The following is a 54,056-nucleotide window of genomic DNA, read 5'->3' on the forward strand; positions in this document are numbered from 1 at the left end:
GACTGCCTGCAAGGAGAGACAGAGGGAGCCACAGACTGAGAAAAGCACCCTCCTTCCATAGCCCACAGCCCTAGAAAGTGTCTGGAAAGAGCTGTTGACAGACTGAGGTGAACTGCTTTGCCAGGGTGGACCTTCAAGTTCAAGGCTTTCCCTACTAAAACAGCCAATGATTATGCCAAATGCAACAGTGATAGAAAGTGCCAGAAGACAAAAATCTATTCACCTTCACCAATTCAGTTTTGTCATAATCTTCCCGATGCTGGTAAATGCACTGACTGATAACTGCATGGAGTTTTTCTAGCTGAAGAATGCTGAAGTTCTCACTTACCATGGTGATAAAATGCAACAGTTGCTGAAGAAAAAAGAATGAGGGAAATACAAGTGACACTTCAGAGACTGGATTCAATATCTAAGAAGCTTTAACTGGAGAAAATGAGTTAATTTTTCATATTTCACAGAAAAGGAAGGTTTACTTTTCAGACACCAGCTTATTACTAATCAAGCTATCACATCAATTATCATAATTCAAAATCAGCTGCTTCCAGAACAGCAGTGACACAACCCACTTTGTTATAGAGCAGCAGGCACAGCAAAGCCACTGTTGTTTTCCATCAGAGAAGCTGTGGCTGCCATGCAGGATGCTGTAAAATGGATCTTCAGAAGCCAGGCTGCAATCTTCTAAATACAGCCAAGCCAGCTGCAACCAGAAGCATTCTGAGGCTCTCATCTTGACCCATTAACTGATTGTGTATTGTGTGAGGTTCTGAAGATGTAGCTTAGGAGGGCAGCCATACCAAATGAAAACATCACTGCCTCACAAGTGCCTCTCTTCAAAGTCTGCCTCCCTCAGAGCATCCACCTCAAACCTGAGGGATTCCCCTCAACTTCATTCTATCCAACATGCAGAGATGCTTTTGGCTGCTGCAAACAGAAAGGTAGGATGTGTCAGAGGTGTATGGTCAGCATCCCTGTGGCAGCTACACCCACTCTGACAAAAGCCCTGACCAAAGCTTGCGAAAGCTTCCCCCCCAGCAGACAAGAGCCCAGGAACACTGAGCCCATGGGGGCTAAGTCACCACAGCTCAGATCCGAGCAGGTAAAAATGGAGCGCCTTGGGCAGCCGTTTGGAGTCGCTCCTCCTCAGAGCAGCAGGGCTAGAGTTGGGGACTCTCCCCTTGGGTCAGGACATCATCCAAGGGAACTCCTTGAGGTTGAGAGCCCTCCTTTTTAGGTGAGTGATTGCACATTTTGGATCACTGGCCATAAATGTGAAGAATCAGCAGTGCAGTAAAAAAAATCCATGTAGCATCACAAACATGGAGTTAACATTGGTGGCGCTTTAACCAAGTTCCAATAACACAGTGCTTTTAGCCTCAGTTTATTGGTTCTGTGACATCCACTATCAGGAAGATTGCCATTATTACAAACAAGGCTAAACTTTACTGTAGAAAGTTAGTAGATCTTGCTTTTGTTTCAAGTTAAGTGGTTTTGATAGGCAAAAATATGCTACAAAAAAAGCTCTCAGGTTTGTGAGAAGAGTGTTTCTCCCACATGCTTTCTTTAGGTTGTTAATTCTATGAAAGCAACTTGGGGTATGATGAGGTAACTAAAAACCCCCACAATGTTACCTCTGATCTGCACTAAGATGTTTATAAAGAACTGACTTTTCATACACCAAGAAAGAGATTTGGTTTAAAGCCTTTTTGTCATATACAACAGACTATACAGCACCTGACTACTTCAGAAAAACACGTTTCCACAAGCTGGAAAGTGATGAAAAAAGCTTATCAAAGAAATATCTTTGATTGTTTTCTTTTAAAGAGAGGTACTTAAGTTATGTAGAAGTTCAGATCTGCAGTGTTTACAAAGGCAATCCCAGCAGTATGTCACATACAAATACACTGCCAGGACAAAAAGATAAAAGCAATTAGAAGACTTTATTTGAGCTTTCTTAATCTTAAACAAATATATCTTAATATATATATAAATATATATGTAGAAGTAATCTTGAATGAATTAGAGCAAGAAGTCATTTAGTCCAAAATCAGGAGTCACACGGAGTACGTGAAGGCTGTAATCTCTTTCTTCATTTCCTAATGAGAAAAGAAGACAAACTAGCAGTTAGTGTGAATAAAATCTTGGAGAACCCTGTTTATTTCTTTATAAGAAAGAATAAATAATGTGCACATACAGGAGGAGTTTCTTATATTTAACAAATCCATGTGCTATCACCATCCCAACTCCTTGCTGTTCCCACTAGCTTCAAATGCATCCTTTCATGTCCAAAAATTGTGTAGGCAAGAGGGGCTGTACGAGTCTGTATCTGAATATCCAACCTATTCAAATCGAGTCAATACTGGGAATCCCTGGCTGGGACCATGGGAGCTTCTGGAAGATTTCTCCTCAGTTCTGACAACTTGTAAATCGTCTCTTAAGGAAGAGGTCAGGGAATCTGACTCACTACCATTAAAAGGTCACAGGCAGGAATCTCCCCGTATGTCAAATGAGGGATGCTCAAGCCCTGCTAGTTAAAAAGAGATGATGGTGAGACTAGAGAAAAGTCTCACACTCCTGTTATGTCTCACACTTCCTGTCTTTTGAAGAACAGCATGACTACAATACAAAGTATTGCCATGTCTGACTGCCTGCAAGGAGAGACAGAGGGAGCCACAGACTGAGAAAAGCACCCTCCTTCCATAGCCCACAGCCCTAGAAAGTGTCTGGAAAGAGCTGTTGACAGACTGAGGTGAACTGCTTTGCCAGGGTGGACCTTCAAGTTCAAGGCTTTCCCTACTAAAACAGCCAATGATTATGCCAAATGCAACAGTGATAGAAAGTGCCAGAAGACAAAAATCTATTCACCTTCACCAATTCAGTTTTGTCATAATCTTCCCGATGCTGGTAAATGCACTGACTGATAATGGCATAGAGCTTTTCCAGCTGAAAAATGTTGAAGTCCTTACTTATCACGGTGACAAAATGCAACAGTTGCTGAAGAAAAAAAGAATGAGGGAAATACAAGTTTAGACTTCTAGTGTGAGATCCTTTGAACAGGGTTTTCCATGTTTTCGGAAGCAAAATAGTAACAACAGAAGTGATATCCTGCTTTCTTCTACTGCAAAATAAAATACAAGTGACACTTCAGAGACTGGATTCAGTATCTCGGAAGCTTTAACTGGAGAAAATGAGTTAATTTTTCATATGTCACAGAAAAGGAAAGTTTAATTTTCAGACAGTATCTTATTACTAATCGATGATCATCATTCCAAATCAACTGCTTCCAGAACAGCAGGGAATGACACAACCCACTTTGTTACAGAGCAGTAGCCACCGTTGCTTTCCATCAGAGAAGCTGTGGCTGCCATGCAAGGGTGCTGTAATTGGATCTTTGGAAGCCAGGCTGCAGATCTTTTAGATACAGCTGTGCCATCCTGAATGTGGAGTTACTGCTGGTAGAGCTTTGAGTTGGAACAATAAATATCATTTAGCCTCAATTTATTGGTTCCATGACAATCCCCTGTGAAACTATTTCCAATTGCTGCCACATACATGACTGCAGCCTTGAACACTGCCAGGGATGGGGCAGCCACAGCTTCTCTGGGCAAGCTATGCCAGTGTCTCACCACCCTCACAGGGAAGATTTTCTTCCTCATATCTAATCTAAATCTACCCTCTTTCAGTATAAAGCCATTCTGCCTTGTCCTGTCATGATGAGCTTCAGGGTTAAGTTGATCACTGCTGGAAATAAAGGTCCTTTTGAGGACATGCAAATACCAAAGCAAAAATCCCAAATCCATCAATCCAATCCATCCATCAAAATCCCAATCCATCATTATTAATGTTAACACATTAATAACCAACAGTACTAGTAAGCTGTCAGGTAGCTATTTTACAATTCAACAAGCCCCTTTAAATTAAAAGTCAGGAAGAGAACCCAGTGTCCTAAAACTTAGTTCACCAAAAGCAAGAAGAGCAGTCTACACCTGGTGTGGAAACACGACAGTCATAGTACATCACAGGCTAAATTATTTCAGAACTTATGTATCCTTCCCATAAATCGTTTTAATTTGCATCAGTTAACAACTGACTTCAGTTACAACTGCACATGTAGCTACTTCAGTATTAATAAGTAAAATTAGACTTACTTTGAGTTCAAAGTAATCCACAACAACTGGCTGCATGGGAATTTCCATCACTTTCTCGACACCCATCACCAGTCGCTCTTCTCCCCCAGAGCGCCTTGCACGAGCCACACGGGGCACCCACACATCTGCAACAACACAGATTCCTTTAGTTGGGATTTCTGTTTATCTGGAATACAGTATTAGTGAAGTATCCTCTACCTGGAATACAGCCTCTCTCTGCAAGGACAGACACAGGACTGTTACCATTTTTTCCACTGAGAAACGCTTGACTTTTACGTTCTTCCTGGCAAAAGTCACTGCTCCATCAAAGTTGGAAACAGACGCTCAAAAAAAGCACTTGAGAAAAAGGCAGGGTAAAAACAGGGCAGAAAAGATATCATCCTGTTGCCATCACAGCACTGCATGGTGTTAGGAAACACATCTCCCATTGTGATACTCATATAATAAAAGAAAGTCAACAGCTGTTTGTCAAGTTTTTGAATAACAGACTTCAGAATCAAAACCCCAGCAGCTGCAGCAGAAGGGGAGCTTGGCTGACAGAGCTAGAAGGGCAGCACGATTCTGCATGTTAACTTTAGAGATACAACAGAACTAACAAAACGGAACTGAAGGCTGAAACCCAAACAATTGTGCAGTCCTCCTCCGGGAGAAATAAGAGCTAAATTACCTGTTGGACCAGCTTTATTTTCATTCGCATTTTTGTGTCGTTCCTGCAGGACATTTTCATTCTCTTCCATTGAAGAATCCTGTGTGGACTCCCCTTCATTGTGATCTGTGCTAGAAACAGGTCTTCCTGTTTCTAACTCCTCATCACTCTCTTCTTCATTTTGCTCTTCTGGAACTTTATTCTCTTTATTGAACTGAAAATTCATCCTCTTGTTTGCGATAGTCAAATGCATTTTCTTTTTGCGTTTTCTTTTTGCCATATCTACAAAAAGGTAACAGGAAAAGTAACCCAAAACATGCCCAAAAGTTTTTCCTTCTAAATCCAGCATCCTGATCATACTTGACTTTCAAGGAAAATGACCAAAGAAGCTCAAGCACCATTCTCTCTCTCCCACATCTGTCTAAAGACTAAAAAGCTGCACATTACCGAGGTCAATTTGCTGTTAGATTTTAAAAACGCAGCTACAGCATTTCATTCGCAAAACCATCAGCTTCAACATCTTAAAAGCAGCAAATTCTTACTTTGGATAAGAAGTATTGCTGCAAAACAAGGTTATTAGATCAAGTTGGCATCTTACGATGTGAACAGATATGGATGAACAGAAAAGCATCTGGAGACAAGCCCTTCAAATCTGTTCTAATGCAGTAAACTCCAAAAGTTAAACACACAATGGGCAGAGTTAGAGACAATTTGAAGGGAGTATTTGCTGAAGAATAAATTGTGCATAAAGACAAACACCTCATCAGCTGAGTCCAGTAAGCTCATGTAAAACAAACTTCCCATTTCTGCCTTCCAGAAAACCCACCATTCTTTGCATACACAGAGCTGACGGGTGAAGCTGCTGGCAAAATCCCCAGTCATGCCAGTGAGACCAGCAGACCTCACACCATGTCATGCACTTTAACTGAAAGAGGCTCAAGCCACTTTGTTTCTTGAACAGAGCTTTGGGCAACATGGTCTAGTGTTGGGCATCCCTGCCCATGGCAGGGGGTTGGAACTAGATGTTCTTAAGGTCCTTTCCAACACAAAACAGTCTATGATTCTATATTCCTTTCACAGGAAAAGTAAGGAGATAATGATTCTTCCTTTGCAGAGCTACTAGTATTGCTCCCCTGTTTTTTCCCTTTTCCCAGATCCATTGGGAATCACAGTAAGAGGTGGCATACAGTTTAGCATTCCTGTGTGATGTACTCTAGGTTACCCTGCTCTTGCAGGGGGGTTGGACTAGATGATCTTTTGAGGTCCCATCCAACCCTTGGGATTCTGTGATTCTGTGAGGGCACGGAAGGGAAAAATACTGTTTCATGTAACTGAAAACTCATTGGGGATTCAGAAACTGCCACATATAACATTTTTGACTTCAAGAGACTTCAACATTTAAGAGCCATTAAACATCAGTGGGCAACAAAGGCCACTGGCTTACAATGTAAACCAAGCACTACACTTGAACTTCATAACCGTATTGAATGAATGTATTTATCTCATATAAGGGAGCAAACTGAAAAATGCAATGCCTTTGGCATGAAGAACCAGGCATCACAGAAACCTGCTGAGTCCCAAGAACACACAAGGTAGCAGAAGCATTAGCACCTTCTCTAAGAAAGTGTGAATAAAATACAACTTGCCTTTAGAGTGGGGTGTACTGAAGCCTACAGGCTCTGCTGGCACCTTCAGTTTATCACTACACTTCGGGTCCGTTCCCTTACTCCCAGCAACAGAGTTCTGCTTTGGCATTACATGGTAGTAAGATGGAGCATACTTGGAAGAGCTACAACCTTGCAATAGAGAAGAGATGACAAAGAATTGTGTTGTGCACTGTTGGTTACAGAGATAAGTCTTAAACCCCTCGGTGTCAAAATCCATACCTCTTTCCTTACGAGATTCTTGTATTTCTTCACAGCATCGTTCAAAATCTTCATCCATTTCTTCCCTCACTATGGAATACGCAGTGTCCCTCAGCATACAAGCTCTGTGCCTAATGAGACGATCTGAAATTTCAACAGTCAGAACTGAGCATTTTTTACCAGCCAAAGACATTCTCCATTTCGATTACTAAGACAGAAAGATTTTGCTCTTCTCACAGGTAGGTTCTGAAGGGTTCTCTCAGAGAATATTTTCAGCATAGCAACATAAAAGTTCATTATTAAAGCAAACGAGTTACTGATTAACTCCTCGGTGACAATTCCACCTCCAAGTACTTTAATGCTACAACATCTACAACGTGGTAAGCAATGGTGCTCTGTGTAGAGGTTTCAAATGATCTAATCCCATCTCTGCTGGCCACAGGTGACATTTATCAATTTATACGTTTTAATTTTTTCCAAATTAGGGATAAAAACACATCCTCACCTCCAGGATCTTTATCTGGGTTGTACTCTAACGCATTGCTACAGATTAGATCAATATCTTTTAGAAAGTCTCCTGCAGTTAGGTACTGGTGTAAGTCAATCTTGGACAGAACTGTTGAAAGGTCCATGGGCTGTTTGATAACTGTGTCATAATCAGGTACCTACAAATGAAACATACGTGCTCAGATTTAACACAGTGTCTCCCCAAAATTAATGATTTTAATGAAGCCAAATAAAGGACTTCTTATAACCCTCAAATATTTATGACACATACAAAGATGCATTTAACCAGATAGTTTCAGTTTAAATTGAACAGTTAGTTCCTTGAAAATGGAAGGGCTATTTTGACTGGCTTCAAAGAGACAGACCAGTAGAGGGAAAAAATGAAGCAGGGAGGGAAGAAGCATGTGTGGGCAGAGAAAGGAACAGACACCCAGAGTAGGATTCACTTCACTTCAGAAAACCACAGGAAAGAAAACTCTCACAGAAGTCACCTGACAGTCTCTTTGCTGTTGGCAGCAAGAAAAGGGCTGCAAGAATTGTACCTTTCAAGTGTCTGTCTTAGGTACCTTTTTTAGAATGAGCTAACTGGACCCAGGGGAGCAGATTTCTTTACTCAGACCATAAAAGGAGCCTAACAACTAGTTCAGATGAGGACATCTGTTTCCAAGATTTGAATAATATAAACCAAGTAGAAGTAAAGTGAAAGAGAAGTCGATAGATGCTGATGGGAAACAGGACTTTGCTGAAACACAAAGCTCTATTAAGATTACAGCTGACTTGAAAGTATATCTAATTTACCTCCTCTGGGTCAACTGGCTTTGAAAATGCTCTGAAACGTCTGTCAATGACAAGTCTATGAGTCACATCCCTTAGGAAAATCCTGAGTTCACGCAATGTATCCTCCTCCTGCTCCTCCAGCTGCCTTCTTTCCTCCTCTGTCAATTGTCGAGGCTTAGGTGGTGGTGCTACAGGCAGTTCTTCCAATGGATGCCAAGCTTAAATGAATAGTAAAGTATCAGTCAATTTATGGTACTCAGATACAAGCAGATGAAAAATGACTCAGAGAAAGTTACCACCAAGGTAACTACTGTACAGCTATGAACTTAGGTAGCAAAGTTTGTATGTAGAATACTCTCACCTGCATTGGGTTTGGGTGCAGGAGGTTTAGCAACTTGATTTACAATTAAGTCCTCAAAAAACGTTCCTCTTTCTTCCCTGTCAGGCAACTGGATTTTGAAAACTTCTTCATTGTTGTCATTAAATAAGTCTTTAATCTGAAGCATGAGAAGAAAAGATATTTCAGATATAAGGCCACACAAATGCACATTCTATTCTAAAAAGATGAGTACCTGTTTAAATGAAGCCAAATAATCACCTAGACCTAGCTAGATAAGGAAGAAATTCTTTACTGTAAGGGTGGTGAGGCACTGGAATGGGTTGCCAAGGAAGCTGTGAATGCTCCATCCCTGGCGGTGTTCAAGGGCAGGTTGGACAGAGCCTTGGATGACATGGTTTAGTGTGAGGTGTCCCTGCCCATGGCAGGGGGGTTGGAACTAGATGATCTTAAGGTCCTTTCCAACCCTAACTATTCTATGATTCTAGAAGACAAACTGTGAAAAGTCATCCATTTGGCCTTAAAAGGCCAGATTTTCACAGGTTAGCACAGCAAATGAAAACATCTCTGAGGAACACCTCTGGAGTTACAGCTCAATGAAGGGACCATCTGGTACACTGATGAAGTGGTGACATTCAGCACTACCTCCAGGACTCTCCATTTCGTATTTACCCTCCTTGCTGTCCTTTAGTTTAAATCTTTAAGGCAGCTCTAGAAGGAATGGGCAGGCTTTTAGTAAAGAGGTGGAGGTTTGGTTGGGGTTTCTTTTACTATTTTAATTAGTGAAAATGAGGTGTCTGAAGTTGCATACTTCCAAGTTCTACTCCATTTTTTGTAACCTCTGCTCCCAAAAGGCACAGAGGGAATTTCAATCCTTCTTTTAGAAAGAACTTATAAACAGTATAAAAACCTGTGTAGAAAGTGAAGCCCTTTCAAAGCATTTGATGATAAAACACATCTAGGTAAGCCCTCCTCTTCTCCCCAAGGAAATGAGGCAAAATAATTGGAGCAGCACATTCGCATGTTGAACACCTTCCTTTCATGCACACTCTCAGATGTCCAGAAAGTGCAGCATGTCCTCTTACTGACTTTTGTTAAGGAACACAACAACTGATTTCCAAGTGACTTAAAGAGAAGATGAAAATTCTCTTTCTACTCTGTGAAACTTCCTTTCCACATTTCCATTTCAAGCACTGTATATTCTTGACTAAGTACATACCCAACCATCTTGTAGTCACTGGAATTATTGTCTGAAGTTATACATATGTCTAGTAAGCATGAGTGTGAGAGAAGGGAGAAAAAGTTGGGTCAGTCTCTTATTCCAAAAACACTTTAAACAAATGCTTTCAGCAGTGTTTTGTCTAAGCAGATTTTAAGAGACCTGGTTTGGATGCCCAAGGAATAACAGTGTGAATTTCCTTCAGAGTGCACAGAACTCCAATGCTTAAAGGATTTATTTATAAACAAGAAATGGAACAAAAAACATTCAGAAAAGTATGGCCAGAAATACCTCTTTTGGGAGATCCGCGTGATGCACATCAGATGTTGCAAGCAGCAAAACTGGAGCAAATGTTGGAATGTTCTGCAGTAGTGTTGTAAATGTAGCTTTCAGTGTAGCTCCAACAGCCTCCCACCATGAATGGATATGTGGGATATAAATTATACTCGGTGCCGTTCTCTGAGCTTCTCGCATCAACTGGCAAAATGAAAGCTTGGATAAGAAAACTAACCCCTGGGCCAATAAACAACAATGCATGAGACCAGATTACATGTGTTGGAAGACCACAAGCCATTGCCTATGGATTGTACCTCAATCACAGAAGATAACATGCATCTACCATGTGAGGGAAGTGGGAACAGTCCTTTCACATGACAAATTCCTCCATGCACCCTTTCAGATTATCAATATTCAGATATCCAGATGACCAATATTCAGAATATCAATATTATCAGTATCTGCTTATATTTAATTTTCCTAGTGAAGAGATATACACCTGTGTACAAATGTTAGTGAATTTTACTACTTTGACTGCATACACTGCAGCACTAGAAGCTGCCTATGTAAAAAAAAGAGTAATGCTTCTTTCGCCCCCAAAACCTCCACTGCCTTTTAAATCTAACAAAAAAGGCAGCTACAAGTGTCTGACACGAAGTCAGGCTGATGCAGAGCCATCTACTGGGAGCACAGGTTCTTGTGAAGCAATGAAAACAACTTTCTGAATCTCACAGCATTTCTTGCCTTAGACAGGGGTTTATTAGCAGCACCTCCCACTTTCCAAAGCTGCTACAACATCCTCATTATTTAATTTGGAATGGAAAATAGGGCCACGTATAATATACTTACTTGATATCATATGATCTGGAAGAAAAGTGCATTTTTCAGACAGAAGTAAATGTAAGAGCACATTCAAACCAGGCTGCCCCCACCAACAGTGAATCTGGCTTACTTTACGAGTTTAGAAACAGTTCATGAATGCTATGAGATTAAAGAGGGAAAAAAGAGATACCTGTGCACATGTTTCTTCTGGCGAGGTGATGGTTGCCAACAACATACATAGGTCTAGTGTATAAACTGGAAACTTCTCCAGGGCATGTATAACTGCAGGTGCCAAATGAGAAGTTTGCCCATATCCTGGCTCTCCCACTAGTAAGAACCGTGGCCTGCAAGATGTTGGCTGGTAATAAACATTCCTAGAACAGTAAGGAAAAAAATCAAGTTAAAGAAATGAAGTGATTAATGTTAAGAAAGTGAGAAAAATAACTGACCCAAGGGGGATGAAAACAATCTATTTTTCAACTGTTGGCTTACATGACTTTCACATTAAGCTAACAAAAGGTTCACAAAAGCTTAGCAGGGTAAAGGTACAAACTGCAGCCATTGTGTAAGTTTTCCTCATAGTGTTTTAACAAACCATTTCTCAGTTTTGTTTCTGCTACATAATTTGCTACTGGTTTTAACAATCTTGGAAGGCAGAAAGGCAAAAGATGGCTACACAAATCCATAGGTGGCTTTTATCTAGAGGGACAGACATCCAAACTCTTCCATCTTGAGTCTTTCAAGCAATACGATGGATTAAATTAACACATTCCCATAGTCTGTGGACCATTTTTGACTTGGGAAAAGAGGGCTGGAACATTCACTGTGATGGATTATGGCAGCAAAATGCTTCACCTACCACCCCTCACACCAGAACTGTTTCCAGATCCAGCCATATTGACAATATAAACATGAAGGAGACAAACAGTTACCTGCCAAAGTTGAGGAATTTTTCCGGTTGTCTACCAGGTGTTTTATGAGTTGGATTCTCTTCAAAGATCGGTGGTGATTCTGCATCACTGTCAATCACATCATTTCTTAAAGTGTGATTTAAACTGTCTGAAAGACAACAGAGGTTTGTTAACTTTCCTGAATAGTCTGTACCTTGCTATCACATTAATAGAGCTTCCAAATCAGCGCTGGAAACCACTTATCTTGTATTTCTTCATTTAAGGACACTCACTGCTATTTTCTGAAGAGCTCATTCTACTACAACTCTAAGGAGATTACACAGGTCTGTACAAAGCTGTCCTACATCCCATGATTTGTGTAAGATATTCTCTCTGTATTGGTGAAAACTTGGAAGCTTTTCCCTTAGATCAGAGAGGATTAGGAACAACCTCTGTAGTTCCTTAAACGCCTGAAAACCTCAACAAGGCCACTTCTTTCTGGAGCTCAACATGGGGAAATGAAGTGAATGCCATGGCCACAGACTTCCATTTGTCTAGGACTAGCAAGTCGGAACATACAGACCAACATCTTCTAGATAAGGCTCCTCAAAGATTCCTAAAGAAGATAATGGAAGGTGGACAACAGAAACACGATGCGACTACCCATCCCCTAGCCTCTCTGCTTTTGTTTTGATGGTGGGTTTCGGTCTCTGTTTTAACATTGCAAGCGATCTACCAGCTCCACTGGGAGTAATACTGGTAGGATGGATATTTTCCATGGATTAGCATAATAAATTATTCATTGATCTCCATTAATCAGGATTGGAATGAGTTTATTGATTTATTTGCTCTCACCAACAGACTAATCCTGATCAGGGACTGTAATGATAGGACAAGGGGTAATGGGTTTAAACTTAAGACAGGGGAAGGTCAGCTTAGATATAAGGAAGAAATTCTTTACTGTGAGGGTGGTGAGGCACTAGAATGGGTTGCCCAAAGAAGTGGTGAATGCTCCATTCCTGGCAGTGTTCAAGGCCAGGCTGGACGGAGTCTTGGGCGACATGGTGTAGTGTGTGGTGTCCCTGCCCATGGTAGGGGGTTGGAACTGGATGATCTTAAGGTCCTTTCCAACCCAAACCATTCTATAATTCTACAGTCAGGGCTGATACAGTCAGGAGTGTGAACTCACTTATGCTATGCAAGCGAAACCCCAAGTATACACCACTAAAACATTCTGATCTCACATGCAAGTGAGCAGTGTGATCCACGGACATTTCAATTAAAAGGTGATGGTTAAAAGTTATGACAGCTAAAGCAGTGTTTAGCTTAAACCACTTGTATTGTGATCCTGACATGCTTCACCAGAATTAGAAGCATTTCTGCAAAAATACCCTTCTCATCCCCACTGAAACAATTCTCTTGAAAGAGGTGCCTCAGACATTAAACCTTAGATCCATCTCTACAAATGATAAACACGTTAGCTGCTGTCCGAAGTGGGGTGCTCTACTAGAGAACATATAGTTCTCCACTGTGTACCGAGTCATTCACAGCTCCCACCCAGCACCATGCATGTGTCTGTTCTAAAATTCTACTGCCATTACAGCCGAGAGGTTCGTGCATGTTGATGGCACAAATCAGCAGTTTCTGCTTTGGCAGAATTTTACCAAAGTGGATGTTCTTGATATACCTTGCTGTTGGTCCTTTAGCGCAAGCTCTGCATGGGGAAATACTTTCTGCAAGGCTTGTAAAATTCTTGCTAGTGTGTTTTCAAACAGTGGTTTTACAATAGGTGATAGTGCTCGCCCAGGTGAAGCCACAGCCCTCTGTGAAGCTGGAACAGTCTTCTGCATAGCCATGACAAAATCCTTTGCTGTTATTTTAATAGAAGCGATATCTAACTGCAGTTTCTCACTACTTTTGTATATCTGAGGATAGCGGCGGCGCAAAGCACAGAGCGCAGCTTCAGCACATAAGGATTTAATATCAGCACCACAGTATCCTAATAAACACAAAACAAGAATCAAATGTTATGTCAGTCTCAGGCAAAACAAAAGTCAAGGCAAAGGTTTCTAAAGTGCAACAACTGAAAGACTTTGTATGCAGCCAAAAATTAACATGTTAGGAGAGAATTTAAAGAGTTACTGCATTGCAGAGAAGATGTTACATGACTGATATCCTGTGCTTATGAAACAGCCACAACTTTGCTCCTGAGAAATATGCCCCAAACCCAGTCGATGTTTTGAGAGACACAAAAAACTTACAAAAAAGGCAGCATCTACCTTTGCTTGCTCCCAAGGCATGGAGCTGCCTCACTTTGCAGCAAGGCACAAGAGCTCAGGTACTGCCTGGTACTAGCTCAGATTTCTCAGGACTGTCACATGCAGTAACTCACTTTGTTTTCAAACCTACCAGTACATTTTTCAGCCAGCTCCTCAAGAAACATGTCCAGTGGCCTAGGGCACCAGTCTCGTGTGTGAATCTTGAAAATCTCTTTTCTGGCCTGGAAACAAAAATGGTGGAATTTTAGTTTGTCCTAAGTTTACTTGTACAAAAAACCCCCACAAACAAAACCAAAGCCAAACCAACCACCACAAAACCCCAGAACCCCTTACATTAGTACAGATACTTTTCTTATCTACTGCTCTTTCGGTATTTTAAAGTTCAGTTCATGTGATTTTCGCTTTTTCAAGCGGGACATTTAATAATTCTTAATTCTGACACATTGAACCCTTGTTTCAGTGCAGGCCCCCAGAAAAAGACATTTGTAGCTTCCCTGAAGACCAGGTTTCCACAAGTATAAGATCTAATGATCCTGAGGGAAAAAATGTAGTAAAAAAAACCCAAGCTTATCTGCAAACAGAATGTTTCATCAAAGAGAATTCTCTCAAACTCTGCACAATTTCATGCTGACAGTCTCATTAGTTCATCAGATTTGCTTTTCTGCCAGTTCACTCAAGGAAAACAGTCCTAGCACTATGTTTCAAGTTGTTACAATTACTACAAAGACGAATAATATTTAGGATTCAAACTACTGTCACTGATCCAGAGAATGACAATGATTGCCTATCTTCATCTCTGATCTCAGCAAGACTTTCATTTAAGTATTTCCTGATACAGAGATTAGCAAAAATGCACTTTTTGTGCACGCCATTTCTTTCATTTTCAAGATGCAACAGCAGTGATCTATAACTAATTCATACATTAATATTTTGTTATCTTTTCAGCAAATAGCAGCATCCCATTGTCTTGACTGGCCAGAGTGAAACGAAAACTCATGATAGAGCTAACTACTTGAAATCACCTTAGTCATAGATATCCAGTATCAAATCTGCCCTCCACAATACAAGGCAGTCTCTCCAAGCATCCCCCTCTTTTGTCTGAGTTGAACAACACTGATTTTGACTTTAACTGCATTGTTAGGACGTTGCGTTACAAAGATGGACTTTGCCACATTAGCAGTAAGGCTGAGTTGAAGTTCTGACCTCTTTATTTGGCAAGCTGAAGAGGAACTCCCGATCAAAGCGTCCAGGTCTTCGTAAAGCCGGATCTATAGAATCCAATCTGTTGGTGGCTCCGATCACCACAATCTCTCCTCTGCTGTCTAAGCCATCCATAAGTGCCAGAAGTGTCGACACAATAGAGCTAACAGAAAAATACAATTTTCATTCACTGGTTTAGTAACTTGTTATATTCCACATGACCTTCTCCAACTCAAAAAGGGCAAGCTTTAGCTGAAGAGATGCTGATTAGTGAAAGGCTCATTTTAAGACATAAACAGGTAAGGTAACACAGACCTTGTGCTGATACCAAGCTTCATGAAGTGTTTTCTGTTACTGTTTAAAAATCACCTGACATTAGTGCTCTGAGTATCTAGCTTTCAGGATAAATCTATGTGTCACAAACTTAAATAGGTTGTGGTCTTCTTTGTAAAAAGTTCAAGCAACTTCTATGGAGGCACAAAAAATGCACTACCTATGAATTTGGTCTTGTTTACTGGACCTCACAGGAGCAAGACCATCTATCTCATCAAAGAAAATAATTGAAGGACGCATCTGGTAGGCCTAGAATGCAAACACAGGAATATTGACATAAGTAAACCAGCACTCTTGTAAAGAGAAAAAGCATGAAAAACGTTATGGTTGGAAAAGTCCCTGTAACTGGGTTTTTCAGACTAGCACCAGGGATCTTTACTAATTGAGCTAATGGAGTAAGTGGCATGAGTAACAGAAGACAGCGGCTTATGTCAGCCACTGAGACTGGGTGACAGGAAACAAATCGTATCAGTAGTTTCTACAGCTCTTTGACAACTATCAAGAAAAGTGTGGGGACTTAATTCAATTATAAGTTCTGGAAGCAAGCTTCCATTGTGAATTTAAATGACCACACTTTTAGCCTGCATCTGTTTCCTTCTTATCTAAAGCCACCATCTCTTGCCTTTTGAAACCTTTTTTTGGTGGCTGTTTGCAGTTTGAGAGGGTTGCTGTGTAAGGTGCTCTCATTTGTTTTATCTTCCCCATTAAATCTCAAGATTTCAAACCCATAAAAAACCCACTGAAAAATGGAACTCAATCCCATTTCAGTAGAAGGAACTGACAAAACATGAAAAAGACCAAGTCCTTACAAGTATTGACAGCAGAAAATTACCATTACCACTCAGACAGAACACAGGGCGTGTTTCAGCCTTACCTGATCAAATAATAAGCGAAGCTGTCGTTCAGATTCCCCCACCCATTTACTCAGGCAGTCAGCACCTTTTCTCATAAAGAAGGCTATTCTCCTGTCACCTTGGCTACATTCATTAGCAAGTGCACGAGCAACCAGTGTCTTTCCAGTCCCTGGCGGACCATAGAATAGACAGCCTCTGCAATTAAAACAAACAAAACCCCCATAAAAGATTCACAAAAAGAAGATTTTTGTAAGAAAACATCATTACAATAGAAAAATATTACAACCCCCATCCCTAAAACACACAACTCTTCTCCCCTAAACAAGCCACAAAGATAGCAATAACAGCTGAAGTCTTGTGCTCTTACACAATTCACCAAAGCAGCAAATGAAATGAAGAAAGAGGATAATGCATATGCACAAAACCTCAAGAAAAGATCCTAGTATCCCAGAAGGACACTTCCAAAACTGGTGACAAACAGGGGTGGTTACAGCACAGCTGAGCTAAGCAAGAACAGACTTCACACATTCTGAGACTGGGCTAACTTATGAATCACGGGTTCATTTTCCAATGCTACACTGAATATCCATTCTCATTTTCACAGAAGGCAAGATTTGATAGTAAAGCATTTAACCCTCCCTTAAAAAGCTTTGAAGTTACTGGATTTGGTCTCCCATTGCTGATGATAAACAAAGAGGAGGTCCAAAGCTGGGTGCCTATTCTGAATTTCCAGCCACACCACCTTTTCAAGGCAAGACACTTCTAGATACATTCTCACCACAAAGTAGATCTCTGAACCTACATACATTCTGAATTCTATCCATTGTTAACAGATTACTTTTTACTACTGCTAAGGAATCCCCATCATCACTGTTGAAAATTTTGAAGCATGGAAGATAGCTCAGTTGAATATTCTCCCGAAAATAGGTGAATTAGAATCCATTGTTTTGAACAATGTTTGTTACCTGGGAGGCTGGATCTTGAATCTCTCAAAGAATTCTGGGTACAGCAATGGAAAAACAACCATCTCTTTTAAAGAAGAAATGTGGTCAGAAAGACCACCCACAGCATCAAATCGTACCTAAATTCAACACAACACATTTGATTTGTTAAAGAAAGCTCCATAAGATTCTATCATCGATTTTATGTCAGCAGAAAGGAAATGTTTGGGGCAACTTTCAAATTGCTTGAGAGAACACTGGAAACCAGTCCAATTGTAGAGGGCATGCTGGAAACCTCTCACTGACACCATGACCGAGCAATACTTACTGAACAATCGATTTGCATTGGATCAACATCAGCCAAACTTGCTCCAATTTTCATTCGATCCTTGCGAATTCCCTTTAGCTCATCTGTCCGGAAGTTTAGTGGCAGACACCTTATTGGAATGAAGGAGAAAGAAATAGGTGCTTTCTAACTTCAGATGCAGCCAGAAGACTTTTGCTTTTAGAATGATGGCAAGTGAATGCAGAAGACTTCGTAAATGAGCATAAACTTCCTAAATGGTTAAATATTTGTGTAAATTGTTTTACATTTCATGTACATGAATAACTAAAGGAAAATGGTCACTCCAGAGATGAAACAGTTAATTATTTTGCCAACTCTTAGTACTTAGGAATACCCATGCCAGCCAACACAGTAGGTGTATGAATGCAAGCTTAGAGAATAACTTGTTCTATGTGGAGACTGTGGCCTGACTTTGAATTCTGTGATGGAAGAATCTCCTCTCCCCCCAGAACACACTGACACCTTTCAAAGACTTTCTACATTCAAAAAGTTACAGCCTATAGCGATACTTATTTCCATGTGGATTAACATTCTAAAGGCTTCCCACCATTGCTGGTCCTTCCCAAGGACTTTGGGATGTGTGTGCCACAAGCCACATGTCTGAAATAGGCTGAAAACCTATTCGTTAGATTCTTACTAAAATAGTTTTTCTAGAGTTTTTGTTAAGTAACAAAACCTCCATCACTTCCTCTCTTTGTTACATATTCTTATGGTGGTTTTCTTTCTGAACAAACTACTATAAAGCACAGGAGCAGTACAATCCTTACATTTAAAAATCCTCTCCCCATTCCCACCTAGAAATAAAATCACTTATTAAAACCCAATAGACTTCTCCAACTCCTATTCTGCAATTTCATTAACCTTCTTAAATTCCTGTTATGGCTGTGCCTCCTACGCCTCTCAAAATGCTCTTCTTCTTCTTCTTCTTCATCATCATCATCATCATCATCAGATGAGGAGGAAGAGGATGTGGAATCATTGCTGTGGACTGCGTGCTTCCGTCTGCAAACATTTAAACAAGTAAGAAAATTAAAGTACGAAGTACTATCAAAATTTGAGTGAATTCTATCTAAGTAACATCAAAAGTAATATCAAGTAATGTAAAAATTTTAGCGAATCCTATCTTAGAATTGACTTAGAGTTCTCTTAAATTTCTAAAGCACTGTACTTCTTATAAATATGATTTCAAAGTACACTACACAATTTCCCTTGTGACAGAAAAATGTATTTTTTCTTTGGAAGGGAAAATGTTATTTTGCCAAGAAATTTCATAAACAAATTACTTGCTTCAATCTCTCACACACACACCAACGGAGTTTCACTTCGCATTATGTATCCTCTCTGTGAAACACAGACCTTCTAAACTTACTTAAAAGTTTGGCTTCCTCCCCTAACTGTCTGCTTTCAAGGATGCTAAATACCATGATCAAATCTAGCAAGAGATGGCTTTCTCCATGCTCCAACTACTTACAGGATCCAAAACTCCCTTGTCATGACTATTGCAATTTATAGTTTCATTTAGTATTTTTCTTGCTTAAGGGTAGTTTCATGAAGAAACATCAACTGATTCCGAAGAAAAAACAGAATCAGTATTCTGAGTGATGACAAAAAGATCCGTTAATACTTCCATACAGGCTCTCCCCTCTAACAATGTTATCTTCAGTTTTAAGAAAGAAAGTTGTATCCTTCAAGATTAAATAGTCTGAGATTTTCACAGGAAGATTCTGGCTTCAATTCCAGAATAAAAGAATTTCAGTTACACAACCTCAGCCACAACCTTCATCATCACCTTATCAGTGACCACAAAACCTGCATTTTAAACAAACCTAATGGCTAATAAAAAATATATCCTGTGCCTCAGTATTTTTCTTTATACCCTCAGACCACCACAGCAATAATCATGCTATTCATCTGTAATTACCACCAATTCAAAACCTCTTGAAAGCATTATTCAGTGATGTGACTGGCAGCACTACTGATAAATAAGAACTATCACTAACCATCACCAACCTGTTATTACTTTTGCAGCAAGAGCCTTGTGGCTGAGCACTTGTAAATGAACATGTCTGTCTGACAGGTGAAGACTGGCCCGGAAAATACATCTTACGTTGTCTTGGTTCTGTTGAAAGCAAAGAATTGAGAATAATGCTTCAAAAAAGTTGAATAGGAAGCAGGACAGTGGAAGAGGCAGAAAATGTGACATGTTCTACCCCTGTCTAGCTTCAGGGGAAATCTTGAGTGATTAAAGTGAACCACTCCCCCCACCTCGCCCCCTACAAACAGGAGACCTGAAAGCCACAAGAGTAAGATCATCCAAGTCTGTTCAGTTACTATTCTTTCAAGGATACACAAGTCATTTTTTTGTCATTTAATAGCAAAGAAATACAATGTGCACAGGCTACATGCATTTAGTAAAACTTACTTGTAGAATGAAGGTAAGAAATTGAAATACAAGTTGAGTGTGTACAGATTTGCATTGAAAAATAAAACCAAACTCACTTACATGCAGGAAGTCAGCTCATAAGAGAAACTGCATAGCTTACTTTCCAGCGGCGCTTGGTAGCGCTCCACAGTCTTCCTCTGTCGAAAGAAATAACGCTTTCCAGTGTGTTCACCATCTTCATCTTCTTTCTCTTCACTTTCGTCTGATGAAGTTACTGTACATCAACATTAAAACATTTAAATGCTGTTGCAAGTTACATTCAAAAACGCACTACACAGATGCCTATAAGTTTCACTACTACCTTCATGTTAATGACACAATAGATCTGAGAACCTGCAAAACGTGAAGACCAATTTATGAAGACACATTCCAGCAATTACAAAGCACAGATACAGATATTGTTCTGTCTTTGCTCCAATTGCTGGTGACTGCTCATCAATCTCAGTAACAATTGTGTCATCTTGCTTAGCCAAGATGCAGCTGCTGTGAAAACCACTGTTTCAGGAAGTAATTTCTGAGAAAGCGTTTCAGGAAAGTGTATTTCATACTCCAGAATGGCAAGACTAAGCATGGTAATGTAGCTCCAAGTCCTAGCTCTGCCACAGATCTCATGAGCAATAATGGGCAGGTTACAGGTTTGAACTTCCCCAATCAAAAAAGTAACATTCAATGCATACAGTTTATGTCACCAGCTTCTGTAAAGTAACTTGAAGGGGGTTTTCATGAAAGATGGTAAGAATGCAAAACACACTATCTTCTCCCCTGATGATCTTCATGCTAGGGAGCAGCTTTCCATACACATCTGGTAACCTACCTGAATTCCCGAGAATTCTCACTGTACCAGTAAAAACCTGCATATGGTCATACTCCCACTGTAGTGGGGTCATTCTCATTTTGAGTTAATTTAGATTCCCACTTGTCCACAGCTACCTGTTGCACCCCTACACCTATGGCTTGTAATGTCAAGAATAAGGACTTTCTAATAGATGAGAAATCAGGTCATCCCAATTGCTTAAGACAAGGCTTTTGGCTAGAGCATAGTAAAGAAAATTTAAACCAGAACTAACCTACAATGACCCCTTGCTTATCAGCTATTTCTTTGTCAGCTCTCTGGATTTCTTTCTTTCCTCGGGAGTACATACTAAGATTTTCCTAATTAAAAGAAACAAGAAAGATCAGTCACAAATATGCAGGAAACCTGACATGGGCATATTTAGTTTCTCTTTATGGTATTAGGTACTCCATATATACAAAAGATAAAACTAGGGTATGGGAGAAGAGAATAGGAACATCATTCTGGTACCCAGGATTAATATAAAGAATTCCTCCTCCAAAATAGGGTTTGGTACGTGTGACAGTTATATATTTTTCCACATACAAAATCCAGTGTGTATTAATTAATCATAGTAATTGATCATTAATGATCAAAGAACCTGGCAGAAGCTAGGAAAAAGCAGTTTCTAGCAGACAAAAAAAAAACAAACCATATGAGCATTCGAAAGATGATGTACAAAGTACTATGGACAATTCCAGTTTCATTAAACAAAGGAATTTGGATCTATAAAGGCAAGCTATGAAGAGGTTTTAAAATGAAGTGCCTGTCATTCAGATGGGCTGCAGAAAAACTTGATTTAAAGAGCAAAACCAAGACAGAGAAAACAGGATTGCTGTATAGAATTTTAGCACAAGTTCCTCTAGGGACAGAGACTACTTAAGCTGACAGGCAAGGCTGGACAAGAACAAACACACATCAAGCATCAACGAATTCAGTGTTTTGTAAGATTTAAGACCCAACCCTGAAACAGCTGTTTGTAAACAGCATTCATTCAAAAATCATAAGGCAATTCATAAAGCACAGTATAAGACATGCATTTCAGGATCTCACTGCTGTTTCTTGTCTTCTGAGGAAGATATTTCCTCCACCCTTAGAGTCCATTTGTAGCATGACCACTAACATCAAGATGTTAAATTATAATTAGAGCAAAACCAAGTGTTATTTTGGACCACACTGTTCTGTGGAAGAAGTTATTTCAGTTAGATTAAAATGACAAACTAAAATGGTTTCCCTATGTGAAACACACTACTTAGGCAAACAAATAGTGAAATAAATTAGCATCTACATCTGTGTTGCTGAACACTCCCAGGTCTTCCATCATTCGCCGTCTACACATCTTCTCCATGTCATCCATCTTTTGCAAGACAGCTTCTGCAGTACTAACATAAAAAGTTGACATGTCAGAGCAAAGACAGGCAAGTACAAACCCCCAAATATATCCAAGAATACACATAATTGGTATGACATTCTAATACAGCGTGCACAAAGCAGAGGCACGGACACTTAGCCCAGTTCTTAAACACTACTTGAAAATTAGTTCAAATGTTTACTGGTTTAGAGCAGATTTAAGAACAAGCGTTTGAGGATTTGCAAACAAGCTCTGTTTCCACATTTATTTTCCCCTCTCATTGATCACAGTAAAAACAAATCTTAAAAAAGTCTGTTTTAGCAAAAAAAAAAGCAGAATTCTGAAGATCCTAGTAAGATAACAGAAATTACAGCAGTATTCAATAGCTCTTCAGCTGCTGTTACACTTTGCAAACCTTTCCAAGCAACGTATCACATACACAGGGGCACATAGGGAGGTCTCAGCCTAACCACTGAATCCACTGAGCTCTTGCTGCCAGGACTAGCAATACCTTTTTCTGTTGTCAAAAGGAGAAAGACCCTAGCCAGCGTACGCCATAGCACAAAGGCTGCTAAAAAGGTTCATGTCGGTGGCTTTGTGAGATGATGGGAAAAAAAAAAACTCACTTACTTTGTTATAAGTTTGTCAAACAATACAGACTGATTTGTAGTGGTGTAACGACTTTGTTGAAGTCTGCAGCTTCGGCGGACCTCTAAATCTCCATTTTGTTCATGGACATGTTCTGCAGCCTTTGCCTCAGCTCTGGTCTTCAGTGTCCTGGTGACTAAAATGCAGTAACATAGAAAGTATTTTGAGACATTTAGAAAATGCATCACTACCTTTATTTCACCACTGCTCCAGTAAACATAAAATCTGCAGTGGTGTGATTTTTTTCTTTAAATACTGAATTAAAAGTTAATGTCATGGTCACAACACCCAACAATTGTTTAAACTTTACTGTTTGATCTACCTCTTTGCATAAAACTCATCGGAAATTCACTATCTTCGAGATATCCTCACAGCTTCGGCTGATTTTGGCTAAGAGTTCAGATGCTTTTGGGGCCAAGTTAAATAGGCAGAGTAATGAAGCGCAATCCTCCTCAGAAACCAGGCTAAAAAGGAACCCTATAGAATCCCCACTGCTTACCTTCTTTATATTCTTCTTTTTTCTGTTTTGATTTCCGCTTTGCCAACTGCCTACGTTAAGAAAGAGGACGCTGTATCAGAATTACTACACAGAAATATTCCTTACATCCTACCATATCATACTGCATCAAAAAGTTCCCCCTCAAGACTGGGGAACTTTATCTAGTTTATAATCTCGTGCTTCTGGTCATGCAAAGAAAAGCTGGTGGACCACAAGGATCCAGGTCCCAAGTCTGCTGTGGACACAGTTGCTATGAGCACCCAGTTCTAGAACAATGGACATCTCATAACATTCTAATCCTGATGTTCTAATGGGGCACGTAGTACCTTAACAACCAAAGCAGAGAGAGCAAAAAGAAGTTGGGAAAAGATGTATGGTTTCTGCTACAAGCAGAAGACTTGTACTATGAAGAGCGATTCTAGTTCTAAGATACCGGCACTCATTTTAACATAACCATACTCCCCTGCAGGCTTCTGATTTATCATGATGTGACTCGCTGTACATGCTTTCACTTTTCTTTTTCATTCTATCTATTCAACAAAGATTGAACATCCAAAAATACAGTACCTCGTTAAGTGTCTTCGATTGACATTTTCACTTAATATTTCCATGCTTTTGTCAAAGCTAGAGTCCGAACAGGGTGGCATGCTTTTTCTCATTGATCTCAAACAGTGTCCACCGAAACATTCCATTTTGCTAGAGGAATATTCCTAGCAAAAGAAAGAAATAACATTTACATACACCACGTATGTTGAGCTGAGAAGGGAATTTTACCTCATTTAGGCAAGCTTTTTCTGTAACTCTTCCGAGTTACAGTGCAACTAACAGCACGCAAGTCTTGGACTACTTCAAGGTCTAGGCCAGGGACACATCTGCACTTGAGGTAACTGGGAGGCCACACCATCTGGAGCCAGTTACTGATTAGACTGAGTGTCTGAGAACATTTACAGAGGAATATACACAGTAGGTGTGTGTTTGTGCACACAGGTGAGGTCTAAATACCAGCAACTGGAGCAGGGCTCACACAACCAGCCCCTGGGACACCCAAGCATCAGGGACAGGTACAGACAGACTGAATGCCCAACACCATCTATCACAGGGTCCATATTACATATATAAACTTATATATGTGTGCGTATTATCCCTCTAATGGGTTTTCATCCTGATCAACCAGAGAGGGAAGAAGGATCATTTGTACTCTCCACAGAGCTTCTAGATTCAGCTACTCCGAGTATATAACACTTTCAAGTAAGGACAACTTTTGAAGTCAGAGGCTTTACTTCTACATACATGATCACTTGTGAAATTAGACTCCGAGGTTGGAGTGACTCTGGAAAGTTTAGCTTACTTAAACTCTAAGATATATGAGCTATAATTGCCACTTTGGCTATTTCTACTTCATTGATCTAGAAGTAAATAGAATCACAGAATAGTTAGGCCTGGAATGGACCTTATGATCATCTAGTTCCAACCCCCTGCCATGGGCAGCGACACCTCACACTAAACCATCTCACCCAAGGCTCTGTCCAGCCTGGCCTCGAACACTGCCAGGGATGGAGCATTCACAACTTCCCTGGGCAACACATTCCAGTGCCTCACCACCTTTACTGTAAAGAACTTCTTCCTTATATCCAATCTAAACTTCCCCTGTTGAAGTTTTAACTCATTAGTCCTTGTCCTATCACTACAGTCCCTAGTGCATAGTCCATCCCCAGCATCCCTATAGCCCCACTTCAGATACTGTAAGGATGCTATGAGGTCTCCATGCAGCCTTCTCTTCTCCAGGATTAACAGCCCCAACTTTCTCAGCCTGTCTTCATACGGGAGGTGCTCCAGTCCCCTGATCATCCTCGTGGCCCTCCTCTGGACTTGTTCCAACAGTTCCATGTCCTTTTTATGTTGAGGACACCAGAACTGCACACAATACTCCAAGTGAGGTCTCAGGAGAGCAGAGTAGAGGGGCAGGATCACCTCCTTCGACCTGCTGGTCACGCTCCTTTTGATGCAGCCCAGGACACGGTTGGCTTTCTGGGCTGCGAGCGCACACTGAAGCCAGCTCATGTTCATTTTCTCATCGACCAACACCCCCAAGTCCTTCTCTGCAGGGCTGCTCTGAATCTCTTCTCTGCCCAACCTGTAGCTGTGCCTGGGATCGCTCTGACCCAGGTGTAGGACCTTGCACTTGTCATGGTTAAACTTCATCAGGTTGGCATCAGCCCACCTCACAAGCGTGTCGAGGTCCCTCTGGATGGCATCCCTTCCCTCCGGCGTATCAACCGAACCACACAGCTTGGTGTCATTGGCAAACTTGCTGAGGGTGCACTCAATCCCACTGTCCATGTCACTGACAAAGATGTTGAACAAGACCGGTCCCAACACCGATCCCTGAGGGACACCACTCGTTACCCGTCTCCAGCCTTCTCCAAATCCAGGGTAGCCAGTTCTCCTGATAGCTTCTGGGGGGGGCCTATGTTGTCCCTAATCTGTCTTTTATTCACTACGTACCTATAGAATCCCTTCCTGTTATCCTTCACATCCCTAGCCAAGTTCAATTCTAACTGGGCCTTAGCTTTCCTCAGCTGGTCCCTAGCTTCCCGGACAACATCCCTGTATTCTTCCCAGGCTGCCTATCCCTGCTTCCACCTTTTATAAGCCTCTTTTTTCCTTTGAATTTTCCTCAGCAGCTCCTTATCCATCCAAGGAGGTCTCCTGGCCCTCCTGCTGCACTTCCTTCTAGTTGGGATGCAACACTCCTGAGCTCGTAGTAGGTGATCCTTGAATAACAACCAGCAGTCTTGGGCCCCCCTGCCCTCTAGGGCTGTACCCCATGGAACTTTACTAAGCAGTTTCCTGAAGAGGCCAAAGTCTGCTCTCTTGAAGTCCAGGGCAGTGAGCTTGCAGCACGCTCTTCTCACTGTCCTGAGGATCTCGAATTCGACCATCTCATGATCGCTGCATCCAAGGCTGCCCTGGAGCGTCACATTTCCAACCAGCCCTTCCCTGTTGGTGAGAATATTTCTTGGGAGCAACTTTAAAGGTTTGCCACATCAGTTAAAAGATGATTGCAGTAATACATTTCAGAAATCTCTGAGCCAAAGGCCAGACTGAAGGAAGAACAAACACATCGAGAATGTCAGCACAGATGTTAGGAAAAGCCCAGTACAGTGACCAGGGAAATCTTTCTATGTGCACTTACACACTTGTTCACTATTGTCATGTATTTTTAATGCAATGTTCACCATGTAGTATCTGTGATATTTACTGTCCTTTGTACTGTATTTTTTACCTTAATCTTGGCTCAAATTAGGACACAGGCAAAGCAGTAACAGTGCATATTGCTAACTGTGATCATCCTCCATTTGTAGGAAGGTATCCCAGGTCAGACACCAAGAAGCAGCCAGCGGAGCAAGAGTAACTAACTCTTATCAACCCAACCAGGCTGAAAACACACACTTAAGAAGTAAACTCAGAAGCAGCAAATGGCTAAACAGCAAAGATAAGGCAGCTGGATTAAAGAGTTTTGTAAAGTATTTCAAATTTTGAAAGCATTTCATATTTTATTACTTTCCTCATCCTATAGACAGCAATTGGCAATTGTTTCTAAAAAGCCTCTGTAGAAAAACTGTGTTCAGCTCTCTAATGTCTGACGAAGTAACTCTGTTGAAGTACTATCAAAATAGACAAAGGTCCTTTGGCAACGAGGCTGTTAACTCTGATGCTGAGGTCCCTACACAGACAGGTCATGAAGGCTCAGCCTGGAAAAACAGCAGTTTCCACTTTGCCCAGACAAAAAGGGAACCCTGAAGCACACTGACCCCAAATACAGGTCACAAGACAGCAATCTTATTCACCTTGGGGACTTACATCAGGGTTATACACCCACAGACACACAGCTTTCAATGGGACAATGACCACTTTGTACCTGCCATGGAACTGCTTGGGACTGAAAACTTGGAAGAGAATAAACCCGCAGATGTTTGCTTACCTCAGACTTACTGCTGTATGCTCCTTAGTATGCATGAAAGAAGCTGACTAAAGATAAACCCCTTGCTGGTATCAGGAAAACTTCAAGAGCTGCCACTGCCAAGTCCTTGCACATTAACAAGACAGGAAAGAAGCATTAGGACTTGAACATGCACCATCATCTTCATCTTACCATCTAGGGCACTTCTGCACTGTCTCTGCAATTAAAACAATCTAGCAGAGCCTGACCATCCTACAAATGAGGTAAGAATAACTGTGCCTCAAAGAATGGAAAAGTCTGCAAAAAGGGAAAAAACCACAACCAAAACAAACCAAAAGATAAAAGAAAATAAAGAAACCAAAGAACAACCTCGCAAACAGTTTCACAATGAGGATTCTGCTTTGGTTTCAGTGAAAAGTTTACAGTTAGCTTCCTCATTCTTCTTCTCCACACTGAGAGCACAAGCCAGCCACTTTACCTGACTGGCTCTGCACAGCCTTTGCATGCCTATATGCAACAGGCAGCTGAATTCCCTGTAGCCTCTGACAACTCTTTCTAGTGTGGACTGCAAAAGCAAAGCAGTGACCTTTAAGCAGATTCCATGGCAAAAAAAAAAAACAAAACCCCTGACAAACCAAACCAGGACCTAAGGATTTCTTCCTTATTAGTCCAGTATCATTGAAAATAATGAGAATACACACAACTGAAAACCTCAAGAGTTCTGCTGGAAGGAAACAAAGTCCACTACAAGCACCACTCCAAGGCAGGGCTTCCATGAAGAGCAGACCTGTTCCAAGTTAGATCTGGACTGCCTTTATTTGTTACGGAAAGGCAGGACACCCTGAGGAGAAGAGCCCCATTTGGAAAGAGCAGAGAAGAGATTTAGCCTTCAAATGCTAAATGCTTTTTTCAAACACACTTGCAGCCCAGAAAGCCAGCCCCAACCCTGGGCTGTATCAAAAGGAGATCCTGCCCCTCTATTCTGCTCTCATGAGACCCCACTTGGAGCACTGTGTGCAGTTCTGGTGTCCTCAACATAAACAGGACACAGAGCTGTTGGAGCAAGTCCAGAGAAGGCTGCAAGGATTATCAGGGGCTGGAGCACCTCCCATATGAAGACAGGCTGAGAAAGTTGGGGCTGTTCAGCCTGGAGAAGAAAAGCTGTTTGTAGACCTCATAGCAGCCTTCCAGTATCCGAAGGGGGCCTACTGGAGAGGGACTCATCATCAGGGACTACAGCAAAAGGACAAGGGACAATGGGTTTAAACTTAAACAGAGGAAGTTCAGGTTAGATATAAGGATGAAGTTCTTTACTGTGAGACACTAGAAGAGGTTGCCTAAGGAAGTTGTGAATGCTCCATCCCTGGCAGTGTTCAAGGCCAGGTTGGACAAAGTCTTGTGCAACATGGTCTAGTGTGAGGCATCTCTGCCCGTGGCAGGGGGCTGGAACTGAATGATCTTAAGGTCCTTTCCAACCCAAACTATTCTGTGATTAAAACCACTGAACTTCTAAAAGCGAAATGGTTCAGTTACCGAAGTAGCAACACCAAGATGCAGACAGCATAGGCTACTTCACAACCCTCATAACCACATAATGTGTCTCTCCTACTAGGATACATTAAATTATCAAAAGCTCAAGTAACATTTTCACCACTTTAGGTTACTCACATAAGTGCTTTAATTAAGTCTAAAGTAGTCATGATCTCTAACCAAAGCTTTGTTTATAAAGCATCCGAAGTAGCACTGATATAATCCTGACTAAAGTGCATTTCACGGGCACTTCAAGCCAGCTGGAACGCGGTTGTAGGTCCCGGGTATTCTGTGTTGAGAGCTGGTTTTGATGCATTTTTGTCACCAGAACAGCGAGTGCGCCCTGTGAGCATTGCCACAACTACAGCACAGCAGCCCTGCGGGTTTTTCGAAGACAACTCTTTAGGTAACAAATTAAATCCAAACACACAGGCAGAGGCAACAGAGACACACACCAAACCGCGATACTATGGTCAGTTCACCCGGGCAGGGCCGCCCGGGGCGCCTTCCCTGCCCTGTCACCCCTCCCTGGAACAGCGGTCGTGCCCAGACCCCCGACAGCTGCGGGGTACCGGGTGCGGGGCTGGGGAATGGTGGGGTCGGACCCGTCCGGCTGCGGAAGGAGGGCACGGAGACGACACCAGCTGCTTCCGCACACACGGCAACACAATCAGCCGCAGCTGCAGGTAACAGAACCGGTGTGACACAATGAGCCATAGCTGTAGGGAACATAACCAACTGCAGCTGCAGGTAACACAATCAGCCGTAGCTGTAGGTGATACAAGCGGCCGTAGCTGCGGGCTCTCACGCTAAATCCCCCTCCTCCCGTTTTTCCCTCCACATAACGCCGACCTCCGGTGCTTTCACGAGGGTAAGCGCCTTCCTCAGCTCCTCCCAACAGCTCCCGGAGGCTCATGGTCGGTACCGGCAAACCCCTACCAGGGGCCACAGCCCAGCAGGCAGAGCCTTACCCGGTTACTCACGTTCTCGCCGGCTCTCCTGGTCCCCCTGGATCCCGCGGCCCTGGTGGCGACCGAGGAGGCCCCGGAGCGCGTCCAGATGCGGCGGCTGCTGAGCGAGGGGGACTCCAGGGAAATGAACTCGGAGCTGGAATCCAGGAGGTCGAAAGAGGCCCGGCGGCGCCGGCTATCCCGGGCCGCTGGCCCGGGCGGGCGAGCAGCGTTACTCCTCAGGACCACCATGGCCGAGCAGGCACCGCTCCGCCTCTAACACTGCAGCCCGCGCGCGGCCCGGCCCGGCCACGCCTCCCGCCGCATCCCTACGCCTCCCGCCGGATCCCGCCACCTCACCCCCTCCTGCCGCCCTCTGTCCGCTGCCGCTTCTCCGCCCCGGCAGCTAGTCCCGGTGCCGCTGGCGGAAGGATACATCGCCGTGATAGGCTGGTTCAATTTTTTTGGCGCGTAAAAGTTGATGCGGGTTGTTTTGCCCGCCCGGGATTGGCCCGGCCGCCGGTAGGGGGCGGGGCCTCCTCTTAAAGGGCCAGCTCTCCCCGCAAGCGGCAGCCGGCGGTCTCTCGTTTTTCCGCGCCCCCCTTGAGGGACCGCCGGGGTACAGGGGCTGCGGTGCCCGAGGAACACCTGAGGTGGAGTCGCGATGGCGGAGCGGCCGTGCGGCCGCGTCCTCTCAGTGAAGCCTTAGCTGGTGGTGCCCGCTGCTCCCCGTGCTTCCTGCGCCACTCTCACTCGCGCCGAGGCCGGCCATGGCACGGCCCGCGGCTGCCTACGAACCGGCGGTGCCGGCCCGCCCCGCCTGCGCCTACACCAGCTGCTACTGGTAAGGGCCGCCCGCGCCGGTGCGAGGGGCGGGCGGGAGCCGGGTGGTGGGGTCCGCGCCTCCTGAGGCGGGACCCTCTTCCCACATTGATTGTTTAAACAGAAATAATCAATTCTTGTGTTTTGTAGTGAAGAAAACGTTTGGAAGCTTTGCGAGTACATCAGGAGTCAGGACCAGTACCCGTTAGAAGAGTTTTATGCTGTTTTTATATCCAATGATAGGAGGATGGTGAGTCAATGGGGTATGATGTGGATGCAGCTTGGAGAGGGTCAGGTCTTCAGACTACTGCCCCGTGTAGGTGAGACGCGGTCCAGGGCTTTATACAAAAGCCTGGCATAGGTAAATGTGGTCCCAGGCATTTTAACCCCAGCCTGGCATACGTGAGAGATGCTCAAAGGCCTCTAGTCTGCAGCCCAACCTGTAAGACATGGTCCAAACCCCTTGTGTAGCTCACTTCGGCTCAGAGACCCTGAAATCATACCTTGTCAGATCTGTTATCTGCTGTGCTCAGGACAATAGGAGAAGCCACAATGTCCCTATGAGCATTCTTCCCTGTGATCTGTCAATCTGGGAGGATGATGATGTTATCCAGAATGGTATCTCCAACTTCATGCTCCTGGAAGATAGAAATGAGAGAAATTTTTCTGACTTCAGTACAGGTGTAAACTGTGGAAGTGGATAGGTTAGCAAAGAACAAACCGATTAACCCAAAGGGAATCTGTATTTAATTGAAAGGTTTTATTCACTTCAGATTTATCTTTTAGATTCCACTGTGGAAGCAGAAATCGGGACATGGAGATGAGCCCGTTGTCTGGGTAAGGCATTCTGTGCTCTCAGTGATTTTGAGTGTGTGCTTCAGTAGTGGATAGCTGCAAGATCAGACATGGGCAATGTCTTTACTGCAGGAGATGGTTTCATCTGAATGTAAAGAAACACGTTGTTTTATAGTGAGGGTGATGGAGCACTGGAGCAGGTTGCTCAGGGAGGTTGTGGTATCTCCATCCTTGGAGATATTTAGAAGCCATCTGGACATGGTCCTGGTCAGCTGGCTTTAGGTGTCCCTGCTTGAGTAGCAAGTTGGATCAGGTAACCTCCAGAGGTCCCTTCTAACCTCAGCCATTCTATAGCTGTGTATTAATATGTATTCTTTTACAACAGATTTATAAAAAGCCTGAATCTGGTGCTCCTTTTTGCCATTCATAACAAATCAACAGCAAGACAGTAAAATCTATAGGTGATAAACCTTAACATTGGTAAGATTATTATCTGGGTGGTGTTGAGGTTACCAGCTTTTTAGGATTTGAAGTAGATGTTCGTATTTGTACAAAGTAGATGAATAAAAAATATCCATATAGGCCTGATAGAGGACAGAAAAATAAGCAATATATGTATTCAGGTGTCAGCAACTAATTAATGGTGGTTCTGGAGTGTCATTTAATCAATTCATGTCATTGAGTAATTGCCACTACAGAATTCCTTTTAAATACATATCATTAGAGTCCTTTCAGTTACCTGGGGAAAAACTGTTTCTTGTGGCAATTTTTCCCCCTGAAATTCTGCAAAATAATCTGCAAACTGAAGTTCTGTGATTTCTGACTCGCTTATTCTCTCCCAAGATATCAGTATGTTCATAGCACAAAAAAGGTTTCATTTAAGGAAATCAAAGTGTTACAAAGACGATCTCAAAAGGAATAAGGGAGTCAGGAAAGGCCACTGCAGAATGTGGGTGTGTCATGGATCAAAAGGTGTTTTAACTTGGATGTTTCAGTGGATCATAGGACATGTAAAGTTAATTTTTCTTATATTCTGTAACAAATTCTTCTAAATATCATTGCATACGTTACATATATATATGTGTGTGTGTATATATATACACATACATATCGTGGTCTGGCAAAATAGCTTGCCCAGGATCTTTTTCCTCCCAGTCCCTTTGTGGTTCTGTTTAATCTTGAAAGTGCCAAAAGATGATGCTTCAAACTCTTGTGAGTGGCTTTAATGTAAGCTTTAGTAAGCTGTTAAGAGCTACCTTCAGTTTAATTGCGGAACACAGCAGTGTACGTACCTAACAGCTAACACAAGTAGCTGCAGCGTCTCCAAACCTCCACCACAACCTTGTATGTTTCTTATGAGTTAAGGAATAAAACTGCACCTCACAACCCAAGTGTCAAGACAAAATAGTTACCTTGAAAAATTATGGTATATTGGTTTCTGTCCAGCTACAAGAGCTGCTTACAGGCATGTCTTTCTTGGCGGTCCTCTTTAAGTGAGCCATCTGCTGCCTTTTCAGTTGCATGCTGGTTTTTCAGGTGCTTCTGGCAGCTAAACACTGCACTCAAATTCAAATTACTGCAACAGTAGAAGTCTCTTATCAGAAGAGATCACTAGACAATTTTAGTCTTAAGCTATCATCATGTCATTGTGAGCATTTATTTAGGGCTGGGTTCAAGACAAAAATGCTTATCCCACTCAACTTTTGTGTTTTGGTGTAGGACATGAAAGAGATTTGCTGTTTTCTTAGGAGTAATGTACATGGTAGATAAGCCTCAAAGGAGACTGCAAAGGAGTGGAATAGCAAGGCTTCTTGAAAGGCACAATGGGCCAGACAGGTGTTGGGAAAACACCTGGTGCCAGAAATGTTACAGGCTTAATAGCTCTAGGGCAGGAAGCAGGATTTAAAGAAGGGATCTGTAGCTTCTGCTTTTAGGAAGCATTTCCACCCCCCCCCCTCGCCAGTTGCTCATTAAAGCTGTTTAACTTATGGCAATTATCCTTTTTCCCAGGACTACCATGTCATTCTTCTTCATGTTTCCAGCGGGGAGCAGAACTTCATTTATGATCTTGACACCGTGTTGCCGTTCCCATGTCCCTTTGACATGTACAGTGTGGAGGCCTTTAGGTTGGATGATGACCTTCGTCCAGAATTTCACAGGTGATGACATAAAACATAAAGACCATGAATGTTATTTCATGAAATTAAAGCTGAAGTTCTCTTTGTGGCTGTGTAGTGACAAAGGGTTTGGTGCTATACCCCAGTAAAACAAATGCACTATGTTATTTTTCTAAAGCTCTTTAGTCATCAAACCCCCTTTTCTTTCTTTTCTGCTTGTTAACTTCTTGCCACAATATTTGTGATTTATGTATTTAATGAAATGAATGTTCCTTGGTGGGATGAAAGAGTTGTTGTGAGTGATGCAGTATTGTATCCATGCATCTTCTGATACAGTTTTGCATTATTATTTAGGAAAATCCGAATGATTCGAGCAGATTTGTACTTGAAGACTTTTGCTTCAGACAGATCTCATATGAAAGATGCAAATGGAAAATGGCACAAACCTCCTCCTTCATACCCTTGTATTGAAACTGCAGGTAAGCCACCAGAACTCATTTTTCCTGCTTACAGTGGTGAATGACGTAGTCCAAGATGCACACAAGAAATGGATTTCCATAATGTGTGTCTGGAAGCACATCCAGATAGCTCAGTATTTCATATGTCTGTGAAGCATTTGGCACTTCCTTTTCTGAACATGTACAGTCTAGCATGCCTCCTGGCAGCTACCATTATCAAACATTAATTACTGATCTTCAAAAGCTGAGCAGAGAACAGGAGGTAAGTAGTGCTGTTAGAATCATAGAATAGTTAGGGTTGGAAAGGACCCTAAGGTCATTTAGTTCCAACCCCCCTGCCACACCTCACACTAAACCATGTTACCCAAGGCTCTGTGCTGTTCTCTTGTTACAGCAGGGAACTGAAGCAAAGAGGCCAAATAACTTGCTTAGAGGGTCACAAAGTGAATTTTTAACAGGCTCATTATACCACACTTCAGCTGGCAAGTCCCATCCTGCCAGAGCAAGTCTCCACCAGGTGAATGGACCTGAGGACACTTTAAGGCAAACTGGGAAATCAGCATATTTTCTCCCAAGCCTCTTTTAAGCGTTATTCTACATAATAGCCTCTGGGCCAAGCAGAGAGAGGAGTAAAGGCTTGCGGTCTCCTCTGTAGAGCTGCATAAACCATTCTTATCACACAGCACTTCAGCTTATTCTAATCATATGCTTGGCAAGCTGGTTAACATCTGCCATGTGTTTGTTTGTTCTCTGGTTTTCCTCCCAGATGAAGAAAGGCATGGTAAAGTTGTGCTTTAAGGAAGTATTCATGTTCCTGCTCTGCATGTTTAGTTTTGTTGCTTTATTAATAATGCAGCACTGCTGTGTGTTTATGTTAGAGAAGGTAGGGTCAAAGAAACATCTTTTGTGTTTAAGTCCAAGTTTATTATGGTTTTAAATTGCTGGGAAGTTAATTCTCAGTCTTTGGCTTCTATAGGAGCTTGGTATTGTGCACTGGAGTAGAATGAATCATGAATGTGGGCAGGAGCACCGCTGTAATCTTCATTGTGAAGCTTTAGGTATTTTCTAGACAATTCAAGTTAAGAAGCACCTTAAATTCTGTGTCTTGGTCCTTATCTCCAGTAAAGTTTTCAACAAAGGTAGTGTAGCAGGTGGAGAATGCCTGAACTGCAATTCACAGTTCACTGTTAGCTGGAGCCTCCAAGGCACTGGAGGCCTTTTGCCTGTGGAAACCTTGTTGTGACAGTTAAGAGCTAATGAAAGTGTGAGGAATATAGATCAGGCTAGACCAGGAAGGTGGAATAGTTCTATTAGAATCAAAAGAGTAGAAGGCACTACTCATGGATAGTAAGTTACAGAATGACCCAACCAATTGCAGGTGTGTGCATGTACCTCCAGCTCTAGTAAATGACTCCATAGCTGCAGACCCTGTAACTCTCTCCTTATCTGTCTTGTTTGGCTGAGCTTATCTCACTGGTGAGCAGCAGCCACGTGGCCTTCATCAACCTCCAGATTGCGTCTGTGATGTGGTTAGATAGTAAAAGATACATAAGTCTTTGTTCCTCTTATGCTTTATTTCTTTGCTCTGTAACTTGCCATGCTGGAAGAAACATCCATAGGTCATCCAGTCCAACACCTGCTCAAAACAGGGGTTCCTTAGGGCCCTGTCCCAAGTCTAGTCTTGAACACCTCCAGGGATGGGGATTCCACCACCTTCCTGGGCAATCTGTTCCAATATTTGACCACTGTCATGGTAAAATAGATAAACAATTTTTCCTATTTTCATGTAATCAGAATTTCCCATATTCCAACTTGCCTTTTTGCTTCTTGTCCTGTCACCAGGCTCCTCAAGGCAGCTCTGGCTCCATCTTCTTTGTGTTCTCTGATCAGGTAGATATAGACAGCAGTAAGGTCTCTTCATGTCTAAGACTGAACAGACCCTGTTTCTCACAGCATCTCCTTGAATATCATGTTCTCCCACCCCAAACAACTTGATGTTCCTCTCCTGGCTCACTCCAGTATGCCACTGTTTTGGTTTTTTTTACTATACTGGAGAGCTGCAGGCTGGATACAGTATTCCAGCTCTGTGCTGATGCACTCTGGTCTCCTGGTCAGTTAGTTGGCTGAAAGAAACTGCTTTATACACACTGAAGGTGGAAGATCATTCACTAGGTAACTTCAAATTCTGGGCAAGAACAGGAATAGATCTAGGACGCCTCCAGTTGTATTTCATTCACTACCAGTTTCTCCAGCTTAATTTTGTCTTCCCAGTATTGATGTGAGATACAATGATGTGTGCTTCAGTGTGCCCAGTCAGTGAGGGATCTGGGTTTAATGGTTGTAGAACAAGCATTTACTTTAACCTTTACCTGAATCTAAGCCCTGGGTGTCTGTAGATGAGTCTGTGTCTTGTAGGCCAACATACGGGTTTTAAAGGCATTGCTGTCAACAAGTAGAACTGGTAATTCTTTCTCTTGAGAGACATGTCTCAGCATGGTTTTATCAGGCATGAAAGTGACTTATTTTAACCTTGATGGAAGACTGGGTGCCAAACCTATTTTTTTATCATAAAAGAGCCTGGGCTATTAGTGTTCATGCCCATGCCAAATTTCATGGCAGATAACTGTTTTCTCCCTGCCGTCGCACTTAGATAGAGTACTCTGCTTTCCCTCATAATTTGTGTTTGCATAAGATTAAACTGCTTTCAATTACAGCAAATATTTGAAGACTGGAAAAATCAAACAAAAATATATTAGTCCTTCTTCTAATGCATGAGCATTGCACTGTTAAAAATAAACGTGCCCGTGAGCTCTTGGTGTTTAAAGACAATCAGCACTCTGGTACTATTCTGTTGATGCAATTTGCTATGTGTTAAAGCATATCAGTTACATTTATATACGCTGCTGCTCTTTTCCCACTGGGTTTTAAAGCTTTTAGTTAACTTAAAAGACAAGAATGTTTGCTAAAATATTGCCTCTTGCAGAGCAGCTGCTAAGCCTGAATATAGCACTTTGGAAAAGGAAATTCTGTGGTATCAAAGTCAAGTGTAAATTATATAGGACCATCTGTAGGATAATGTAATTACCCAGTGTGGAGGTAGGACAGGGTCTGGGACCAGTGATCCTTTTTTATGATGTATACCAGGAAATGTTTGACCATGAAATTCCTTTTGGAATTAAATCAAGGAATCTCTACCAGTCACCAATTCAGCTTTTTTTTTTAAACTCAAAAGGAATAATTCTTCAGCTGTCTTTGCGCTGCTCATGGGGTTGCAAAATAAACCTTCTAAAACAAGTCATCCATGCTTAAAAACGTTGAAGCTGGAATTAGGTGGCTTTTTAAAGCATTATTTATCAAAAAGCAAGCAACCCCAAACTACATAACTAAAAACTCCTCAGTATCTCATCAGAACTCACATGCTAAGTATGAGCCTTTTGGAACTGGCTCTGCCCTAGCTGGTTCCTAGTGCCAGGCCTCTGTGTTTCTTACTGGCATTGCTCTGGCCTCTACTCTGCTACTGTGCGTGCCAGGAGAAGCTGGCCAACCTACCTGAGTGCGTGGTGCTTTCTCACACAGCCCTATCCTCTGCTGGAATAAACATACCTGAGCTGCAGCAGAATAGGCTGCCAGTGGCCTCCTATTTGAAGAAGAAACCAAGGTGCGATCTGGTATTTTGTTCAAATAGAAAACCGAAGAAGGTGCGATTTGGTGCACAGATTCATTGTTCCAGGGCTGGCAAGCACAGCCTGGGGTTTTCTTTTAAGTCTTCTTTCCACAGATTAATGAGGTCTGATTCTGCTTAGTTTTGAGTCCTGATGAGATCAGCCCTCTTTATTGCAAGCCTGTGTAGATTACAGCTTGCAAGGTGCATTTCAGAATTACCTGGAACAGATGGTCTTACGGCTTAACTGTTAGCATTAGCTCTAGCACTGAAAAGCACTGGTTTGGATTTCAAATCTCCCCAGGTGTTTGGTAGCACACTGGCAGGATTGATTTGTAAAGGCTTTTTGTTCTTTTTATTCTTATTAAAAACCCTGGTGGCCATAAATGATGGGGTTTCACTTGTTTGGAGTTTGTTTTGTTTTGAAGAGCATGAGTAGGACAGCTGAAAAGTTATGGAAGCACTGTGTATGACTTCTGTGGAAGAGGCAAGCTGCTAGACAGAGGCCAGACAGATGCTTTTCTGTCCTAGTGGAAGCGAAAAGGAGGCATCAATACAGATGTAAGTCGCTCATATGTGTTTCATAGAAGCCTTCTGTTCTCATCTGAGAACAAAACACCAATCTGTCAGGTTAAGTCCCTATTTCATGTGCTTTTGTGGAAGTAAAGAATCAAGTCAGGGTAAAGGCAATAAAGGTACAATTAAGGATAGAAGTATCTAAATTCTGTGAAAGACTTACTGAAATTACACCAGTTTCTGTGAAAGATCATGAGCTTTTGTTTTACACTGAGATGGACCAGGCTGGTTTGCAGTCAGTTATGTCTTGGCTGTGGGACCAGTGCCCTCCAGCTGAGTGTGGTAAAAGCCTACAAAAAGACTCCTCTACCTACTTCTGCAAGGAAGGGAGATCTGAAGAGATCTACAGACATCTCTGCAAATCTAAAGAACGCAATCTTAGTGACACAGTTTAGTGGTGGCCTTGGCAGTGCCTGGGGAGCAGTTGGACTTTATGATCTTAAAGGTCTTTTCCAACCTGTTTGATTCTGTGTTTCAGTTTCAGGTGCCCCCAAGGTTAGGCAGCAGCAGAACTGATCTTGGAGGCTTTGTTTCAGACTTGCGCGCTTCCAGCAGCCCTTCGGCACTGCCGTTATGCAGAGTTAGTCCAAGGTCTGTGAGCCAAGCTGAGGCTTGGCTGAAATGTTGCTCTCTAACTACTGCTGGCAGCAGGCACAAGTGTCCTGGCTAGCAATGCCATCTGCTAGCGTGCAGCCTTTTAGTTTGTCCCTGCTCAGGGCAAAAGTGTCAGACTTGATTAAAAAAAAATGAAGTGATGCAAGAATCCCCAAATGCAGCAGCTAGAGCTCACAGACTGCGTGTGTGTGTGTGTGACAGAGTGGGTTTGGTGCAAGAGGAAGAGCAGCTCTGAGCATGCACAAATGCAAGCTCATAGAATAGCTGCCGCACCTCAGGAGGACTGAAAATGTAAAGTAAATCTTAATGATTTCTTTCTTGTTTTGATTCTGTTGCTCTTGGCCGTGTATGAATGTTCTATAAAGCATGCTCCTCCTTGCTTTTGGGGAGAAATCCTCTTGGTCTGTCAGCTGTAGCATCCAGATGTCTCTTCTGTAAATTCTGCTGTTTGTCACTCATCATCTGCTTCAGGAAGAGCGCTTCGTGCTGTGCATATGCATTTTTGCCGAGCTGTTCCTTAAAGCTGCAAGGTCTAATGTAACAATGCATGACTTTTAGATACAGCACGAGTAAAAAGAGCAGCACAGAGACTGTTACCACTCGAATGAAACAGGAGAGGTCTCACTACGCTTTTTCCTATGGCTGGATCTCGTACTGTTTCAGTGCCATCTACCGACTGTTCTTAGACTATCCGCTCTTCACAGGAATCTGGCTGTGTGGTGCTCTGCCATAATCCTGAATTTAAGAGTGTATTTCATTTCCTACAGGCGATGTGACAGCAACTTCCAAGTTGCTAACAGCAGCAGCTGTGTTTGTAACTCTACTGGAACAATCCCCTTTGGGCTTCTTTACCAGTCACAGAACAGTTTATGAAATTATTCTACTATGCTCAGCACACATAAAGCACTGGGAGGAAAAGACAAGTTGGGAATTGCAAAACAGGCTGGCCAGGTTACCAGCAAGGGCTGTTAACTGCTACTCACTGTTCTTGACCTACAACAGCAAATCTGGGCTTGTGCTATTTCAAATTCCCACTCAGTCAGGCAGGAGCTGGCCTTGCTCTGCCAGACTCACTTCAGCAGCAGGACCATGCTTGGTTGGACATGAGGATTTTCCATGTGCAGGGCTCAAACAGGTTAACAAGAAAGGAGTTAGGGGCCTGGCCTCAGAAGTGATGAGAGCTGGGATGAGGCAAATCACAAAGCTGTACCTTGGTGTAGACGTGGTGCAAATAGAGGCTTCAGGGGCTGGATTAATGGCTGAGACTACTGGGTCTGAGATTCCTGAGCATTGTCTTCCCTTCCTTGCTTATGTTGTCCGTATTGCACAAGCTTTTTGCAGCTGAAGCATATTCCATTGTATAGGTTTTATAATCAATTCATTTAGAGCCTACATATGTTTAGTTCTTTATTCTTAAATGCACATATGAATCACCTATGTTAAATATATAAATACAATGGCAAAGCTATAACAGTAAATCCAGTGGCTCTCCCACTCTGTTCTTTAAGCTCATTCTCTTCCAGCTTTCTTTTAATGGGCATTTAAAAAGCATATGTGCAAAGATTGTCAGTGTGAACATAAAAGAAGGAAGTCCAAGGAGGTTTGTAGTCAGAGCTGAATAGGCTGAGGAATCAGAAATCTCTGCTCGGCATGCGACAGCAAGGCTTTGCACCAGCCCAACTCCAGAAAAAGAATGTATGGGGTACCTAAACCCATAACTGCACACCAGCACTCTCCGCTGAGCTCTCTGGGATCCATAGGAGTGACAGTATGATTTCTACCTCTTCTGAAGGAATCAGAGCAGATCAAACTCCTGGCAAAGAGCAGTCATGGCTACTGACTTCGTTCAGAGGTCCAGGATTCAAACAAACCTGTGTCTGCCCCAGTCTAGGTTGATACCCTTCTTCACCTGAGCATCCCTCCAGGCTACAGGCTGGGTTAGACACGCATTTCCTCTTGTGTGTCTATTCTGGCCTTGCAGTACACCGGTGTGCAGTTTCAGGGCTGCAGGGAAAGCAAATCCCGAGCAAATGCTGTCATCTGGGGAGTCACAAATGTTAGGTTTGCCAAGGGGCAAATCACTTCTGAGAGGTACTAAGCAAGTTTCGGGTCTGACTGCTGCTCTGATTCGCTTCCTCTGTAGTCAGTGCAAAAGCTGACTCAGTTGACTGATTCAGAATGTAATGGGGGAATAATACCTCTCCTGCTTTTGAGTAATGACATTGGTGTGAGCGCAGGAAGACTGCAAGTACCTGTTGTATTGCAATTCCCTGTGTTGGTTGTTCCTTGCACTCCAGTTCTCTGACACTACTTGACCCTTCTAGGCTGCCTTTGCAGGGAAAAGTCTTACTCTTTCTATACACACTAGTTTCTACTAGATCAGTCAGTATCCTTAGCCATTAATGTGATTATTGCCATGGGCAGAGAGAGAGATCAGGGACAAAAGCAGCATTTCAGAGGCTGGAAACAGATGTTTTCAGAGCACTATAAAATTTTCCAAGCCTTGCTGGATTGTTGCTCAGCCAACATGCTATGAACTCTGCGCTATTTTGAACTGAACTATCAGAGAGGAGTCCTGGGGCTTTCTCTTCATAGGTGTATACCTGTGCTACAGAAGATGCAACAGGAACTTAAATATTGCCCATTTCTGGTCTTTTTTTTTAGACTCCAAGATGAACTTGGATGATTTCATCAGTATGAATCCCAAAGTGGGATGGGGCTCAGTGTTGCCCCTTCCGGACTTTGTACATCGATTTGGCGGACAGACTGACTACAGCTATTCCTTGGAAGGACAGTGAAGTGAACAAAGATCTCCTGCCCGCTTTTGTTCTCAGTGTTTTGCTGCTTTTATGTTCTATTTATGGTTTACATTTCTGTTCATGGAGTGAGTATTTGGGAAGGTAGGATACCCGATCAGAAATATCATGAACTGAATAAAACCTTTTATTTTCATTATGTAAGAAGGAGCTTGGTTTTTGCTGTCAAATCAAAAGCAGATATCCCACCATAAGCACATTACTTTTCCATCTACTGTGCCCAAACTGAAAACAGCATTTGAATGCCGTAAGAAAAGCTTCTGGAAAAAAGATATGCATGAAATACTGAACAGTGTAGCTCAACTTGCTACATGTCACCACATTTCAGAAGTGAGATGCAGTATGTTTGCTTTGTGTTGTGATTCCTATCACTTACATAACAGACGGTGCATCTCAGTTTAGTCACCAGCTTTATCAATTGGGCCTTATTTAGCAGAAGCCTAAAGGTCAGACCCACAAAGGGAAGACAGATTTAGTAGCATGAACTCCCAAGCACTACGTAAAACCAGTAAGTATCTAAGTTTTTGTGCTGTACAAGGGGAGAATTAAATGTGCTGCCATTTCAGTTAAACTGTCCCAGTGCTGGAAGATGCAGTTGCTTTTGCTTCTTAATGCTTGTGTGTCCTCGCCTTCCCCCATGTGCTTGCACTTGGCATTTGTCTGGCCCCACAGTAATCCAGGGTAGGAAGCTAAAACGCCAGGAAGAAGGATGGGTTTTTTTTTCTGTGTCTTAGCTCCTTGACCTGGCTTGTCATGAGGTCAGACAGCTACTGGTATAAGGAAATCAGCTGAGACATATGGCTGGGGGGAAGGGAATGAGAAAGCCTCCCCCATACAGGGCTGCTTGCTGCTGAATTTCCTTAGAGGTGATACCAAGCTTACAGGGGAACCCAGGAAAGCCACTGTGTTGATTGGGAGTTCGGAGCAGTCTCCCACATCTTATAAGAGTGCCCTAAAAACATGGGATTACAGAAATAGGCTGCTATGGGGTGTTTAGTTATCTGGGTTTGGATCTGTTCTTTACCTACTAACATGTCATAGAATTACAGACTGGTAGAATAATTCATGTTCAAATTGGGTCAGACCAGGCTGCTCAGGGCTTTATCCAGTCAGGCCTTGGAAACCCACTGGGATTGAGACTACTGACAAACATGTGATGGACTTTGGTCTTGGTGAGGAAAAGCATAGTAATGGTCCTAAGTATTAAGGGATCATTTTATTTGTAAGTACAGAAAAGTGTAAAAACTTCAAAGATATTTATGTATACTACTGTTACACAGGTGTGCTGTTATATATATATTGTGTGACTCTGTCTCATTAGTTCCAGAGAATTTACTCAGCACATTAACAACAGTGAAAGACCATTGAACAACGGTGGGACTGATTTACTTCACCCAGACTTCACTTTTTCTGTGTCATAAGGGTTGGCTGACTGCAGAAACTTGACTTTCTGTGGCCAAACCAGCATGGCTGGTTGCTGTGCAGATAGGCTGCTACCACATGGATCCCTTAGGTGCCAGCATGAGCTATGGATAGGCACCAGTCATCCACAGAGTGGGAGAGTTGCTCTGTAGTTTCTGTCTCTGTGAACCAGCTTTACCAGAAGAGATTGAGGTGATGGGACTTGGTGTTCCTGATAAACTGGTGCTTGGAGCTCTCCAGAGAGGGGGAAGCTCTGGATTTAACCAGATACACCTCTGAAAAGTCTGATTTACTGTGTCTGGTTGAAACAGCAGCTCTTTCTGCATGACACTGGTAGGGCAGCCATGCTTTGAGTGAGTGAAGGTGGTGGTACTGTTGTTGAGTGATGTCAAGATTGACTGTGAACATGCACAGCAGCAGCAGTTTGCTTGCTGAGCTCTGTGTAGATGACAACCCAGCGCCCAGCACTGCCCATGTTAGATAGTAGCAGAACTGGGAGTTTAAAGATGCACACTTCGGAAGAGCAGGTTATGCTAAGCACCTTTTATCCTTCAAGTAAGTGACTGAATCTCACATACACAGTGTTCCTCTGCAATTGATCAACAGACCCTTTAAGCTGTTACAGAACATGAGGTTCTCATCCCTCCATACTTGAGTATGTCATTTGATTTAAATACTGAGCTGCCAGCCTTGGCTGGTTTCTAGTGCCTGAAATCCATGACATGCTCCCTTTGCTGAGGCTCAGAGACATGAATTTGCCTGGTTTAACCTAGTTTTAGGATGGAGGCTGTTAAGGAGGGCAGTCACAACCATTATTCAGAACATAACAAGTTAAAAAACCCTACCAATTCTGTCTAGTCATGCTGAACAGATGCTTAATTTTGCATGTAGCAAGCTGGGTGTCATGAGAGCTTTTCTAGAATTAACCATCTTTTTGTAGCTCTTGCAGGAAGTTATCATTCCACAGGGATAGGAAGAAGTCAGAGCATGATTTTGCTCAGTGCTGAGAGCGCTGATACTGTGGTGCTCTCTCTGTAGCCCTTCAGGCCTGGTGGCATTTCATCACCATTTCAGAAGCTGTCCTATCAGAAAGACAGAATTCAGGAGTACACCAAGTGCTCATTTACGGCCCAAATAGGAGGAGAAGCTGCTTGCTTCACTACAATTACCAGAGACCAGCCTGTTTTCTAGAGCTCATTAGTCCTGGTGTCCCATTAGAGGGACTTAGTGAATTCCCTCCCCTCTTTGCTCCTTTCTCTGTCTATTTAACCATTGTTCTGACTGTTTCGGGGCACTTGCTGTGTTTAACCTTTCTGCTGTACCTCATACTGATGCGTGAGGTGGCCCTACTGGCACAGTTTACTCACTGAGCCCCACAAGTTGCAGGCAGAAAAGCAGAGTTCATTGAGAGCTGCTTTGCCAAGTGCCTGCAGCAGCAGCACATGTCAGAAGTACAAGCAAAGAACGGCCGCTGTAAAGCTGATGGTGATGAGGCAACTTTGCTGCCACTAATTACCACTGATTATCAGCTCTGAGATAATAGATGTATTTAAACACCTAAGAGTCAAGCGATTTTATACCACGGGTGTGCATAGGCATGGGGCACATCATACGGTAGAGCATGGCTTGGTGGTCCTCAGGTGTAGCTCCAAGCTGGCTAGCACGTTCACCCAGCCAAAGTGGTGCTCTCCCTAGAACCTCGCGCCTTGCTGCAGGGAGCTGGGCTAGTGAGATACAAAGTACTATGGAAGCTTTGGCATTACTGCTGGGATGCACTGGCACAGCAGGATCAACACGTGCTCGCCTGTATTCTATGCTGTTGGTAGACTGCAAGACTTCTGATCTCCCTGTGTCCAGATGATGTCCCACTCCGGCCAGCACAAAGATGATTTGCCTATTCGCTTTCACTACAATGGTTTCTTAGTGCAGCTTGGTTTTCCATTGTCTTTCAGCCTTCATTACCTTGTCCTCTCCATCATGAAATCTTTCTGTTGTCTGGTTATTACGGTATTTATGTTTTGGAAGCCCCTAAGTGGTGGCTTTTTAGACTAGGTCACCTTTGAATCAGGCACTGAACAAAGCCAGGAGAAACCCCCTTGCCCTCAGGTCAGTTACTCACAATCCCGCGATCTCCCAGCATCTGTATTCTGTTTGTCACTGGAAATTCTCCCTCACTTTTACTTCTAGACGTCATAGGGCAAGTCCCTGATAGCCTTATACTCATAATGGGGAGACAACCTGTCTTAGAATCATAGAGTCATAGAATAGTTAGGGTTGGAAAGGACCTTAAGATCATCCAGTTCCAACTCCCCTGCCATGGGCAGGGACACCCCACACTAAACCATGTCACCCAAGGCTCTGTCCAACCTGGCCTTGAACACTGCCAAGAATGGAGCATTCACAACTTCATGGGCAACCCATTCCAGTGCCTCACCACCCTCTCAGTAAAGAATTTCTTCCTTATATCCAATCTAAACTTCCCCTGTTTAAGTTTGAACCCGTTACCCCTTGTCCTGTCACTACAGTCCCTGATGAATAGTCCATCCCCAGCATCCTTGTAGGCCCCCTTCAGATACTGGAAGGCTGCTATGAGGTCTCCACGCAGCCTTCTCTTCTCCAGGCTGAACAGCCCCGACTTTCTCAGCCTATCTTCATACGGGAGGTGCTCCAGTCCCCTGATCATCCTCGTGGCCCTCCTCTGGGCTTGTTCCAACAGTTCCATGTCCTTCTATCTTAGGGTAGTTCTTGTGTCCATCAGGCTATTGATGCAGTAACCTGCAACATGAGGTAGGACACCCACTTCTTTCCTGACTTTTTCTCTTCTATGCTGCTGCTTTTTAGTTAATAATATAGTGTATTTGATAGCTAACCTTTTCTGTTTGCCTGTTTTGGACTTCAGGAAAACAAAAAGCTTGTTTTTCCTGGCATGTATTTGCTTGGTCAGCACGTTTTCACCAACACGAGCAGCTCAGTCTTGAGAAAATACCATTTCTCAGCTGGCCAGCAGAGAGAGCAGTCAGCATTCGGTGGACAGGTTTGGGACGCTTGGCCAGAGCTGCTCTCCTGCCTGCTCTGCCGTGCCAGTAGCTGCTACAGTTACAGAAAGGTAACACTGACAGCAGTGCAGAGGTGATCTGTATCTGCAAGGCTGTGGGCAATGTATTGCCCTTGACTGCCTGAGTCTCTAATGTGAGAGCCAGTCCATCCTGTGCATCAAGGGCTATATGGCAGCAGTGTCAAAACACCTACCAATGTTTGGGGATCTGTTCAGCATTCACAATCCCTGCTGAAATGGGAAATCCCTTAGAATATCAGACTAACTGCTTCACTGTCAATTTACGGACTTCAGAGGTTACATTTATGTACCATGGATACTGCGCTCTGATCTGTGCTGCGGAACAGACAGACAGGCACTGGGCTGCATCTGTATGAACCAGAGTCCAGTATGACAGCCCCGGCTGGGACATTTTGACCTGCATGGCCACTTCTCACCCCCTCATCGTCCTGCCAGAGCCTCATGCTTGCCCTAAAGCACTGTCGCTCTCCAAACATCTATTGTGAAATGACCACCTCTGGGGTCCACTTTCCTTTCGTTAGAATGACTTTGGTCCAAATCTTATCATATTTCATCAAACACAGCTGTGGATTGAATGACCTGAGAAGCTGTACTAGGGAATAGTATTTCATCTCCTCTTGAGGTGAAACCTGTCTGGACATCTGGTAATTACCAACTCAGAAATGTGAGGGAGGGAATGTGGTGATTTTCTTCTCCCTTCTGGCTCCCTCCTTGTGCAAGAGCTGGCCCAGCTGAGGCCAAGGTTAATGAAGCATACCCAGAGAGTGAGTGTCTGGAGACATCTGCTCAGGTTTGCTCAGCAGCTGCCTGCACCCTTTCCATGGAGCTCAGCTCTAGGTGAAGGCTTTCATTTTTGACCATGGAGTGAGAAGTGAAGCACTCCATACAAATGCAGCCTTTCAACAAGTTAAGTGCAGCTGCACCAGTGGTTCTGGAAAATCTCTCCAGTTTGACCTAAGATAAACAAATATGGTTCCTTAAGTATCCTCAGTGTTTCCTTATACTTACAGTAGGAAATACCTTGGATATTGAGGGCAGCTAAAACAAATCTTACTTGGTTATCTGAGGCCTCTGGCAAGTCCCTGAGTTTCTGAGTGAGCTCAGCCACTTCTTAGGCAAGAGGCGTACCAAGCTTCATTTTATAGGGATAATAATAAGCGTTCAAAGGACCTGAGCTGTGAATTGTCATTCACAAAGCCTGAGTTGAAGCAGCTTTATTCACCTGAAGCTCACTTTAAGTGTCTGGTGCTGGTGCAGAGGGCCATGAGCAGGGTATTTCCGATGAGCTGTATTCCTGACATCATATTACTTCAAAGCAGGAAATGCTCATTTGGCCTGGTTCAATGTCATACCATCCTTCCCATGCAGGGCTATATCTGGAACCCAAACACTGCAATAAGGCAGGAATCATTATATGTTATTCCTTTTTAAACGGCCTACACAGCAAGAAGATGGTAGTTATCTCAGCCTTCCCTACTTTTTAGTATGCAATTGTGGTGGCGTGCTTCCCACCGTCTCAGCTTGGCTGCTGAAATGGCAGCGCACCAGCTCTGCACTTGGAGCCATCCCGAGAAAACGTTCTGCTGCGGCTTTTAACCATTTTGCTGTACAGCTCTGCCACTGCCGGGGTGAAGCAAGGGTTTCCAGTCCCTGTTTATAGCCAGTGTAATCAGCTCGGCTATTTATACTGTGCTCATCACAGAGCACTTCGCTGTATGAACTGGTGACAGTTTTATTTATACCAGCGCAAACACAAAGTCATCGCGGACCGAGGAGGCGACGTTCAGAGTATTCTCTCCTCGCTACGTGACGCTCTTCAGCAGCTCAGACTTTTGTCAGGCAAAGTTGTGCTCCTAGGGAAAAAATACAGCCCTTTGGAAGGCAGGGATCCCACCAGCCTTTGTCTGCGCTGTGTCTGTGAAGGAAATGGGACTATTTAGTCAAGTAGCTTCTACCAGCGGCTACCTCAGTATGAGCATGCAGCGCTGCCAGCAACATCCGTAGAGTTGTATTAGTGCAGCTAAGAACAGAGTTTGATCTGCTCTGCCAGAGGTACTAAAAATACCTTTTAATATTCTAAGGTATGTGTCTGGCCAGGGCTTGTTTTTAAATGCATCGTTCCATGGAGTTCCTACAAAATAAGCGGAGCACAAGTAGCTCCCTCCAGAGATGCAAAATACCCAGTGCTGCAGGGACCCAGCCTTTCCCTGCCTTGGTCCCAGCAGAAAGGTGGGAAGAAGGGACTTGGAGGGGATTTGCAGGGCTGTATTTGTCAGAGGTGTTTTACTGGGAAGTTTCCTTGATCCTTGTTCTTATTTAACTTATTTGACAAGTATTAGATAAACCCCCCCAGGCTGGGTGTTCCTGAGATCTGAAAGGCCAAGTGAGAGGCTTCATTCCCAGCAGAGAAGACCCTCCCATGGGCCTGGCAGCCGCTCCAAGCTCACACCATGCACAGGTTGGATCCACGCATGCAAGCAAAGCCAAGCCTCCCCCTAAAGGCTGCATGAGCCAGGGTGAAGCAGTCGCCTTCCCAGTGCCTGCAGAACCCAAGTGGGACCTTTCTGCTGGTGCTCGCTGTGGTCTTGCTGCTTTGATCCACCACAGAAATCCAGGGCTGTGGAATGGCTCAGCCCAGCCCTGGCCACATAAGCGCATCCTCAGCCCTTGCTGGGATCATGGTGTCCCTGCTGCTGGTGCTGTGCATGGGCAGCGCAGGCAGTGGAGGTGGCAGGACATTACCACTTGCTGGGTTTATGGAAATCCTCAGAAATTGGGATTATTTGTGCTCATTCAGTGAGCAAATGCCCTGGTTTAGGAGGTGGAGTCTATGGCAAAAACCCCTATGTGGAGGTTGTCCAGTGTTGGGGACATCTGAGGCCCAACATGTGACAAAAGCGCAGGTATGGGGTCCAAAAGAGGCGTTATCGTCTTCACTGTCTCTTGGTCTCATCTGAAATGAAAGAGACATTGCTGTATCTTGCAGTCAGGTCCTCTGCCCTGCCTGCATAGTGGAGTAGAGCCTACTCCCTGATGATTCAAATAATGTTATAACTACTTGCTTTAATGCGTTTGGGGAATGATCTATGGATCTGCAGCGGTACAGCCATTAGCACGGCTGGATTAGCAAGTGGAAGCTTTGTTTCGAGCTTTCTGTAATAAAATACCCCAGTTCTGTGGCTTGCAGGCTCGCTAGGGTTTCACTGCCAACTGAAGAGAATGAGAGCAAAGGGTGATTAAATATTAAGTGGGATGCAAGATCCCACTGAAGCAGTTAATCTGGTAACCTGAGGATGGGCTGGAGGTAGAGGTAGCTTCCTGGGGGATATACCTGAGAGGGTACGACAGCAACCAGCAAGAGGAGCTTTGGGGTTTCTCCATCAGTTACCAATGCCAAGAGACCTCACGGATAACATGTGCTCATGGAGAAGGGACCCTTGGAATATGTGTATCCTTTTCTATTTGGATTTCCACCTCCTCCGTAAATCAAACACCGTTTCTGGCTGCGTTAAACTGTCAAGCAGGCTGTACTTACATCAGGCAGAAGACATTCTGCCTGAAAAAGAGAAATAGGTTCATGATTAATACAGAAACATTCCTTCCCCACCACAGGATGAGCCGTGTCCTAAAGCCTCTCCTTCAAGCAAAGCTGCTGCTGACAAGAAAACTGTTGACCTTCTTACACTACAGAGTGAGGCTTTTGAAAGACATCTTTACTGTGTGTCCGCATGCCTGCACACGCGTGTCTGCGTGCCTCTCCACACGTACAGACACAGATGGCTTCCTTTGCAGTGGGTATCAGTTCCTGCGCTTGCTGAGCTCACCTCAGCATTAGCAATGAGTGGTGTTAAATTATATCCTCGCTGCTCTGTTAGCAGTTGGCTCTTCCTGAGGAGGACCCACACCTTGGCTGCTGCTACCTACCTGGGTGTAAGTGATGTGAAGGCTCCTGCTCTGCTCCCTCCTCTCTGGCACAATCATGGACAAGTAAATCTGGTTAAATCAAGACCTCTTCCTTTCTGAGGCTCTCAGGCCAGTGTTTTACTGCACTCCCATCATCTGCCCCATCCCATACCCCCTTGGAAACATTGAAAGATGTTATCTTTTCCTGATATAAGCTATGCCAAAGCTTGGTTCTTTCAGGAGACAAACTGGCAGTGGAAACATCGACAGCCATACAGGCAAATATTGTCCTGCTTAAAAACCTTTATTTAGATTGCTCCACCGCAGTGGGAGCTGTTTGTTTGCTGGGTTTTATTTCTCATTTTGGATGGTGCTGAAGACACCATAAAATGAACTACAGTATTATTCCAGTGGTTCGTACGCTTCATGGGCCTTCAAAATTAAAAGCAACCATGATAAAATGAAGCAAACAAACAGTCCTGAGGAGGCCCTAATCCCTCTCCTCCGTGCTCGCAGCAGCCACCAGAGCCAGGCAGGGTCCCTGGAGGGCAGGAGCGGCAGACCCTGGGCTGAGCAGGATCCTTGGGAAGTCTTTATTGCTCTGCCATGGGGATATTAAAGATTCTGGCCCGCTGACAGCCTGTGCAGCGAGCGTAAACCTTTGGCTCCAGCAAAGGGCCGCAGACGAGAGGCAAGTTGTGCATGAGATAAAGAGGGGCTTTGCGATAGCGCCTAAGCTGAGCAAGGGCTGCGGGGGGGGAGAGATGGGCGCAGGGAGATGCAGCCATCAGTGGAGGATGGAGCTGGGCACTTGCTGGGTGCCTCTGCAGCCTCCTGGGTTATCCCGGCTGATGGCTCGTGCTGGAGGCAGGGGAAGAGCTTGAGAAAGGCTTGAAAATACATCAGTGGGGGCACTGGGGGTCTGATGAATGAGCTTGAAGCAGAACTGAGGATGTTCAGCCTGGAGAAGAGAAGGCTGCGTGGAGACCTCATAGCAGCCTTCCAGTATCTGAAGGGGGCCTACAAGGATGCTGGGGATGGACTATTCATCAGGGACTGTAGTGACAGGACAAGGGGTAATGGGTTCAAACTTAAACAGGGGAAGTTTAGATTGGATATAAGGAAGAAATTCTTTACTGAGAGGGTGGTGAGGCACTGGAATGGGTTGCCCAAGAAAGTTGTGAATGCTCCATCCCTGGCAGTGTTCAAGGCCAGGCTGGACATGTTGGGCAACATGGTCTAAGGTGAGGCATCCCTGCCCATGGCAGGGGGTTGGAACTGAATGATCTTAAGGTCCTTTCCAACCCAAACCATTCTATGATTCTCTAGTTCTATGCTTGTAGTGTTGCTTTTGATGGTGGTGTGTTACACATCCCAACAGCAGCCATTTTGCAGGGGCAGGGGGTGTAAGTGGGTAAAGAGCACCCAGGCCTCCACTTTCCAGCTCTTCCCGAGCAGATCAGCTGCCCACACCAATTCAGGCTTAATTTGTGCTCTGGGTTCTTTGCAACGCTGCTTTAAAACTCAGGTCTTGCCCTGCTGACAGCAGAGCAGTATCGCTGTGCTGTGGCCCGGGGTCACTGAGCCCTGAGGCCCCCGCTTTCCAGAAGGGCCAGGCGGAGGGAATGTTGCATTTTTGCAGTCTCTTAACTCAGATAATGAATAAATAACTTTGTAAATGCCAAAGAAATGACCTTGGGGCCTTCGGCAGCCTGAGCAGAAGGGGTGTGAGGTGCTGCTGTTCCACCCAGGGCTGTTCCAGACCCGCTCTGCCTGGCTCCACGTGCCGAGGACGGGTGCTGCATGGCGCAGCTCCCTCACAGCTACACGTGTAGGAGATGGTTCACTTGGCTCTTTGCTCCTGAGCGTTCAGCATAAGCAGGGAACAATAAAATACAGCTTTTCCTCAGGGACCGGAGGAAACAGATTCCTGCCTGGGTGTAGCTGGGGGCAGAGCCTGGCTCGTTATTTTCTATGAAACAATTCCCACGTGGCCTTGTGGAAACCCAGCTCTGTTTCTTTTTTTTTCCCTTCTCATTTTTCTCCTTCCTTAAACTTTCCAAAACACTCGGCATTAACATATTTTCCCCAGTCACATGTGTCCGTGAGGAGAGAAAAGGTTAAATTCTCCCTTCCTACTATAATGTAATTCATTTCCTGTTTTTCACAACTGTCTAGACACAGATCTAACGAGCATTAACCCTCAATCCCACCATTGGGTTAAAAATAGAGGCTTTATATATAAAAGTGTGTGGTAAGAGAAAGATTGTAGGTTTCTACCTACAACCAGGAGCCAGCTCTTTTCAAGGAGAACCATTCAATTGTCTATAAGCAAGAAAAAAAAAAAAAAACCAAATAAAATAACTTTCGTTTCAGAGGTTTAAAAAGGCTCCCGGTTGCTTTATATACACAAGCAGCAGGGACACATTGATCCCCCTTCATGAGTTATATTTGTCTGGATTTACACCTCTGGCTATATCCAAAAAAGAAAGAATAAATTCCACTTCACTGGGAAAGCTATAATAAGATTGGGAGAAAGTCATTCGGAAGAGAACCCACGCTGAAAACCATGGTCAGGTTCTGATGGGAGACCCATGGACAGAATGTCCCCCAGCCGAGGAGGGTGCCCCATACTCCAAGGGTTAAAGCAGTACCAAGGGGCACCTCACATTGGCTGCAGTGTGCTAGGGCCCAAACTCCGCAGCATTTAAAAGTACTTCTTCAGGCATGACCAGACCCAATGGGTTCAAGCTGGATGGTGGCTGGGATGGACGCTGGCCCTAGGCTGAGCCTGGCAATGGCCCCATGGGTGCACAGCCTCCTCTGACACTCTTCCTGTGGGCCAGGATGCTGCATCAGGGCTGGAGGAAGGAGAGAAAGAGGTTCCTGGCCTGTGACATGAGCTGAACCCTTCACAAAGTACAGGCTTCGGAAGGAAAAGCAAGGAGAAAAGAGAACTGCAGCTACCCTGGCCCTGGGAGCAGGCAGAGACTGAGGTGGTGTCCTGGGTTCAGCAGCAGCAGTCAGTTTTTCTCCCTCTTAGTAGCTGGTGCAGTGCTGTGGCTTTGACTTTCGGCCTGGGAATAGGCTTCTAGGCTGTCACTTGTCACACACACCATTCCCATCAGTGATTACCCACAGACACACCTTTTTAGGTACTTCACAAATAATATGCCTGTGAGAGCAAGCTTATCTCAGTGCTCAAAAGCCCTGTTAAAGTCAGTTGAAATCCACGGTGTGAAGAGGAGGGACTTGCATTTCCTGCATTGACTGTGTTTCTCTTCCACAGACACAAACCCCACAGGGGTGGTTGTTGATCCTGTGTGCGGAGAGGGCAGTGGGCTCCTTCCCTCCAGCAGTTGCATGAGGACAGCAGCACCCCACATTGGGTCTGCCACCTCAGCCCCAAAACCTGCTGGTGCTGCCTCCTGCATTCAAGGCCTGTTCTGAGCAGGACTGAAACAATCCAAGGAAAACACATTAAAAAGACATTCGTTTGTTTGTTTTCTACTAAAAAGCACAGCATATTGCACATCGAGAATGGCAAGGGGTGAACTCGTTTCTCTCCAGCTTAGGGAAGGCCTTTAAACCCACACGAGTTATTTATAGAGCCTTTTAGAAAACAGCTCTCCCATTCCTGCGATTTTGATGACAGAGGCAGCTCAGGTTTTGTTAAAAACAAAGAAACCCCCTACACAATTGACAGGGGGTTCACCCCCCACCCCTTGTGAAGCACAGAAGCAGAACTGAGAACTGGGGAGAGCTGGGGCAAAGCAGAGTCGTGATCTTAATATCTGATGTGTGCTTTTCAAAATGCCTTTTGCCCAAACTCTGCTCCTCTGTTAGGCTCCAAGTCAGACAGTGAGGATGCTTCAAGGAATTACACAGGGTGACTGGTTATTGATCCAAGTGGAACAGGTTGTCCAGAGAAGTTGTGGCTGCCTCATTCCTGGCAGTGTTCAAGGCCAGGCCTTGGAGCAACCTGCTCTAGTGGAAGGTGTCCCTGCCCATGGCAGAGGGTTGGAACTGAATGAGCTTTAAGGTCCCTTTCAAACCATTCGGTGACCTCATCTATGCTTCGAGCTGCCTCACCATATATCCCCGAGTGCTCTTAAAGGGTGGAGATGTTAGCAGCAACAAC

General features: G+C 43.6%; 2 protein-coding genes across 4 annotated transcripts; one reads left to right on the forward strand and one right to left on the reverse strand.

The window, feature by feature from the left end:
- Positions 1-1,485: 1,485 nt before the first annotated feature.
- Positions 1,486-30,004, reverse strand: ATAD2 (ATPase family AAA domain containing 2). 3 transcript variants are annotated; one of them, XM_080610156.1, is made up of 28 exons: positions 29,688-30,004; positions 23,778-23,920; positions 23,211-23,260; positions 22,694-22,847; positions 22,001-22,094; positions 20,948-21,032; positions 19,981-20,094; positions 19,448-19,556; positions 18,299-18,439; positions 17,420-17,528; positions 17,116-17,231; positions 16,171-16,345; positions 15,457-15,545; positions 14,967-15,126; positions 13,894-13,984; positions 13,172-13,483; positions 11,527-11,653; positions 10,785-10,968; positions 9,788-9,973; positions 8,302-8,437; positions 7,962-8,158; positions 7,162-7,321; positions 6,678-6,800; positions 6,438-6,587; positions 4,813-5,073; positions 4,146-4,270; positions 2,863-2,991; positions 1,486-2,093 (listed from the first exon to the last, which is right to left on the reverse strand). In XM_080610156.1, the coding sequence occupies exons 1-28, from the start codon at positions 29,904-29,906 to the stop codon at positions 2,052-2,054; spliced, it is 3,981 nt and encodes a 1,326-aa protein (XP_080466282.1). In that variant the 5' UTR covers positions 29,907-30,004; the 3' UTR covers positions 1,486-2,051. The 3 variants fall into 3 exon arrangements, with proteins under 3 accessions (XP_080466282.1, XP_080466281.1, XP_080466283.1); XM_080610155.1 differs by having other exon boundaries at positions 29,676-30,004; XM_080610157.1 differs by lacking the exon at positions 13,172-13,483 and having other exon boundaries at positions 29,676-30,004.
- A 199-nt stretch (positions 30,005-30,203) lies between these two features.
- NTAQ1 (N-terminal glutamine amidase 1) lies at positions 30,204-41,655 on the forward strand. The gene is made up of 6 exons (XM_080611461.1): positions 30,204-30,498; positions 30,627-30,726; positions 31,263-31,313; positions 33,282-33,430; positions 33,743-33,867; positions 41,363-41,655. Exons 1-6 carry the CDS (start codon positions 30,425-30,427, stop codon positions 41,494-41,496), a joined length of 633 nt encoding a protein of 210 aa, XP_080467587.1. The 5' UTR covers positions 30,204-30,424; the 3' UTR covers positions 41,497-41,655.
- Positions 41,656-54,056: the final 12,401 nt, after the last annotated feature.

Source organism: Psittacula echo (genome assembly GCF_963264785.1).
Source record: "Psittacula echo genome assembly, chromosome: 2".
Taxonomy (NCBI): Eukaryota; Metazoa; Chordata; class Aves; order Psittaciformes; family Psittacidae; genus Psittacula; species Psittacula echo.

What these genes read in the sequence shown, in the direction of transcription:
- ATAD2 (XM_080610155.1), bottom strand. Translation starts at nt 29,906, where the DNA reads ATGGTGGTCCTGAGGAGTAACGCTGCTCGCCCGCCCGGGCCAGCGGCC. An exon ending in GCGAGAACGTGAGTAACCGG is followed by an intron (nt 23,921 to 29,675) that starts GTAAGGCTCTGC and finishes TTCTTTTGCTAG; the next exon opens with GAATATTCCTCTAGCAAAAT. An exon ending in TAAGCAAGGGGTCATTGTAG is followed by an intron (nt 20,095 to 20,947) that starts GTTAGTTCTGGT and finishes GTTGATGTACAG; the next exon opens with TAACTTCATCAGACGAAAGT.
- NTAQ1 (XM_080611461.1), top strand. Translation starts at nt 30,425, where the DNA reads ATGGCACGGCCCGCGGCTGCCTACGAACCGGCGGTGCCGGCCCGCCCC. An exon ending in GAGATGAGCCCGTTGTCTGG is followed by an intron (nt 31,314 to 33,281) that starts GTAAGGCATTCT and finishes CCTTTTTCCCAG; the next exon opens with GACTACCATGTCATTCTTCT. An exon ending in CCCTTGTATTGAAACTGCAG is followed by an intron (nt 33,868 to 41,362) that starts GTAAGCCACCAG and finishes CTTTTTTTTTAG; the next exon opens with ACTCCAAGATGAACTTGGAT.